Source organism: Primulina eburnea, chromosome 7 (genome assembly GCF_022965805.1).
Source record: "Primulina eburnea isolate SZY01 chromosome 7, ASM2296580v1, whole genome shotgun sequence".
Taxonomy (NCBI): domain Eukaryota; kingdom Viridiplantae; phylum Streptophyta; class Magnoliopsida; order Lamiales; family Gesneriaceae; genus Primulina; species Primulina eburnea.
The window spans coordinates 38099298-38171218 of record NC_133107.1 but is presented as its reverse complement, the minus strand read 5'-3'; the positions used below and the strand labels follow the sequence as shown (position 1 = coordinate 38171218).

Below are 71921 nucleotides of genomic sequence, written 5' to 3'. Positions count from 1 at the left end.
CGCCTCTGACTTGGTCGTTCCCGCTGAAGAAATTGCTCCTCCACTGGTTGCTGCTGAACCCACTGTCTCTACTCTTCCAGAAGAAAGCTCAGCAGACCCTGGTCCTTCTACTATTTTAATAGACACTAATCTCGTTTCTACTGCGTTGACTGTCTCTCATCCTGTTCTAACTCAGACGAACTCTCGTCTTGCTGAGATTAAGCAACGCATGCTTGAGCGAACTTCCTCCCCAGAATCAGATGCATTCAACTTGGAATTTCAGATTGAGGCTCTGCAACGGGAACTCAACAACGTGTCTGATTTAGTCAAACGAATATCCTGTGAAAGCCTTTCAGAATTCACTGGTGCTCAAACTTTCAGAGAACGCATGGGCAAATACATATATAACACGGCGGAAAACATAGACAAGATGTATGCTGAAACCATCGTTTTCAGACAGGCTATATCGAGAAATCACAGTAACATCATGCTTGCTCAAACTGATATACTCAACCGAATCACCGAGCATGATGATCTCTTCCGATCATTTTCCACTTCCTTGGAACTTATGGATGCCAAGATTGATTCTCAAAATCAATCTCTCACTACACTGAATGATCGCATCTCTTCTCAAGCTCCATATCTGGAGATGCTAACCAATGGCATTCAGAACCTCTCTGGAAGAATGAATGATCTCTTGGCCCATGTAGTTGCCGCTGATGCCAAAAAGGGGGAAGATAGAAGAGATCCAGCAGAAACTAGGCAATCAGAAGCTGAAGCTGAACCCTCGGACAAAAGACTTCAAGATCCTCAGAATGAAGAAGTCATCTACAGGGATATTGAAACTGATTGATTATATCTCAGGATGAACCAAAGAAAATTGAAGAAGCTCTTCTGGATCCTAGTTGGATTGAAGCCATCTAAGAAGAGCTGAATCAATTCAAACGAAATGAAGTTTGGTTTCTAATGCCTAGACCATCTCACCAAGCTGTCATTGGAACTCGGTGGGTATTTAGAAACAAACTCAATGAAGAAGGCACAGTGGTGAGAAATAACGCAAGAATGGTAGCTCAAGGTTTCAGACAAGAAGAATGAATAGACTTTGATGAGACCTACGCACCAGTAGCAAGGCTCGAAGCAATCAGAATATTCTTAGCCTTTGCTGCTTTCAAGAATTTCAAAGTATATCAAATGGATGTGAAAAGTGCTTTTCTGAATGGTCTTTTACAAGAAGAAGTCTACGTCGAACAACCTCCAGGTTTTATCAATCATTTCTCACCTCATCATGTATTTAAATTACACAAAGCGTTATATGGTTTAAAACAGGCACCTAGAGCATGGTATGACACTTTATCACAGTTTCTTATCGATCATGACTTTACCATTGGAGCAGTAGACAAAACTCTGTTTACATTAGTCAAGAATAAGCATATTCTTTTAGTACAGATCTATGTTAATGATATCATTTTTGGGTCAACTAACCCCAAATTATGTGCAAAGTTTGGAAAATTGATGCAGGATAAATTCAAAATGAGTATGATGGGAGAATTAACATTCTTCTTAGGATTACAGATTAAGCAACTGGAGATTGGAATTTTTATAAATCAAGCCAAGTACACCAAGGAGCTTCTGAAAAAGTTCGGAATGGAAGCATGCTCTGCTGCTTCTACTCCAATGAGCTCATCTATTAAACTTGATAAAGATGAAAGTGGAATTCTAGTAGATGTAATTCAGTATCGCGGTCTCATTGGTTCATTATTATATCTGACTGCCAGTAGACCAGATATCATGTTTGCTGTTTGTATTTGTGCTAGATTTCAATCTAACCCAAACAATCTCATTATATTGTTGCTAAACGTATTTTGAAGTACTTAAAAGGAACTCAAAATGTTGGCTTATGGTATCCCAATGATTCATCGTTAAATCTTATTGGATATTCAGATGCTGATTATGCAGGTTGCAAACTAGACCGAAAAAGCACAAGTGGTTTTTGTCAATTTCTTGGTGATAGGCTGATATCTTGGTTTAACAAGAAGCAGACTTCCATAGCCACATCTACTGCAGAAGCAGAATATCTGGCTGCTGGAGGCTGCTGCTCTCAGATATTGTGGATTCTGCAACAGTTAAGAGACTATGAGATTCAAGCCTCTGAATCACCTATATTCTGTGACAATACCAGTGCAATTGCAATCACACAAAATCAGTACTTCATTCCAGAACGAAGCACATAGACATCAGACATCATTTCATCAGAGATCATGTGCAAAAGAAGAACATTCGTCTAGAATACGTTTCTACTGATCAACAAACAGCAGATATCTTCACAAAACCTTTACCAGAAAATAAGTTTTCTTACTTTCGTAACTCTCTTGGTTTGATAGATTTAACTTGATTATTATCTGTTATCTTGGTTTAGCTTTTATGATTACTCGGTTATTTATCGTATTTAACTAACAGTGAGTAAATTGCAGAAAAGCAGAAGGGAAGGTCAAGTACGTAAACTGAAATTTTATTAGAAACCATTTCAGTACATTACACGATGCAGAAATAAAAGCAGTAGAGCTACAAATGTTTCTTTAACCAGAAGCGTTACTTTTAGCTTTTGTCTTCAGTAATATGAGCACCCTGCAGTTTGTTTGCAAAGTACTTCAACAGGAATAGAGATTCCAGCAAGCTTAAGGCCTAGAAAGAATCTAGCAAGCTTGGGTCTTGTCAGCACTAATGTATTATTAGATGCCTTACAGGGCATCATAGATGATATCAGCATCATCGACCAACCAGCCCTCTCTAATCGCATTAGCATGCTTCTGGAAGGAATCGATGCTACATTTCAATATCAATGGAAGCAACAGATCTGTTTGACTGTGGACATTACAACTCCAGGAGTTTGTTTCAAGGATCATTACGTAAAGAATGATATCCCCAAACTTCCTTCTGAACATTTCTTCGGCTCCTGGATCAGACTCTAACTCTCTTTTAACTTGAGTTTTCATTTTAGATTATGTTTGTTCAACTTTGTTCAAGTTGTGCAGGTATTTATAGAAGAAACAAAGACTCTTGCGACTGTTCATTTTCAACGGTTCAGATTGAGAGATTGCCAAGAGTCACTTGTCGCTTTAATGACCACTTATTAGTTGCATTTACCAAGGGGGAACAGTATCTTAGTCAGACTAAGATTTTGACACCTTTTTCAGAAAACAGATGGAATATTTGTCTTTTCGATAAAACTACGAGTCTGCTGGTTTTGTCAACGTGCTCAAATATTTCAGCACCCTGAAACTTTCAGCAGACGTTATCATAAAACGAAAAATCTTCTTATGATTTTTTTTAGTAACCATCTGGACAGCTCGCCTTTTTCAAGTTTTTAAAATCATTCGTATCTCTGACAATTTCTGCAAATATTTTCAAACACTCAACCAAAAACATACTGACACGTGTCTTTATGTTTATTTGACAGCTGTATATTTATTTTAAATTTCACCTTTTCATATTTACTGTTTCATAACTATTGTTATTCAGCTACTGCTTTCTCTCCATCATCTCTAACTACTGCAAACTGTATCTGATTTTATCTTCATACAGAAATGGCCGGAGCATACATTCTCAACGCATATCAATTAAATTTTGCTTCTGTTCTCAACGTCAAGGATGAGAATCTTGTGAAAATGTTTCAAGACATTGAGAAATCAGGACTTAGAAAATTCCTGGAAGCACCAGCTGTGATTTACAAAAATGCTCTCCTGGATTTTTACGCTAAAGCGACAGTACATGAAGGAAAGATTGTTCATTCTCAAGGAGATGCATCCATCTCCATTGATGCCACACTTTTGGGAGCGACTTTTCTCCTCCCACTCTCAGGTATTTCTGAACTATCTGATATCTCCAAGATATATATGTCTATTGCGCTCAGCTCTTTCTCAGCCTCTGGAGAAGAGTTGTCTCCTTCTTGTCACAAGAAATTACTCAAAATGGAATATCAAATTCTGGCCGATATTGTGGCAAAAGCCATTTTAATCAAAGCCGGCACTTTCGACAAGTTGACTAAGGAGAAAGTTCAGGTGATGACTGCCATCACTAAGGGAATCAAAGTGGACTGGAGTCGTTTCCTCTTCAGAATCATGAAAGATACGATTGACATAAAAAGTTCTGGATTCGCTGTTCAAATCAGCGCAATGCTCAAGGATGCTGGTTTTGCCTCTACCAGTGATCAAGATGCTGCTTCAGTATCCATGATTGATGCTGAAAACGTACTCGCTTTAAGGCCTAATCCAACCGTGGCTGAGTTTGTCGCCTTGAAAAAGGAGATTGGAGAAACCGCTTCTGAGGTTCAAAAACCTCAAAGGAAAATTAAAGGGAAAAGAGTGATCATTTCGACTGATTCGGACAAAACAGCATCAGAAGAGTCTGCTGCTGCTATTCAACCACCCGTACCAACACCAATCAAGAAGAAAGCTCGCACCGTTCTTAAGATCAAGAAGTTAGCAGCACTGTCTGAGATTGAGAAAGTACCTATTAGACAGGTATTTCCAGAAGTGATTCCTTTTGTTCGACCCACTGCTGCTACTTTTGTACAAGCTACTGCATCTATTCCAGCACCATTTACTACTTCTGCTTTCAAGCCATCGTCTGGAAGAGTTATTCGGGAATCAACAAGCGGGTCTTCTGCTTTCCGAGCCATTTTGCCTATTTCATCATCAGATAAAGGCAAAGGAAAAATGATCGAAGAACCACCAGTTTTTGGACTCAAAACAACTGTAACGACCAGTGTTGATCTTCATCTGGCAGAAATCAAAAATTCTGCAAATGATGAAATGAATTTTTTTGATGAGTGGCACACGGTCCGACTTTTCCATTCTTTTGATTACTTCAAGACAAAAGGAACCTATGCAAAAATGATGAACGCAGAGAAGAAAATTTTTCTGCTTGCAAAAACTGAAAATATCATCGAGGCCTTGTGCAGAAGGAGTTTTATCTTCGATCAGCTGAAATGTCAGAAGCTAGAATCGGTAAAGAATGTTCTTGAATCGAATTTTGATCCTACTGTTCCTACTGCTATTCAGGATCAAAACATTATTTTGATTCTTTCTGAAAAGTTAAAACAGATGCCTGAGCAACTTCTTGCTCAATAACAGGGCTTTGGCGAGCCTATTGTATATCACGTTGGCCTTGTTCCATACTTTCATCAGATTCAGACAGTTGAGGAAAGGACTACAGCCTCACCACAGGCTTCTGCTCTCAGTACTCCTGCTTCTCCAACAAGGCCCATTCCGTCATCATCTCTGTTATCTGTACATGAACTGGCTTCGGTTGAAGAAGTCATTGAGTCGATCGTTCCAACGGTCTCTACCACTCAGGAAGCAGCACCGGCTACTTCATTGCCACCTTCTCCTTCTCCGACCCCAGTGCAACATATGGCAGAACCAGATGCTACATCTCTCTTGCCAAATTTAGAGAAATTTTCTGCTGATCATCAAGCAGAAATGAATATTCTTCTGAATCAGCCTTTTGCACCTTCAACTGCAGAACCATCAGTCTCACCTGCTATCATTGCACCAACGGAAGAGCATTTCGCCTCTAACTTGGTCGTTCCCGCTGAAGAAATTGCTCCTCCACTGGTTGCTGCTGAACCCACTGTCTCTACTCTTCCAGAAGAAAGCTCAGCAGACCCTGGTCCTTCTACTGTTTTAATAGACACTAATCTCGTTTCTACTGCGTTGACTGTCTCTCATCCTGTTCTAACTCAGACGAACTCTCGTCTTGCTGAGATTAAGCAACGCATGCTTGAGCGAACTTCCTCCCCAGAATCAGATGCATTCAACTTGGAATTTCAGATTGAGGCTCTGCAACGGGAACTCAACAACGTGTCTGATTTAGTCAAACGAATATCCTGTGAAAGCCTTTCAGAATTCACTGGTGCTCAAACTTTCAGAGAACGCATGGGCAAATACATATATAACACGGCGGAAAACATAGACAAGATGTATGCTGAAACCATCGTTTTCAGACAGGCTATATCGAGAAATCACAGTAACATCATGCTTGCTCAAACTGATATACTCAACCGAATCACCGAGCATGATGATCTCTTCCGATCATTTTCCACTTCCTTGGAACTTATGGATGCCAAGATTGATTCTCAAAATCAATCTCTCACTACACTGAATGATCGCATCTCTTCTCAAGCTCCATATCTGGAGATGCTAACCAATGGCATTCAGAACCTCTCTGGAAGAATGAATGATCTCTTGGCCCATGTAGTTGCCGCTGATGCCAAAAAGGGGGAAGATAGAAGAGATCCAGCAAAAACTAGGCAATCAGAAGCTGAAGCTGAACCCTCGGACAAAAGACTTCAAGATCCTCAGAATGAAGAAGTCATCTACAGGGATATTGAAACTGATTGATTATTTACTTTGATACTTTATTGACATTATCCTTTTTGCTTAATGGTTATCTGCTTTATTTAACGCTTTTCTGTTGTTTAGGTTTTGGCATCACCACAAAGGGGGAAATTGTTAGACATGAATTTTGTTGTGGCGATGTTAACTAAAACCAGCAGACCAGAACAGTAGACTAACTTATCAGAAGCTACTGGTCTAGTAAAACTAAAGCAGTAGAAAGGATAGAAATACAGAACCAGTAGAAGACGTTGCCTAACGTTACTACCTTAATTGTTATCGTTAAAAGTTACTAGTACTAGTATTAATTCCAGCATTAAATACTATACAGAGTCATTTAATGCACTTTACCCAATTAAGTACAAAACAAGACTGATTGTTTTATAGCTTTTCTGCAGGAACCTCTTTTGGTAATAAAGCAGATTGTATCAGTTATCTGAAGACATCCTCTGATTATGAACGTTGAACTCAGTCGCTTATATATACATGGAACAAATCCTTATACGACAACACTTACTTTCGCATAACATCAAGGATCAAAGCTATTTTCACTTATCAGACAAGTATCGAAATTCCTTGAGTACTTAAAGTTCAACACAAAGAAAAGTAGCACACGCTTCATAGCTAATATCTGATCTTTTGAAGATCATCTTGTGCTACTGATTCTTACACTCTTCACAATCTTTACATCACTTATACTTTATCAGGAAGAGTTTGTAATCTGAAAAGAGTCTTTTCAGAACTTTGTGTATAACGTTTTTGTGAGTTGAGTAACTAAGAGTTTCAGTAGGCTGAAGTGTAAGTCCTTCTGAATGGGTGTGTACAAGAGTTGTACTGTAATTTCCAAAGTCTTTTAGTTATACCTTCTGGAAACAGAAGAAGGGGAGACGTAGAAGATTTCATCTTCGAACTTCCATAAACAACAGCTGCCTACTGTTTTTATTGTCTTTCAATTACTTCATCATATTGTTTCCGCACGTTTTATTGTAATCTAGGTGAAAGTATACGTACAAGATAAAATACTATCTCTAACAGGATTTTAGTACCTCATCAGAAGAGAAAAAAAAACGAGTAGAGTTTATTCACCCCCCCCCCCCCTCTAAACTCAACTTCGATCCTCAACAGTTACCATCTTCTATTTATGCTAGATCAAGATCTAGTCATTCTTTTATTTCGCCTCTAGATTATATGGTGGATATGCCACAAACTTCTAGAGCTTGTACTTCTCAAATCAGAGAAGAAATAGAATCTTCTGTTAATGACACTGTAAAAGATATAATTATAAATCAAAACAATAGAGTTCATCAAAACATTCAAAAGTTTAGAGAAACTGATGTAGTTTCATAAATAAATTTTACTATTTAATTGATAAAAAAATCAAAAATTGATTTTACTAAAGGATCTCGTAATAGAGCGATGATCAAGGCAGAATTTTATCAACTCAAATGAGAATTTTTCAGAGAATGATATTTTAAAAGTATCTCTGACCAAGAATATGAAAATAGTGTTATACAATTTTTTTAAGTTTTGTGAACACCAGAATAAATTAATACATTTTGTACCTTGGTTTTTTTAAAACATTTATTATAAATTATATTTCTGTTTTAGAAACAACTTATAAATTTTCTTCTGGACATATTCAAAAATTTGTTTATAATCCTCAACAATATTTTATAATAGAAAAAAATAATAAAGTTTTAAATTTTAATGTTTTTTCAAAACTATTCAAAAATGATATGTTACAGATAACTATTAAACATATTAATCAAATTATTAAAAAAAATTATACAAATCTTTATCTTACAGTTATAGGTGAGGAAATTATTTCTTTAAAAGATCACATAGATAAAATTACTGTTTCTATAAATCATATAAAACCCGAAGTTCATATACAGAAAAAAGAAGAAACTAATATTGTTTCTATTGCTTCATTTTCTATTCAATCACCTCCAGAAATAAAAGATTTCAAATTTAAATCTTCCATTTATGAATTAGAAAAAGTATTAAATAAATTTAAAAATATTAATTTAAATACTATTAATGAAAAGTTTGAAAACATTAAAAACTCTTCTGATGAAGAAATTAATAAATTTAAATGAGCAGATAAACCTACCCAAAATAAGTATTGTTATAATAGACCTACTCTAATGGATGTTCTTTTTGAAGAACAAGAATACATAATTTCTAATAGTTATAATGGGAAAAATATTTATGAATGAAATATAGATGGTTTTACTGATAAACATATTTATAATATTGCTCACGGAATGCTTATGTATAGTACTGTCTGCAAAACTTTAGGTAATACTGATAAAAATATTGCTAAAATGATAATATCAGAATTTTCTTGGCCAACTTAAGGGTTGGTGGGATAATTATTTAAATAAATATCAACATGATGAAATCCTAAATTCTATTAAAACAGAAAATAATATTCAAACTGATAATGCAGTTTATTCATTATAGTAATGACTATATTAGAATATTTTACTGGTAGATTAATGATATTCACTGAAAATATTTGTACCCTTTTTAGTAATTTAAGATGTAAAACACTTACTGATTTTAGATGGTATAAAAATATTTTCTTGTCTCAAATATATGTGTTAACCAACTGTAATACTAGACAATGGAAAACTAAATTTATAGATGGTCTTGCAGGTCTTTTTGCATAAAGAATTAGAAAAAATATTAAGAAAAGATAATATATCTATAAATTATGATATTTATTCTTATAGCAAGTTGATAAGTATTTGTATTCAAGAGGATTTAGCCCTTTGTAATGAAATAAAATTGAATAATCAATTTAAAATACAAAATCTACTAGAAAGAAAACAATTTGGTCAATTTTGTAATCAATTTGTTATAGATCTACCTAATAATAGAAAAAAGAAAATAATAAATAAAGATGATAGATTTTATAGAAAGAAGAGACATTTGTCTGATAGACAAAAGATAAAAAAAAATAAAAGAAAAGAAAACCATGAATCAGGTAAAGCAGAAAGAAAAGAAAAATCTAAAAAATTCAAAAATAAATTAATTATTTGGAGAAAATGTGATAAGCTTGGACACTATGCTAATCAATGTTAGGCTAAAACAAAAATTAATAATTTTGATATAGAAGTTAATTTAAAAGAACTTTATTTAAAATAATAATGGATTCAAATTTAGAATCTAATTATGATTCTACTCTTTCTGACAATACTTCAGAAAATGAATCTTATAATTCGGAAGATTTCATATATAGATATTGATTCTAAAAAAGAAGATTGTGATGGTTGTACACATCAAAATAATAATATTGATAATCAAAATGATGACTTTTATGAACTTATTTCTCAATTTAAAGATATTAATGTATTAACTAATAATAATATTTTAGAAATTTTAAAAATTATTAAAGATTCTAATTTAAGAAATAATGTTATAGAACAAATAAAAAATACTCTCTCAACTAGTAATATAATACAACAGGATAATCAAACTTATCCTATAAAAGAGATTAATAAACTCTTACAGAAAAATATAGTTAACAAAGTCTTGTTATTATACAAGATTTAGTTAAAGAAATAAATATTATTAAAGAACAAATAAAAATTCTACAACAAAATTGATATTGCTAAAATCGGTGATACTAACTGGGAGGTAAGATCTTCGATTGGAAAGCTCGGATCTAACCGCGATATGCTGGCTGGGAGGTCGGCACGTCACCTATGGAGCTCAGATCCAACACCTCGAAATCAAGAAACACAAAAAAGAGTGTTAGAAGGGGGGGCGGAAGGTTGTTCCTGAAAGAGGATCGGTTACGATGACCGGAAGCGCAACGGAAGTTAAAAATTTAAATTTTTCATACAATAAATTCGGCCACCCCTATTCTTGTGTAGCAAATACAATAAAACACAAAAATGACATTCATAGTGTGTTTAGAATTTTACCTATCAATCTCAAGAGATTGATGATGGCACCAACCAAGTTGTAAACAACTTGGCTCTTGAAAAGGATGACAATCTACAAGCTTCCTCCTTATTCCAAAATTAGGCCCACCACCAACTAGGTAGATCCCCTCAAATTTTGCACTAGAAAAATAAGAGGATTTTTCAAAGAAAAGTATTTTTTATTTCTCAACACTTGAAGAAGAAAATGAATGAAAAACTTGGAGAGAATTGAGGGGAGAGTTCGGCCAACATGAGTGTGGAATGGGGAAAGGGAGACTTGTCTTGGTAGTGGAAAAAGTAGAAATCACTTTTTGCATGTCATGCCTTGAAAACTCAAAAAGTAGTCTCCCAACCTTTCACCTCCCATGCATGCATATTATATGGTTTTTAACAAATTAAAAAAACTATGGACTAAATTTAATTATCTCAAACATATTTGAGACTAATTAAACATTACTTGAATTTACCCAAGTCCCACTAGTTAAATAATTAATTTAAATTGACCTCTACAAGACTCAATATAATTTAATTAATTCAACACTTGAATTAATTTAATTATTTGGACTCTACTAGGTCCACTAGTGTTTAATTAATTCAACACTTGAATTAATTTAATTTAGTCCATAATAATGTTTATGAAAATCACAATTTTCAAATACATTATTCATTTGACCAACTTTTAATTTAGAAACACTTCCATAATCAAAATTTACATTTCTCTCATAGAAGTCATACTTCTATTTTTCTTTTACGCTTATAAACTCATTTATAAGCCGTTCAACACATTGAACTAATTTCTCCTTTATAGAAGTCATACTTCTAATTTTCTTTACGCTTATAAACTCCTTTATAAACTGTTCAACACATTGAACTATTTTTACTTCTCAACGGGATCTAGAAAGCTAGTACTTGTGTGGCCCTCAATGGTTCACTGATACAACTAGCCGTGGGTTCACATCTCCATGTGATTCGGACTAAACAAGTCCTTATTCGAGCATACCCCAATTGCTCCATTCTTACTTATCAACCCCTTGATAACAAGAACGTCAGAACTCAAGTCTGATAGTACCCAACTAATCATGTTAAACGCCTAGCAGCATCGCTTACATGATTCCCTAGGTATCAAATAATGGTGCCTGCAAGAACCATTCAATTATGGTTAGCGTACAGTACGGTCCCTTCAACTCATATATCCCAACCGATTCGACAACCATTGGTATATCGAGAGTTGTCAATGAATCGATACTATGTGTCATGTCGTAGTTGCATCGATGGTGTAATCTATGAAACCCCTTTCATAATTACAACCATACTCTGGCCAGAGATTTCAACCTACATACACATGATAACACATAGGATATCCATACCCGAAGGTAAGCGGTGAATCCCCGACTACAATGCATCGACTCCTATATGTTTCGACAGGACACCCAACCTTGCCACCTGATGACCCCATAAGAGTCGGTAAACAAGTCAAAGTGAAATGCTAGCACATAGAGTCTCAATGTTGTCCCGGGTCATAAGGACTAATGGTGTACAACCATAAACTAGGACGTTTCCACTCGATAAGTGAGAACCACTTGGAAAGTCCTTTAATGGAGGGTTGTTCAGTGCACTCTACCAGGAGCACCTATCTGCATGCTCGGACATCACAATGTCCCCTACCAATGAAACATGGTATTCACATCGCAGATACTAGTCTCTAACTCGAGCGGCCTATATCCTTCTTAGTGGCGGCTGAATCGACTAGGAACCGTTTAGAATATACAGTATTACAAATATGAGTTTCATGATACTCATCATATGAGCATCTCATATTCTTTCTACTATTTGTATATTCAAAGGTTTTATCTATGCAACTAGCATGGGTATACAGATAAAGATGTGCCAAAATAATAATTTCAAATATTACTAAAATAAAGATTGCTTATACATAGAGTTTCATTGTGAACACTCGGCCAACACTTGGCTCGACGAGCACCTACTCTAACAGTTCCGGCGTAGCCCCTCCGACGCTCAAATCAGAGAATAGAAAACTGAGAGAACAACGTGTGTGCTGAGAGAATATGTGTATGTGTGAATGATTTTAGAGTTAACGAAACCTGGTATTTATAGGTGAACCACAGAGTCCTAGTTTTGGTAGGTTTAGATCTTCAGAATCTTCAGAAGATTTGATTAGATCTTGCCCAGATTTGATTTAGATATCGTGCCAGATTTAATTAGATCTTTAATGGGCTTTACCTTTCTGGGCTTTGATCTCTGTGGGTTACGCGCTTAATATCTGAGTAAAAGCTCTCGTAGGTATGAGCCCGCCTGAAGCCAGGACCTTATGGGAGCTCGGCTCGGGAGCTCGGCCGAGGATCTCCAATCGTCCCGATATTACCTTCTTGGAGGTCGGCTTGGCTTGGGAGGTCGGCCAGGGGGTCGGCTTGGGAGCTCGTCTGACCTCTCCGATCGTCGTAACTACTGATATGGGAGGTCGGCTAGGGATGACCTCCCGCGGATGACCTCAAGTGCTCCTCTGAGTGCTGGGCTTCTCTCGAGATGGGCTATTGAGAGCGGGCCGAGCCCATCCTCCATCCGGGGGTATCACGAGTCCTCCTCTCAAGTCGAGCTGACGTTGAAAACCAAAAGCTCGTAGTGGTATGAGCTCTCGGTGGCCCATTATTACCTTGAGCTCAAGATCATTGAACCGTGCTGAGCTTAAGATGATTGAGTGACTGGGTGAGCTGACGTTACAAACCAGAGGCTCGCGGTTGCCTGATATCTCGGTGGTCCTCGGCTAGACTGAGCTTATAAGCTTTCCGGCTGTGCTGACCTTACGTGATAACGTGTTGGTATGTCCTGATGCGATTGGCAAAGCCTCTAGCCGAGCTGAGTCTTTGGCTTCTTCGACCGTTCTGGGCTATTAGATGAATTCCCTTAACTACACCGTTATGCTATGGAAGGCTATTTGCTGTGCTGAGCTGAAATATTTCTATTTGAGCTGAGCTGAGGCCCGTGATCCCGAGCTACATTGAATTACCCATTTATGACGTGTTCTGAGCTTGTGAAAGGCTGAGGCGCGCCACTTTCAGTCCTATAGGCTCCCGACCTAAATATGAACCGTCACTGCCACCTGTCAAGCCAACGGCTAGTTGCACGTTTCTCGAGAAAATCCTAGCCGTCCACATCGCCAGAAATCAATGGTCCGATCTTCTCGAGGTCCCTCTATAAATACCCCAACCCCTTATTCCTCTATTTTCCACGCTCTTTCTTCACCTCGGCTCTAACCTCCCAGAGAAAAGAATTCTCTTTTCCCCAACTCCTTGTTCCCAGTTCCCCGATCTCCCGTAAGTATTTTACTATGACCTCTCCGATTATTTCTTCCCCGCTGGACTCCGAGGAGATCTTCCGAGAGGTGGATCAGTATGATGCCCTCCCGGAGGTCGCCTCGGGGTCTGGTGAACGTCCTACAATTGAGGGGGTCAGCTCTCGCCTTGCTACTGGTGATGACGGCGCAGTCCGGAATCAGCTTAGCCTTAATCATCCCGAGGAGCTGATCAGGACGTCGGATCCTTGGTTCGAGCTCCATCCTTCATGGTTGGATGAATCGGACGAGGTCCGCATCCGAGCTTTCTCCCACGCCTCCTCGGATTACAAGTTTATCTTTCCTCACTCTGAGGAGAGAGCTAATCATCCCCCTCCTGGCTATTATACCTTCTATCTAGATCAGCTAGAGGGTGGCCTCCGATTCCCTCTCCCCTTTCTTTCAGCAACTCAGTCAATTTTACCAGATCCACCTGGGTCAATTTACACCAAATGCCTTTCGTACCTTATGTAATTTCGTCGTCCTTTTCAAAGCCTTAGGATTCGAGGTAGACCCCTTCCTCTTTTCCCACTTCTACCTCCCCAAGAGGTCAGAAGACGGTCCCTTCTATTTCTCAGCTCGGCCCCATTGTCAGTTCTTTGAGGGGGCCCCGAGTTCCAATAAACATTGGAAGCACCATCTTTTCTTTGTCAGCCCCTCCGACTCGTGGGACATCTGCTCCCGGTGGAGAGCAGCTCTCCCTGAGCTTCCGTGTCCCCATTCGGGCTTCCGAAATACTGACACTTTCCTTGGGCACTTTGGGGCTGTCCGGGGTCGGCGTTTTCATACCCCAACCCTTTTAGCCGAGGATCTCTTGCGCTATTACGAGCTCAGCTCAGCCAGAGTCTCTCCCAAGGGTCATGAGGGTATAGAAGTCGGCTCGGCACCTTCAATTCTTGGCCCCTTGTACTCTATTTTTATTTTGCTGTCTTTGCTCTCTTTCATTCTACATTATACACATTTTTTTTCTGACCCAATTCATTTCTCGTCTCAGCTAGCAGAGTCATGAATGCGCTGATCCAAAAGGTCGCAGCTCGTAAGAAGCAACAGGCCAGCTCGGAGGCTGCGGGCAGAGGTAAGGCCGTGGCCGTGGAGGCCAGCACTGATGAGGTCACCGTGGTGACTGTTACTGAGGCTCTGGAGGCTCCTAAAATTTCTGTGTCACGGAAGCGCCGAGCTCCGGGCACCCCTGGCCCATTAGGTCAATCCGGCAGTAGTGGGGAGCTGGGGACTCTCCAGACTGATGTTGTGCCTCTGCGCCAGTTTAAGCCAGACCCTCGCTCCAAGGTCCTCCGCTGGAGATCAAATCTGTATGACATGTACCGGGATGACCTCCGGATAATAGGGGCAGGGCCCACCCCTCTAGCAGGAGCCGTGCTTCAGGACATTGTCTCGGGGGCCGATGTGGACTTCCTTCAAGAGCTCAACTGGTCCGAGCTCGTCTCGAGGTGCACCACCGCCAACGCGGAGGTAATAAAATAATTTAATAATTTTTTTTTTACTAATCAGACTTTTCCTACAGGCCGCCCTGCTGAGCGCCGAGGTGGCTTTCCGAGCCACCAATTTTAGGAAGCAGTCCTCGAAGGACGCCAGGGCCTTTCAGGCAACCTATACTGAGCTGGACAAAAAGCTGGCTGACCTGACGGAGGCCCTGGAGAAGGAAAAGGCTAACTCGCCGAGGCGGGAGGATAACATGCGCCAAGGCTTTGCCGCGAGACCCTGAAGCTGAAGAATGAGCTTCGACTGGCGGAGGTCAGGCTTGAGGTGTGTCAGGAGGAGGCCAGAGCTTCTCAGGAGGTGGCCCGGGTTGCTCAAGCTGACCTGGAGAAAGGATCTGAGGCTTTCAAGGAGGACTTCCTAAAGTCTGAGGAGTTCGCGCTTACTGTTGCTGAAAAGGCCCTGGGGTTCATATTCGTGGGCTTCGAAGGTGCGGTGGCTCAATTCAAGGCGGCTGGCTACCCTCCGGAGGGATCCTCGGCTGATTTTCTTGACTCCCAGAAGGTGGTGGATAACCTCCCCCCAAAGGCCCCGGAAGATTGAGCAGCTTGGCTCTCCACCTCAGCTCATTCGTTTATTCCCTTTTATTTTGCCTGTATTGAACTATTTTAATGAACATTTTTATTTTACCATTTCGTCCTGTATGAGGTCACCAAACATAATGAACACAATAAAATTTCCACTCGGTGAGGTCACTCTTTGAGAGGTCGGCTGGGCTCTTGGAGCTCGGCCAAATACTCGGGAGAATAATAAACTGATGAGGTCGCGCTGAGAAAGGTCGGCTGGGCTCTTGGAGCTCGGCCAAACACTTGCTAGAATAGTAACTTGGAAAGATAAAACAGCGGTGAGCTCGGCTAGGCCTATGGGGCTCAGCCAGCCACTCCACAATATTAATTTGGCAAACTAAAACGGGGTGAGCTCGGCTCGACCATGGGAGCTCGGCCAGCCACTTAACCATAATAACTTGGTAAAAATAAAATAGCGATGAGCTCGGCCCAGCCATGGGAGCTCGGTCAGCCACTTAACCATAATAACATGGTAAAAATAAAACATTGCTGAGCTCGGCTCGGCCATGGGAGCTCGGCCAGCCACTTAACCATGATAACTTGGTAAAAATAAAACATTGATGAGCTCGGCTCGGCCATGGGAGCTCGGCCAGCCACTTAACCATAATAACTTGGTAAAAATAAAACATTGCTGAGCTCGGCTCGGCCATGGGAGCTCGGCCAGCCACTTAACCATAATAACTTGGTAAAAATAAAACATTGCTGAGCTCGGCTCGGCCATGGGAGCTCGTCCAGCCACTTAACCATGATGACTTGGTAAAAATAAAACATTGCTGAGCTCGGCTCGGCCATGGGAGCTCGACCAGCCACTTAACCATAATAACTTTGAACCATAACATTTATGCCGAGCTGAGGTGAGCTATGAGGCTCCTGAACTGACTGAGGGTGAAAACCCTTGTCATACTTGGCGTAATCAGGATGAGGTGAGCTCTGGGCTCCTGAACTGGCTGAGGGTGAGAACCCCTGTCATACTTGGCGTAACCAAGATGAGGTGAGCTCTGGGCCCCTGAACTGACTGAGGGTGAAAACACTTTCCATGCTTGGCGTAACCAATATGAGGTGAGCTATGGGCTCCTGAACTGACTGAGGGTGACAACCCTTTTCATCCTTGGCGTAACCAAGATGAGGTGAGCTCTGGGCTCCTGAACTGGCTGAGGGTGAAAACCCTTTTCATACTTGGCGTAACCAAGATGAGGTGAGCTCTGGGCTCCTGAACTGGCTGAGGGTGAAAACCATTTTCATACTTGGCGTAACCAAGATGAGGTGAGCTCTGGGCTCCTGAACTGGCTGAGGGTGAAAACCCTTTTCATACTTGGCGTAACCAAGATGAGGTGAGCTCTGGGCTCCTGAACTGACTGAGGGTGAGCACCCCTGTCATACTTGGAGTAACCAAGATGAGGTGAGCCCTGGGCTCCTGAACTGGCTGAGGGTGAAAATCCTTTTCATACTTGGCGTAACCAAGATGAGGTGAGCTCTGGGCTCCTGAACTGGCTGAGGGTGAAAACCCTTTTCATACTTGGCGTAACCAAGATGAGGTGAGCTATGGGCTCCTGAACTGGCTGAGGGTGAGAACCCCTGTCATACTTGGCGTAACCAAGATGAGGTGAGCTCTGGGCTCCTGAACTGGCTAAGGGTGAAAACCCTTTTCATACTTGGCGTAACCAAGATGAGGTGACCTATGGGCTCCTGAACTGCCTGAGGGTGAAAACCCTTTTCATACTTTGCGTAACCAAGATGAGGTGAGCTCTGAGCTCCTGAACTGGCTGAGGGTGAGAACCCTTGTCATACTTGGTGTAACCAAGATGAGGTGAGCTCTGGGCTCCTAAACTGACTGAGGGTGAAAACCATTTTCATGCTTGGCGTAACCAAGATGAGGTGAGCTCTGGGCTCCTGAACTGGCTGAGGGTGAAAACCCTCTTCATACTTGGCGTAACCATGATGAGGTGAGCTCTGACGCTCCTGAACTGCTGAGGGTGAAAACCCTTATCTGCAATAATAATAATTTATAACAAAAATGCATAATTTTATTAATGTATCTGAATAAAGCATCAAAACATGACGTCCTTGCATCGAAAGTAAATGACATAAAAAAATAAAGCTTCTAACAATATCTAAGCATAATATTTGCGGAGGTGATAAGCATTCCATGGCCTCTTCAATTTCTTCCATGTCCAGTCTTCTAAGTAATAGGCACCTGAGCTGAGATTTTCCACCACTTTGAATGGTCCTTCCCATTTTGGATCGAGCTTTCCGACCTTCTCTTCTTGAACCTTCTTCCAAACTAGGTCTCCAACCTGAAAGCTCTTCTGAACGACCTTCTTATTGTAAGACTGGGCTATGCGTCTCTTGTAAGCTTCCATTCTTATGGCCGCGGCTTCCCTTTTTTCTTCCAGGAAATCCAAGTCTGCTGGCTCGCCTCTCATTGTTTTGCTCATCATAGAATATTACGCGAGGTGTCTCTTCACCGATCTCCGTCGGAAGCACGGCTTCATTTCCATAGACCAGGCTGAAAGGCGTCTCCCCCGTGCCTATCTTAGGAGTGGTCCTGTATGACCAAAGCACGCTGGGGAGTTCCTCCACGCAATTACCTTTTGCGTTCCCAAGTCTGGTCTTCAGGCTCTGCACTAAAGACCTGTTAGTGACCTCCACTTGGCCATTGCACTGGGGCTAGGCCACAGAGGTGAAGTGCTGCTGGATCTTCATCTCTTTACACCAGGCTTGGATCCGGCTCCCTTGAAATTGTCTTCCATTGTCAGATATCAACTTCCTCGGGACCCCGAACCTGCAGACAATGTTCTTCCAGAGAAATTTGAGTACCTCATTTTCAGTTATCCTAGCCAAAGCCTCAGCCTCTACCCATTTTGAAAAATAATCTATAGCAACGAGCAAGAACTTTTTCTGAGCTGGGGCCGTAGGAAAAGGTCCCACAATGTCGATCCCCCATTGGTCAAACGGGCAGGCTGCCACAATACTTTTCATTAGTGCAGCTGGTTGATGTTGGAGCTTAGCATGACGTTGGCAGCTGTCGCATGAGATGACGATGGCTAGAGCGTCTTTTAACATAGTGGCCAGAAATATCCGGCCAAGAGTGTCTTTCGCGCTAGCAAGTAAGATCCCAAGTGATCTCCGCAACAGCCTTCATGAATCTCCCTTAGCACGTAGTTAGATTGCTTGGGACCCAAGCACTTGAGAAGAGGCCGAGAGACTGACCTCTTGTAAAGAGTTCCGTTGACCAGTATAAACCGAAGGCTCCTTCGCTTCATCTTGTATGCCTTTTTCGGTTCTTCGGGGAGCATTCCATCTTTCATGTAATCCAATAACTCGGCGCGCCAGTCATTGTCTTTGTGCTCAAGAGAGGGGATAGTGTAAAGAAGGACTTAGTTCTACTTGGACCACCACCTCTCTTGATTTCCAGCTGTGAAGTGAGCTTGTCATTTTTGCGAGGGAGTCGGCTCCCTCATTCTCCTCCCTGAGGATCTGCTTAAAACCAGTTCTATAAAGAGTTCTTTAGCCGCCTCCACCGCTTTTACGTATTCTATCAATCTTTCGTTATTGATATCATAGGATCCATTCATTTGGTGGGCCACCAACTGAGAATCAGAGAAGATGTGGACCCGAGCAGCTCCGACTTGCCGTGCTTCTCTTAGACCCACTAAGACCGCCTCGTACTCTGCCTCATTGTTGGATGCCCTAAAGTCTAGTCTCACAGCTAACTTTAGTTCATCCCCTTTCGGAGAGATCAATAACACACCAACTCCACTGCCTTCATTAGTGGATGAACCATCCACATATACTTTCCAAAGATCTTCTATATCAACATGCAAAGTCTCAGCAAGAAAATCGACCAAAGCTTGTGCCTTTATTGCGGTCCTGGGTCCATATTGAATGTCATATTCTCCCATTTCGGTGATCCATTTCACTAACCTTCCCGAGATATCAGCATGAGTTATTATCTTCCCAAGGGGACTGTTAGTGAGGACCATAATGGGGTGAGATAGAAAGTATGGCATTAGTCTTCGAGCTGTCGTGACCAAAGCCAGAGCAAGCTTCTCCACAACTGTATATCTGAGCTCCGTTCCCTTGAGGGCATGAGAGATGTAATATACGGGGCTATGTTCGGTGCCTTTCTGTCTGACCAAGACTGAACTGACAGCCATCTCAGTGGCCGAGAGATATACATATAATGGTTCTCCTGAGGCTGGCTTGGCTAATATGGGGAGCTCTGCCAAATGCTTCTGTAAGGCCCGAGATGTTATTACAGTAATTTGAGATTAATCTGAAATGATTATAGACAGAACGGATTAGCTGGAGAAAAGTAATGCCAAGATTTTAAGTTGATAAAATGAGATTGTGTAAGAGGGCATGCGAAGCAAGACCGCACCTGCAGTTGAAGAAGGACCGCACCCGCGGTCGATATTAATGAAATTGTGAAGAGGAGGCCGAAGCCTCACCGCACCCGCGGTGTTAACAGGGACCGCACCCACGGTCTCGACATGTACCGCACCCGCGGTCGTGCAATTGCAAGATGGATAAGATTGTCGACGCATGAGCGCACCCGCGGTCTTACACCTCCCGCACCCGCGGTACGACGTGCCTTGCAAAGAATGCGCCACCTTTTGACATGCATGCAATGGTATATATAGGTGGTAATCCATTCGAAATTCATTCAGAAAAGTGAAGAAAAGGGTCTGAAGAAGAAAGGAGAAAATCCTTACGCCTTTTTCGAGAAATCCGTCCGTCTGATTTTGAATCCGACTTCAGTATCGAGTTCCTAGCAACGTAGGCTACGACTGGACGTAAGTTTTACTACGTTTTGACATGCTTTGAAATTATGATATTGTCAGAATTGAATGGAACTCATATATGTTGTGCTTGACATAGTAGACATCATAGAATCGAAGTCAGATTAAGAAACGGACTGATTATGGAATTGTTATGATTTTCGGAGTAGTTTTGGACTCGAGTTGATATCAGAATTGAGTTGTTATTGAGTAGGAGATATTAGAATTAATATCTGATTGATATGGTATGGTTGGGTATATTGATATTATACCGTTATGCCATCGATATTGAAGTAATTTAAGTATTGAGCAGAACAGATTTGATTCGAGTGGTGTATTGATATTATACTCCTCGATATTGTTCTTGTCAGATCGATAGTGACAGGTTTTGAGTTCGAGACTTCGACAGAGCCAGAATATCAGAAAGAAAGGTATAAATTAATGTTGAGTTGGGATTGCACAACTCGAGTGAGGTTTGACTCGAGTTTCCCTAAATCACATACTTTTACTTATTGCATTGATATTTGCAATTGATCAGACTTATGATTGTAGTCTATTGATTTATAGCTACTGTGTGATAAGATTGATATTTGTAGCCTATTGATTTATAGCTACTGCATGTAATGACTGCTGATTCGCTAGTCATTGACTGATTTGCTTAGATACTGTAGTAGCCCGAATTCCAAATTGGGTAATTAACGGATTAATGGTGATTAAGAAGGTTTAATGTGTAATTTTGACCGTGGTCATGATCGGATGGACCGAAGATGGTTCGGTAGCACCGAAGAGTTCGGACGATCCGAAGTGGGTTCGGTGGATCCGATCATGAGGTGTCAAGAGTTGATCGACACGTCAGTTTGCATGCAAGCTCGGATGATCCGAAGTGTAGGTTCGGTGGATCCGATCATGAGGTGTCAAGAGCCGATGGACACGTGGGAGTTCGGACGTTCCGAAGTGGGTTCGGTGGATCCGAACATAGCCTATAAATAGTGCTCGGATTTCCTCATTTTGTATTGTCAATTCTTGAAGTTGTGTCTCATTTTGAGAGGTTTGGAAGGTTTCTAGGGTTAGTTTGTCGGTCGAGCGTTAGACAAGAGCTGCCAGGATTAGTAGCGTAGTGACGCCTGAGTTACGAGGCAATCGACATCAAAGGGCTGTCGACGGACGAAGGCTTGTTCTAGACCTGATTAGCGGTGTTGCGTAAGGCTAGGCTTGCTGAGATAGAGGTACGAAAGTACTATCCGAGATATCCTGGTCGAGTATACATCCTTATATGTGTTGCATGATTATGTGGTGCATTGATATATGTCATATGATGCATGCTATTATGTCACGCTTTATGATGCATGTTGCATTTCATGTTGAGCCGTATCTCCTTCGAGATAGCCTTTACTGTTGAGCTGTATCTCTTTCGAGATAAGCTATATCTTGTGGGGCCGCTCAGCCCTGTCTTGTCTTGTGGACGCATGGACACCGAGAGTACACAGTGGCCGACGGGTCCGGAGGGCTTCGGTGATCCGGGACATTTTAGGTCCACGTCTGTTCTTGTAGTGGATGCAGTGACCCAGAGGAGTACCGCGCGGCACTATCCACTTGGCGCCTCTAGACTGAGCATTTTGAGATCCTTTGTGACTCCTATTTCTTGACTACCCTGGTATCATATCATAGCATGTGCATTTCATATAGGTTTGTATACTCATGCTTTTGTACTGGGCGTTCTTATCGCTCACGTCCTCGGTTTTGTTTATCTTGGACACCCCATTCCCACGGGGCAGGCCTCAGGTTGGACAGCTCAGGAGGAGGAGGAGGAGGACGTTGAGTATATGGTTGGTTTAGTTCTTCGATATCTTTTTGATTCGATATGGTTGTACCGTATATTTCATTTTAGTTTGAGTTGTCCTGGATTTTTCGATTGGGTTGTATAACTATCTTTTGGTGACAGTTTTCCGCTTTTATTTTCTAATTGTTTTTAATTAAGTTAATCGCATGCTTAGTTCTTGTTTAGTAGGTGATTCTGGAACGAGTCACTACATTTATGGTATCAGAGCATGCTTACGATTTTGGGATATAGATTCTGTTTTGGGATTTTCGTTGACCATTTTACCATTTTCCCCATTCTATCTTGTAGCGATGGCTGACCACTTTGGTGATGAGAGTAGTCAGGGAAGTGTAGGTCGTTGGGGTGACCAGGACGATCGTAGGCGTCATCGTGAACATCGTCATCGTCGGGATGGTCCTAGGCGTTTTGATTTGCACCGTTTCATTCAGATGGGGCCTAAGCCTTTAGTCGGCGGTGAGACTCCCGATGATGCTGAGGATTGGTTAGAGCGCATGGAGAGTTGTTTCCGTGCATTCCAGTGCACCGAGGAGCAGAGGATGGAGACCCTTAGTTTTCTGCTCGAGGGCCGTGCGCGCAAGTGGTGGCGATCGACTTCTGCGCCGATAGTCCAGTCCCAGGGTAGGGTGACTTGGGCCGATTTCCGTGCAGCTTTCATGCAGCTGTATTTTCCTCCAGCCCTTCGCCAGGCAAAGACGATTGAGCTCCTAAATCTTAAGCAGGGTAGTATGTCTGTTGATGAATATCAGCAGAAGTTCTTTGAGTTGTTACCTTTTGCTCCTCATATCAGTGGCAGTTCTGAGGCCAAGTATGACCATTTCCTTCAGGGTCTTAACCAGGAGATTTTTGATCGAGTCACTGTCTGTGATAATCCTACTTCGTATGATGGGTTAGTGAACCGGTGTCGCCAGGCAGAGATCAGTCTCCAGCGTGGTAGGGCTATTCTTTCCTCTAGACCTCCGAGTACTTTGAGCCCTCGATCTCAGTCTTTCAAGAAATCTGGTTCTTCTTCTTCTGGATCTGGATCACGGTCTAGCGGTGTTTTCCGCTTTGGTAAGAAGAAGGTTTCTTGTGTGCATTGTGGGAAGAACCATCCATCGGAGCAATGCCGATCAGCCGCGGGAGCTTGTTTTCAGTGCGGAGAGATGGGTCATCTCAAGAAGAATTGTCCTCAGTTGCGAGGTGGAGCAGGATCTGGTTCCGGATCTCAGACGACTGTTCAGCAGAGGAGGCAGGGTCAGGCAGTGGGTAGTTCAAATCTTCGACCTCGTGCCCAAGGTCAGGTTTTTGCGCTGAACCAGGATCAGGCTGCAGATGAAACGGAGAGAGTCATAGCAGGTACTTTTCGTTTATGCGGTATTCCTGCTTTTGTTCTTATTGATACCGGAGCATCACATTCATTCATTTCTGCACGATTTGTTAAGCGTCATAAGTTACCGTATGTTTCTCTAGACGTCATTCTTTCCGTTTCTACCCCGATGGGTCATTCGGTGTTAGCAAAGCGTCTAGTGATGAGTTGTCTCTTAGATTTTGAGGGTAACGAATTGATTGCGAATCTTATGATCCTGGAGATGGAAGATTTTGATTGTATTCTAGGTATAGACCTATTGACTACTTACCGAGCTACTGTGGATTGTTACCAGAAGCTTGTTCAGTTTCGTACGACTGAGAGCTCTAGTTGGTTTTTCTATGGTGAGGGAGCGCGACCTCCGATGCCAGTGGTATCTGCTCTGAAAGCCTGTCGTGCTTTAGAGTCGGGCGGGGAAGGCTACCTCATCTATGCGATTGATTCATCCACAGGTATTGTTGGTATAGAGGATATTCCAGTGGTTTGTGAATTTTCTGATGTTTTCCCAGATGAGATTCCTGGTTTTCCTCCGGTTAGAGAGGTGGAATTTGGCATTGAGTTAATGCCAGGGACTGCACCGATTTCTCGTGCCCCCTATCGTCTTGCTCCGTCAGAGATGAGAGAATTGAAGCAGCAATTGCAGGATCTTCTTGATAAAGGTTATATTCGCCCGAGTGTTTCACCTTGGAGAGCTCCAGTATTGTTTGTCAAGAAGAAAGATGGATCTATGCGATTGTGCATTGATTATCGCCAGCTGAATCGTGTGACGATCAAAAACAAGTATCCATTACCTCGTATCGATGATTTGTTCGATCAGCTCCAGGGTACCTCTGTTTACTCCAAGATTGACTTGCGATCGGGTTATCATCAGATGAGAGTTAGAGATGATGATATTTCCAAGACTGCATTTCGTACTCGATATGGGCATTACGAGTTTCTAGTTATGCCATTTGGATTGACGAATGCGCCAGCGGTGTTCATGGATCTGATGAATCGAGTCTTTCGGGATTTTCTAGATCAGTTTGTTGTGGTTTTCATCGACGATATCTTGATTTATTCTCACAGTGTGGAAGAGCATATCCAGCACTTGAGGATTGTGTTGCAGATTCTTCGCGAGAAGCAATTGTATGCTAAGCTGAGTAAGTGCGAGTTTTGGATTGATCGTGTAGTATTCCTTGGTCATGTGATTTCCAAGGAAGGAATTTCTGTGGATCCCAGCAAGATCGAAGCAGTGCTGAATTGGTCACGTCCTACGACGGTGGCTGAGATCCGTAGTTTTCTAGGTCTGGCAGGGTATTATCGTCGCTTCATCGTGAATTTCTCTCAGGTAGCTAGACCATTGTCGCAGCTTACTCGGAAGGATGTTCCATTTGAGTGGTCATCTGAGTGCGAAGATAGTTTCAGAGAGCTTCGTCGACTTCTGACTTCTGCACCTGTTTTGGCATTACCGTCAGGATCTGATGGTTTCAGTGTTTACACCGATGCCTCTTTTCAAGGATTAGGGTGTGTGTTGACGCAGAATGGTCATGTGATCGCTTACGCATCCAGGCAGTTAAAACCTCACGAGGAGAAGTACCCTATTCATGATCTAGAATTAGCTGCTATTGTGTTTGCGCTAAAGATCTGGCGTCATTACTTGTACGGGGTTAAGTTTGAAATTTTTACTGATCATAAGAGTCTGAAGTATCTGTTCACTCAGGCTGAGTTGAACATGAGACAACGTCGTTGGATGGATCTACTTAAAGATTATGACTGCGAGATCAAATACCATCCAGGCTCTGCGAATCTCACAGCCGATGCTCTTAGTCGCAAGGTGAGAGTCTCTGCACTTCAGACCAGTGCTATGATTAGTACTATCCAGGATTGTTGTTCGTTGGGATTTAATTTCAAACATCGGAAAGGTATGGAGAGCATTCGTGTTGCTACCATTTTATCTGAGCCAGCTTTGTTCGCTCGGATTCGAGATGCTCAGATGTCTGATCTCAAGACTCAGAGATTAGCTCGGTTGGCTGGTGGAGATAGCAATTTCCATTATCAGTCTAATGGTCTTCTGTGTCTGTCTAATCGGGTTGTGGTACCAGAGGATGATACTTTGAGGGAAGAGATCTTATCTCAGGCACATCGAAGCAAGTTGAGTGTCCATCCAGGAAGCAACAAGATGTATAAAGATTTGAGGACACGATTTTGGTGGAAAGGGATGAAGCGCAGCGTTTATCAGTTTGTTTCCAAGCGTCTGGTTTGTCAGCAGGTTAAGGCAGAGCACCGTCGACCGGGAGGATTATTTCTGAACTTACCTATTCCTGAATGGAAGTGGGAGCATATCGCGATGGACTTCATTACTCACTTACCATTGTCTTCGAGGAATAGTGATGCTATTTGGGTAGTGGTGGATCGACTCACCAAGTCTGCTCATTTTCTGCCTTATAACCGGGATTTCACTTTTGATCGTATGGCTCGCTTGTATATTCAAGAGATTTTACGTCTGCATGGAGTGCCAGTCAGTATTGTTAGTGACAGAGATCCTCGTTTTACCTCACGATTTTGGGGCAGTTTTCAGTCAGCATTGGGCACTTCACTAAGTTTGAGTACGGCTTATCATCCAGAGACCGACGGTCAGACAGAGAGGACTATCCGTACACTTGAGGATATGATGCGAGCTTGTGTTATGGATTTCGGAACCGCTTGGCAGGATCATTTGCCTTTGATTGAGTTCGCGTACAACAACAGCTACCATCGTAGTATTGGTATGGCACCATTTGAGGCGTTGTATGGGCGACGTTGTCGTACTCCATTATTTTGGGATGAAGTTGGGGAACGACATGTTGAGGGACCGGAGTTAGTCCAGCAGGCTATTGATAAGGTTGCAGTAATCAAGAAGCGGATTAAGATCGCTCAGGATCGACAGGCTAGTTATGCGAACACCAAACGTCGACCTCTTTATTTTCAGCCAGGTGAGAAAGTGTTTCTCCGAGTTTCACCTTTTCGCAGGATTTTGAGATTTGGTCTCAAGGGTAAGCTGTCTCCGAGATTTATTGGTTCATTTGAAATATTGGAAAGCGTGGGAGATTTGGCTTACAGACTTGCATTGCCGCCGTACCTATCAAGTATTCACGATGTGTTCCACGTATCTTTGTTGAGACGATACATAGCAGATGAGTCTCACATCTTGCATCCCTCTGAAGTTCAACTAAATTCGGATTTGTCTTACGTGGAACGACCAGTGCGGATTCTCGATCGCAAAGACAAGGTATTGCGGAATAAGATCATTCCTCTTGTCTTAGTTCAGTGGCAGCGCAGAGGCACTGAAGAAGCCACTTGGGAGTTAGAAAGTCGTATGCGTTCGGAGCATCCAGAGCTCTTTTGAGTTGTACTATGGTTGTAATATGGAGGTGTGTGTGTTTTTCCGTTGTAATCCAAATATCAGTTGTGTTCAACAACAAATTGAGTTATAATAACAATGTTGTTATTTCAGTTTTTGTTCATCCTATAAACTTGATTTCGAGGACGAAATCTTTTTAAGGGGGGAGAATGTAGTAGCCCGAATTCCAAATTGGGTAATTAACGGATTAATGGTGATTAAGAAGGTTTAATGTGTAATTTTGACCGTGGTCATGATCGGATGGACCGAAGATGGTTCGGTAGCACCGAAGAGTTCGGACGATCCGAAGTGGGTTCGGTGGATCCGATCATGAGGTGTCAAGAGTTGATCGACACGTCAGTTTGCATGCAAGCTCGGATGATCCGAAGTGTAGGTTCGGTGGATCCGATCATGAGGTGTCAAGAGCCGATGGACACGTGGGAGTTCGGACGTTCTGAAGTGGGTTCGGTGGATCCGAACATAGCCTATAAATAGTGCTCGGATTTCCTCATTTTGTATTGTCAATTCTTGAAGTTGTGTCTCATTTTGAGAGGTTTGGAAGGTTTCTAGGGTTAGTTTGTCGGTCGAGCGTTAGACAAGAGCTGCCAGGATTAGTAGCGTAGTGACGCCTGAGTTACGAGGCAATCGACATCAAAGGGCTGTCGACGGACGAAGGCTTGTTCTAGACCTGATTAGCGGTGTTGCGTAAGGCTAGGCTTGCTGAGATAGAGGTACGAAAGTACTATCCGAGATATCCTGGTCGAGTATACATCCTTATATGTGTTGCATGATTATGTGGTGCATTGATATATGTCATATGATGCATGCTATTATGTCACGCTTTATGATGCATGTTGCATTTCATGTTGAGCCGTATCTCCTTCGAGATAGCCTTTACTGTTGAGCTGTATCTCTTTCGAGATAAGCTATATCTTGTGGGGCCGCTCAGCCCTGTCTTGTCTTGTGGACGCATGGACACCGAGAGTACACAGTGGCCGACGGGTCCGGAGGGCTTCGGTGATCCGGGACATTTTAGGTCCACGTCTGTTCTTGTAGTGGATGCAGTGACCCAGAGGAGTACCGCGCGGCACTATCCACTTGGCGCCTCTAGACTGAGCATTTTGAGATCCTTTGTGACTCCTATTTCTTGACTACCCTGGTATCATATCATAGCATGTGCATTTCATATAGGTTTGTATACTCATGCTTTTGTACTGGGCGTTCTTATCGCTCACGTCCTCGGTTTTGTTTATCTTGGACACCCCATTCCCACGGGGCAGGCCTCAGGTTGGACAGCTCAGGAGGAGGAGGAGGAGGACGTTGAGTAGATGGTTGGTTTAGTTCTTCGATATCTTTTTGATTCGATATGGTTGTACCGTATATTTCATTTTAGTTTGAGTTGTCCTGGATTTTTCGATTGGGTTGTATAACTATCTTTTGGTGACAGTTTTCCGCTTTTATTTTCTAATTGTTTTTAATTAAGTTAATCGCATGCTTAGTTCTTGTTTAGTAGGTGATTCTGGAACGGGTCCCTACAGATACTGACTGTATGTATTGATTACTGAGTCGTTGAGTCATAGGCTGATTCGCCTAGTCACCGGCTGATTCGTCGGGTTATAGACTGATTCGTCTAAACTTAAGCTGATTCGCTTAATTACAGGCTGATTCGTCTGGTTATTGGCTGATTCGCCTAATTACTGGCTGATTCGTCGGGTTATTGACTGAGTCGTCAATTCTGTGGCTGATTCGCCCAGACACTGATATAAGAATTATATCGATGCCGTTTAGGGATTGATTCATTCCTATCGACTGAGATTCGATATAATACCTATATTCAGACATCGGGATCCCTAGGATAGAGTTGAGTCGAGTTTGAGACGACGCGTCAGTGGAGTCGAGTTTGAGACGACGCGTCAGTGGAGTCGAGTCCGAGACGACGTGTCGGTTGAGTGGAGTCTGATATGACATGTTGATTTACATTGTTTATGTCATTCATGATTATTGAATGTTTGATATGAATTTATGTTTCTGATTTGAGACATGTTATGAATACTTCTTATATGCTTTCGTATATGCTTTTATATGACTGCATGTTTACATTGTTTATACTGGGATATTTATATCTCACCGGAGTTATCCGGCTGTTGTCTTGTTTTGTATGTGTGCATGATAACAGGTGGGGCTGGATCAGGGTCAAGAAGAGGATGAGAGAAGACAGATAGCGTGGTGATTCCAGACTTGGTTTAGAAATAGGGTTAGACACTTGATATTAGCTGTTAAACCCTAGTTGAATAAATGTATGTTGTACAGGACTTGTACTTTTATACTGAGATGTATGTTCATGTTTAATATGTAATTTGAGTAAATTACATTACGTTTCCGCTGTGTATTTTAAAAAAAAAAAATTAGACCCTGTTTTATAATTGATTAATTAGTCCCAAACATGAGTAAGTACTTGATTAGCGTCCGGGTCCCCACAACAGGTGGTATCAGAGCTGTAGGTACCAGAACTGTAGATTCTTTAGATTGAGATAGAAGAGGCTAGTGAGCGGGGTAGAATGTGTTTCTTTCCTTGCTTATGATTGCTAGTATTCTTTACTGCTTTATATAATACATGTTACTTGATTTATCTGATTTGATTCTGTAATATGTATTATTGGGAACGAATCTGAACTGATTTTCGATCAGCAGTAAGATGATCGGGAGGAGAGACTGAATTGAAACATGTGTGTTGGATTGGATTACTAATCCTTTTGAGTTTCAGATATGCCTCCTAGACGAATCCCAGAACAGGGTAGTACATCGAATCCTCCAATGGATGTAACACCAACTCCAATGGAAACCTTGCTGAAGAGGTTTCAGTCATTCAAACCACCCACTCTGAAAGGTACTGAGACATCGGTCGAGTGTGAGAGTTGGTTAGGTAGTATTGAGTTGCTGTTTGATTCACTGGAGTACAGTGATGAGCGCCGGATTAAATTGATTGGGCACCAGTTGCTTGATGTTGCACAAAGCTGGTGGGTTACAATAAAGAGGGCCTTGGAGCAACGAGGTACGATTATTACTTGGGATGTATTTAAAACTGAGTTTTATCAGAGATTTTTCCCAATATCGTACAGAAAAGACAAGGGGGCGGAGTTTGCCAATTTGAGACAGGGTCAGCTGAACATTGAAGAATATGTGACCAAGTTCTCTACCTTGTTGAAGTTTGCTCCACATGTGGCTGACAACGATGAAGCCGTTGCCGATCAGTTCATCAATGGCTTGAATCCCGATATTTTTACATTGGTGAACACAGGGCGACCCAATAACTTTGCTGATGCCATGAATAGAGCAAAAGGCGCTGAAGCGGGCCTGATAAGGCAGAGAGGAGCTGAATTTGTTCCTCCAGTGTCGAGACCACAGCAACCACTTCCCCAATTCGAGAGTGGTAGTAGCAGTGGTGGAACGAAAGATTTTCTGAAAGCTAGAGGAAAGCAATTTAAGAAGTCTGGCGGCAGTTCTTCTAGCTCTAGTGGCTCTCAGCAGAGTTATACGGGAGTGTACTGCGGAAATTGTGGAGGGAGACATTCCACTGAGCAATGCCAAGGAGTACTTGGTAGCTGCCACTTCTGCAAGCAGCAGGGACATTTTTCTAGAGTGTGTCCACAGAGGGGTTCCCAAAGATCCCAGGGAACCGAAGCATCTGGATCAGCGGCCCAGTGGAGTAGACGATCAGCTGCCGTTCCTTCATTTCAGCCAGCACCATCTCAGTCACAGCAGAGGCCAGGAGGAAGCCAGACAGTGGGCCAGCCTCCTAGACAGCAGGCCAGAGTATTTGCTTTGACCGAGGAGCAGGCTCAGGAAGCACCAGATGATGATGTTGCAGGTAACTGATTTGTTTGATTATCCTGCATATGTATTGAGGGATATCGGTGCTTCACATGCTTTTATTTCTGAGAGATTTGCATTGATGCATGCATTATCTGTTGAGTCTTTATTTACTGTAGTAGTGTTTCTTTCCTTGAGAAAAGATCTTGTATCAGTGATTTCTGTTTGATCTTGTATACTACAGTAGGATGAGAATGAGATCGAGTTAGATCGTGTGGTAGCTTGCATTGTACTGGTGTTCTATGATTTTAGAACTGCATTACTGATATTGATATGCTGATCAAGTACATAGCTACCATAGATTAATTCCAGAAGATGGTGAGAATTAAACCTGAGATGATCAAGAAATGAATATTGTACGATAAGAATTCTAGACTGAGAATTCCTTTGATATTCGTACTAGCTATGACTCGATTATTACATAAAGGAGCAGAATGACTCCTTATGTATTCAGTTGATTTACTGAAGTTGAGTCTATCATTGGCTGATTTACCAATGATAAGAAAGTTCTCGATGTTTTCTCTGATAAGACTTCGGATCTGATTCCAATCAGAGAGATTGATTTTAGTCTTGAACTGATCTTAGAAATTGTTGAAATTTTGAATCCTGATTGAGAAAGATAGTAAACAATCAAGATTATATTGTACAGTCCGAACCAGAGTTGATTTCGAATTGATAGCAGTTTAAAAAGTTGATTAGAATATTTAGAACTCAATATCGATAGTCAGAACAGAGTGTCGATCAGAGTAACAGATACGTGATTTTGTATTTTGTATGAGATTGATTATTCTGTGATGTCAGATGTGTCAGAATTGTACAGCAAAGCTTGATATTGATAGTCAGAGCCGAATACCAGGTAGGTATTTCCTCTTTAATTTATGTAATTAACTGATTTGTGTATATCAAATAGTTCGAATCAGAAAGAACAGATATTGTTAGAAATTTACAGTCGTGGATTTAGTGTTCAGTCTGATGATTGCGACTGTATTGTATTCGAACAGATAGTGGTGATATAGACAGATGAGATCAGTTATACCAGAAATGTATTGAAATGTTGGCAGAAATTGTACTGATATGTCTAAATTGCTAACAGAAAAGATAGAAAGATAGAAATCAGAAGATTATTACAGATTTTGTATAGTTCTGAACAGAAATGGGAGTACATTTCTATGGCTTTCGTAATGAAATTACCGCCATTTTCTTTAGATTATGATATGATATGATTATGATTGACAGATTATTCAATCTATATCTATCAGTTTGTACCAGATTACGTACAAACAAAACCAGATGACTTAGATCAATGTCAAAGAAATAGTCATATTGACGAGAATGCAAGAATTAGATGATATCAGATTGTGATTTTGACGGAGTTGTACTTGTGATAGATTATATCATAAGCTCTCTTGTGCAGATTTATTACAGATTGACAGATAGTCAGAGTATATTATCAGATATTGACAGATAATTGTAGAGCTTTGGTACTGGATGTTAGTACTAGTTGATATAGATTATTGTCATGACATGATTGATTGTATGACAGTAGCTATCAAAATAGTTCAGAATGGACAGATTTAAGAAACCAACGTTGGATAATAACGATTGGTAATTGAAGATGAAGATTGATTATGTTCTAGATTGGGATAAACAGATAGGATAACAACTACAGATGGTATTGTTTTGTTATAGATTGCAGATTGGCATATACGGATGATGTATAGCCAGTGTTGCGAGATTGACTTTATCAGAGCTAGTTGTAGAGATAGAATTTGATATGAGATTGAAATTTCAGAACAGATTCATTGAGATGAGTTTTTAATTTAAACTCTGTATACATTTCTTCTGATAATCTGAATTGATTACTTGCGAGTTCGAGGACGATCTCAGATCTAAGAGGGGGAGAAATGTAAGGCCCGAGATGTTATTACAGTAATTTGAGATTAATCTGAAATGATTATAGACAGAACGGATTAGCTGGAGAAAAGTAATGCCAAGATTTTAAGTTGATAAAATGAGATTGTGTAAGAGGGCATGCGAAGCAAGACCGCACCTGCAGTTGAAGAAGGACCGCACCCGCGGTCGATATTAATGAAATTGTGAAGAGGAGGCCGAAGCCTCACCGCACCCGCGGTGTTAACAGGGACCGCACCCGCGGTCTCGACATGTACCGCACCCGCGGTCGTGCAATTGCAAGATGGATAAGATTGTCGACGCATGAGCGCACCCGCGGTCTTACACCTCCCGCACCCGCGATACGACGTGCCTTGCAAAGAATGCGCCACCTTTTGACATGCATGCAATGGTATATATAGGTGGTAATCCATTCGAAATTCATTCAGAAAAGTGAAGAAAAGGGTCTGAAGAAGAAAGGAGAAAATCCTTACGCCTTTTTCGAGAAATCCGTCCGTCTGATTTTGAATCCGACTTCAGTATCGAGTTCCTAGCAACGTAGGCTACGACTGGACGTAAGTTTTACTACGTTTTGACATGCTTTGAAATTATGATATTGTCAGAATTGAATGGAACTCATATATGTTGTGCTTGACATAGTAGACATCATAGAATCGAAGTCAGATTAAGAAACGGACTGATTATGGAATTGTTATGATTTTTGGAGTAGTTTTGGACTCGAGTTGATATCAGAATTGAGTTGTTATTGAGTAGGAGATATTACAATTAATATCTGATTGATATGGTATGGTTGGGTATATTGATATTATACCGTTATGCCATCGATATTGAAGTAAGTTAAGTATTGAGCAGAACAGATTTGATTCGAGTAGTGTATTGATATTATACTCCTCGATATTGTTCTTGTCAGATCGATAGTGACAGGTTTTGAGTTCGAGACTTCGACAGAGCCAGAATATCAGAAAGAAAGGTATAAATTAATGTTGAGTTGGGATTGCACAACTCGAGTGAGGTTTGACTCGAGTTTCCCTAAATCACATACTTTTACTTATTGCATTGATATTTGCAATTGATCAGACTTATGATTGTAGTCTATTGATTTATAGCTACTGTGTGATAAGATTGATATTTGTAGCCTATTGATTTATAGCTACTGCATGTAATGACTGCTGATTCGCTAGTCATTGACTGATTTGCTTAGATACTGACTGTATGTATTGATTACTGAGTCGTTGAATCATAGGCTGATTCGCCTAGTCACCGGCTGATTCGTCGGGTTATAGACTGATTCGTCTAAACTTAAGCTGATTCGCTTAATTACAGGCTGATTCGTCTGGTTATTGGCTGATTCCCTAATTACTGGCTGATTCGTCGGGTTATTGACTGAGTCGTCAATTCTGTGACTGATTCGCCCAGACACTGATATAAGAATTATATCGATGCCGTTTAGGGATTGATTCATTCCTATCGACTGAGATTCGATATAATACATATATTCAGACATCGGGATCCCTAGGATAGAGTTGAGTCGAGTTTGAGACGACGCGTCAGTGGAGTCGAGTCCGAGACGACGCGTCGGTTGAGTGGAGTCTGATATGACATGTTGATTTACATTGTTTATGCCATTCATGATTATTGAATGTTTGATATGAATTTATGTTTCTGATTTGAGACATGTTATGAATACTTCTTATATGCTTTCGTATATGCTTTTATATGACTGCATGTTTACATTGTTTATACTGGGATATTTATATCTCACCGGAGTTATCCGGCTGTTGTCTTGTTTTGTATGTGTGCATGATAACAGGTGGGGCTGGATCAGGGTCAAGAAGAGGATGAGAGAAGACAGATAGCATGGTGATTCCGGACTTGGTTTAGAAATAGGGTTAGACACTTGATATTAGCTGTTAAACCCTAGTTGAATAAATGTATGTTGTACAGGACTTGTACTTTTATACTGAGATGTATGTTCATGTTTAATATGTAATTTGAGTAAATTACATTACGTTTCCGCTGTGTATTTTAAAAAAAAAAAAAAATATTTAGACCCTGTTTTATAATTGATTAATTAGTCCCAAACATGAGTAAGTACTTGATTAGCGTCCGGGTCCCCACAGCTTCTTTAGATCATCGAATGCCTTCACGCTTTCTTCATCCCACTCGAACTTCTTAGCTTTCCTGAGAACTCGGAAGAATAGCAAACTTCGATGCGTCGCTCTTGAAATGAATCGTGACAAAGCGGCGATTCTCCCGGCAAGCTTCTGGACCTCCTGGAGATTCCCAGGAGGTGTCATAGATTGAATAGCTTTCACTTTATCAGGATTGGCCTCAATTCCCCTTTCCGTTACCATGTACCCAAGGAACTTCCCACTCTTGACCCCGAAAGTGCACTTTTGGGGGTTCAGTTTTAGCCCGTAAGATCTTAGAGTGGCAAAGGTCTCACGGAGGTCCTCTATGAGATCAGCTGAGTTCTTGGACTTTATATGAATATCATCCACATAAACTTCCACATTTCTTCCGACCTGAGCTGAGAAAATTTTGTCCATGAGCCTTTGATAGGTGGCTCCCGCATTTTTTAACACGAAAGGCATCACCACATAACAGAACGTCCCTTTGGAGGTGATGAAACTTACTTTGTCATGGTCTTCCTCTGCTAGGGGGATCTGATGGTATCCCTGATAACCATCCATCGAACATAAGTACTGATGACCTGCGGTGGAGTCAACCAGTTGGTCTATCCTCGGCAAGAGGTAGCAATCTTTTGGACAAGCCTTATTAAGATCTCTGAAGTCGACGCACATTCTCCACTTTCCCGAGCTCTTGGGGACCAAGACAACTTTTGATAGTCATGTTGGGAAAAAGACCTCCCTAATGTGCCCTGCCTTAAGGAGCTCGTCTACCTGTTTTTTTATTACCTTGTCCTTCTCGGGACCAAAATGCCTTTTCTTCTGTTTGACTGGCCGAGCTTCAGGAAGTATATTGAGGCGGTGTTCCATTATCCCGGGGCTGATCCCACGGAGCTCTTGTGAAGACCAAGCAAATACATCAAGATTAGTTTTCAAACAAGTCAGCAGATCATGCTCAGTTTCGGGTTCAAGATCAGCCGCCACCCTGACGCTCTGTTGGACCCCTATTTCTATTGTTTCTGGCTCCTCTTCTGATGTGAGCTGAACCTCTTTTCTGGAGGTCACACTTGGTTGGGTCACAATCATCCCCACCTCGGTCCGAGATCTTTTGAATTCCTGCTTTACCTCATCTACATAACAACGTCGTGAGGATTTCTGATCTCCCCCTACGACTCCCACTTCATTCCCCACAGGATATTTCAGCTTTTGATGGTAGGTGGAGCTTACAGCTCGGAAATCGGCCAGAGCAGGTCGGCCAAGTATACCGTTGACAGAAGAAGGGGCATCCACCACAGTAAAACATGTCATTTTTGTGATGCGGTGCGGTCCCGTCCCTAGAGATAAGGGGAGCATGATTTGTCCAATAGTTTGGACCGCATGTCCTGTGAAGCCAAATAAAGGCGTAGAGATATGATCAAACTCGAAACCTTCCACCTTCATTTGGTCAAGGGTTCTTTTAAAAAGAATATTAACTGAGCTTCCGGTGTCAACAAAGATTCTTGCGACGTCATAGTTGGCGACAGTAAGAGTGACTAATAAGGCGTCGTTATGAGGCGCCTCAACACCTTTCAAATCATTCGGCCCGAAGCCAATGACGTGGTCATCTTTGGGGGCAAGGTATAACCCCAGACTCTCCAATCTCCGACCATGAGCTTTACGAGCTCTTCCTGAATCTCCGTCGGTGGCGCCGCCCGTTATCATATAGATTATACCTTTGGTCGGATCATTAGCAATCTGCTGGACCTGAGGTCCTTGATGTCGCGAGGGTCATCTCGACCCCCCCGGTTTGGTCGGTTCTCCCGGGTTTGCGGCCTCTGATTCACCCCAGTAGGTCCTCGATCCCTTCTATCATCTCGGTACCTTCCTTCTGATCAGGCTAAGAAGTTCTTCATGTGAGGGTCTCTTTGCATGATCCTTTGGACCTCTTCACCCAATTTTTGGCAATCATTCGTAACATGACCGTACTCTTGATGGAACTCACAGAACTTATCTGAGGGAGGTAAACGCGGCCCCTTTTCGGCTTGTTTCGGGTGCTCCAACTTTCTTCTTTCTTCGCAAATTGCCATGGCTCTTTCCAAACTCATGGCCAATGGGGCATAAGGGAAAGGTCTAGGACCTCGGCTCCTTTCCTCTGTTCTTTCTGCAGGCCTCTTCCTACTTGGTTCCACTTCCTCCTTCCCCTTATCTTTATCACCGGGTCGGATATCCACTCACCTTTGCCTTTGTGCGTCCTCAAGGTTTACATATTTCTCAGCCCGGCTCAGGAGCTCATCATAACTTTGGGGGGGTTTTTTGACCAAGGAATTGAAGAATTGTCCCCCTCAGAGCCCCTGTGTGAAAGCATTTACCAAGGTTTCCCCGTTGCTGCAGCTGGGACCTTCAAGGCTGCACTGTTGAATCGTCTAATGAAGTCCCTCAGTGAATCTGCATCTCCTTGTTTCAGATTGAACAAGCCCAATGATGTTTTCAAGTATCTCTTACTTGTGGCATAGTGGTTTATGAACAGGGTGCTAAATTCTTGGGAGCTAGTAATGGAATGCGGCGGGAGCAAATCGAACCACCTCTGGGTGGGTCCTACCAGGGTGGTAAGGAAGACCCGGCATTTGACCTCATCTGAGTATCGGTGGAGCAAAGCGGAATTATTAAACCTTCCCAGGTGTTCTTCGGGGTCAGTACTTCCATCATAATCCTTAACAGTTGGTTGGCGGAAGTTAACGGGGAGGTCCTCATTTAGTATTTCGAGGGAGAGTGGGCTTTCCCAGTCCAGCACGGGAGGTCGGTCCCCCATCCGCCTGCCAAGCCTTCGGACTTCCTCCCAAATGGCTTCTATATGATCAGGAGGAGGAAGAGGAGGTTGTTGTGGCGGTGGTGATGGAGTCCGATTTCGACGGAGGGCCTCATTCACAGACCTATTAATCAACTGGGCCAATTGGTCTAGACTAAGATCAGCCACTCCTCTCCTTTGACCACCTTCGGGACCTCGGTTGCCGCCTGCAAGGCCTTGGTTGCCACCTTGGGGACCTCGGTTGCCGCCTGCAGGGCCTGTTCTTCTACCTGTTCATCCCCACATGTCTACGTCTTCTCAGATATTTTCCCACAGATGGCGCCAATTGATATTGCTAAAATCGGTGATGCTAACTGGGTGGTCAGATCTTCACTTGGAGAGCTCGGATCTAACCGCGATACGCTGGCTGGGAGGTCGGCACGTCACCTGTGCAGCTCAGATCCAACACCTCAAAATCAAGAAACACAAACAAGAGTGTTAGAAGGGGGGCTGGAAGGTTGTTCCGGCGTAGCCCCTCCGACGCTCAAGTCAGAGAATAGAAAACTGAGAGAACAACGTGTGTGCTGAGAGAATGTGTGTATGTGTGAATGAATTTTAGAGTTAACGAAACCTGGTATTTATAGGTGAACCGCAGAGTCCTAGTTTTGGTAGGTTTAGATCTTCAGAATCTTCGGAAGATTTGATTAGATCTTGCCCAAAGATATCGTGCCAGATTTAATTAGATCTTTAATGGGCTTTACCTTTCTGGGCTTTGATCTCTGTGGGCTACGCGCTTAATATCTGAGTAAGAGCTCTCGTAGGTATGAGCCCGCCTGAAGCCAGGACCTTATGGGAGCTCGGCTCGGGAGGTCGGCTGAGGATCTCCAATCGTCACGATATTACCTTCTTGGAGGTCGGCTCGGCTTGGGAGGTCGGCTTGGGAGGTCGTCTGAACTCTACGATCATCGTAACTGCTGATATGGGAGGTCGGCTAGGGATGACCTCCCGCGGATGACCTCAAGTGCTCCTCTGAGTGCTGGGTTTCCCTCGAGATGGGCTATCGAGAGCAGGCCGAGCCCATCCTCCATCCGGGGGTATCAAAAATAATTTAAATCTAAATAATAGAATTTCTGTTATTGAAATTAATAAAGAAGCATCTAATGAAGATTTTAGTTTAAATAATGAAAAATTTCATATTATGTTATTTATTGATTCAAATCAAAAATATTTATGTTTTAAGTATGATCATATCTCAAAAATAGTATACAAATATTACCTTATTAATTGATAATTGTTGTAAGAAAATTTTATAGCTATGATTGATAGTTGTGTTGATTTAAATGTTATATAAGAAGGATTAATTCCTACTAAGTATTTTTAAACTACTCTTTCTCTTTCTCATGTTGGAAGAGAACCTTTATAAATCAATTATAAATTATCAAAAGCTTATATATGCAAGGATAAAACTTGTATTTCTACAAGTTTTTTATTATCAAAAGATATTTCAAGTCAACTAATTTTAGAACTTCCTTTTATATACCAAATTTATCGTATAATTTTTGTTAATGAACAAGGAATTATAGGAACTTTTGAAGGAAAACTTATTTCCTTTCAATTTATAACTAAGCCTATTAGTAGAATATAAATGAATTACATGAAAAGATTGATAGAAAAATATTTCAAATAAATTCTTTAAAAGAAGAAATAAATAAACTAACTGTAGATGAAATGATTAAAGATCCTAAATTACATGATAAATTTAAAATTATTCATTATAAATTTCTTTTAGAAATTTGTAATGATTTTTCTAATACTTTTTGAAGGATAAATTTAAAATTATTCATTATAAATTTCTTTTAGAAATTTGTAATGATTTTTCTAATACTTTTTTAAATCGAAAAAAGCATATTGTTTTATTACCTTAAAATGACATTCCTACATAAGCTAGGCCTTGTCAAATGAATTCTGAATATTTACAATTATCTAAGAATGAAATACATTCTTTATTAGATAAAGATTTGATAAAACATTCTCAATTTAGTTGGTTTTATAATGCTTTTTATGTTAATAACATACTGAACATGAAAGATGAGTTCCTAGATTAATCATAAACGGTAAACCTTTAAATAAGGTTCTAAAATGGATTAGGCATCCTATTCTTAATAAAAAAAAAAAAAAAAAGTTTATTAGATAGACTTGTCAGTGCTATTATATTTTCAAATTCGATTTAAAATCAGGATTTTGGCATATTCAAATAAAATAATCTGATAGATATAAAATTGCTTTTAATGTTATAATATGACATTATGAATGGACAGTAATGTTATTTGGCCTTAAAATGCTCTTCATAATTTCAAAAAATTATGAATTATATTTTTTATTCTTACAGTAATTTTATAATTGTTTATATTGATGATATTCTAGTTTTTTCAAAAGATATTGAAACATTTTTTAAACATTTAGATATGTTTAAAAATATTGTTATCTTGAATGGTTTGATTATATCAAAATCTAAAATGATTTTATTTCAAACGAATATTACATTTCTTGGTCATATTCATATTCAAAAAAGTATTGAATTTAATTCAGAATTTACTGATATTATAACTGATAAACCCCCAGTACAAATATTATTAGGAAGTTTAAATTATATTTCTTCTTATATTAAAAATATTACTAAGGATTCTGCTATCTTATATGATAGATTAATGAAAGTCATATATATCACACATTATCAAGAGCTGAATTTTTATAATATATTAAACATGATAATTTTAATTAATTAATGAAAATAGAAATCATGATGGGAGTATGATAATGTATCCTTATAGGAGAAGGATTGCTGATGTGATTCGGAATCAAAGTCAATAAATATTTTATTGATTGTCGTATGACATAAAAATATTTTTGGTCATCTTTCCTTCTTTCCTCCCTCAAACCAAAATTTCGGCCACCTTGCTTTTTTACAAGAAAAATTTCACGGACATATCGCCGCAGGATCTCTGAAATTCCAGCGATCTAGTCTCAGCGCAAAATTGTTGAGATCTCTAGTGCGATCCAAACAAAAAAATTCAGTATCTAATAGTGTTTCTGATTAGACGATTAAATGAGGTAGAACCGTTCGAAGAGATTTACAAGAAGTGATATATCCACATAAAAACCAAAATTGTCGGAGCCGACATTAATTATGGAAGGGTAAACAATTCTGTAAATCCTATGGATGTTTTAATTCATGCAACGCGCCAGGAACATTTCGAACATCAAAACTGAAAATTTTAAGTTTTCACTGTGTTTTGGGTGGAAGAAAACGGTAATCCAACAAAAAAAAGTAATTGTTTTGTTTTCTTTTTAGCTGTATTTCACGAATGTTTTCTGAAAGTGTATGTATGTGCATAGGAATTGCGAAGACATAAAATAAGAAATCAAAGTTGAATGTTTGACAGATTTCTACTCCCCAATACAAAGGAAAAATAATCATAGACTCCACAACTAAATTGTAAAAACATTGATTGACAGATTTCTACTCCCCAATACAAAGGAAAAATAATCATATATAGAATATCTCCACAACTAAATTGGAAAAACACTGATTGATAGATTTCCAACAAGAATATAAGAAATCAGTGATCTTTAGTAAATTAAATATGGAAATATTGGTGTTAATGTATTTGAATTTTGGTAGGTACCATTGACAAACTCAACACCACTTACCTTATAAATCCACACAATCACACCTATAAAAGAGTGTTGTAGCTACCAAAGTAAAATATAACTGGATAGAACAAAAATGAAATACTCCTTGGTCTTTTCCATCATGCTCTTTGTAACTCTTTTAGTCCCATCTTTCGGTAAATAAATAAATATATATATATATATAAAATTCCAATTGTTTATATTTTTCAAAAGCAATGTCATAATTAATATATTTATTTATTTTTGACAGGACAGAAAGAATTCAAATTCTGCCCAGCCAGGATCCCAAGAAAAGGTTCATGCGGTGCGGGAGGAAACCGTGATTGCTTTTTTCTTGTACTAGGCCACTTTCCAGCTAGCAAAATGCCCCGTAAAATTAAATGTGTGGATGTTAGACATCACAGCAAATGCACTTGTGAAATTGTTTGCGATTGATAATTAAATCCAACTGTCATCCGTCATTTTCACATCTATTAATAAATTGTTTAAATTCTACCTAGTAATTCCTATATATATATATATTGTGAAATCCATCTTTAAATTTCTACCTAGTCATTTTAAAGAAATGAATGTGAAAAAGGCAAAAAAAAAAACCTAATGAGAAAGTATCCATCTTGCTAATTTCAATTTAATTGTGAATATTTAGTTTAAAAAATGATTAAACCCCAAGTTGTGTCATCTAAAAGGGAGATTTTCTTAAATGGACTTCACGCAATTACTATAATCAATTTTAGTCTTCAGTTAAATTAATTTACTAAAATAGTCTTTTTATCATATCAAATTACATAGATATCACCTATCATTTAAACTCTATTCACCATCAATTTCTTTATCTCAAACTCTTTATTTGATTTTCGTAATTTCTCGAATAATCTTATGAATTCCATGCATTTGGACACAGAGTGGTGATAATTTGAGATAATTCTTTTGTCGAGTATCATTTTTATGCATTTTATTTTTTTTTTAAGGTTTGTTGTGCATACTCATAAAATGTTAGAATGAAATAAAGTAGAGACTTAATTGAGATCATCAGATTTTTCGTTTATATTTGTATAAACTCACATTGATGTAATTATTACGTTTCATAACCATGGTGATTGGTGATTTTGTTTATATTATTTTAGATGAGAATAATCGTAATTAAAATATTATAACCTTGGTGGTTTCGTATGCACTAATTCAAACTAACAATTCATAATTTTATTAAAATATGTTTATTGATATAAGTAAGTAGTATTAAAAAAATTAATATATTATAAATTAAATAAAACAGAACAAATGTTAAATCAACTCTTAAAGAGAAATAATAGATAATTAAACAAATGAATCACGAAAATGGAACATGTGTGTTCGTAGGAAAATGGTATTTTAGGATTTTTTTAATTAAATAAGACATAATGCAAAATGTGTAATAAAGAAGGCCATTTTTGAAATTATGACTTTGAAATATATTACAATAATCAATTTCCCTAAAATTTAAAGGTTATTCAAAAAAGAAATTGACTTTAAATCCAAAAAAAAAAATGGAGGAGCAAATTGAAATTGAGATCGGGCCGTTTGATGAGCCACTTGTCGATGTATGAAGAATTTAGGAGTCAAAGCCCAATACGCCTTGGAAAGAAGGAGGCCCAACTGCTAGGTCACTTTCACCACCCTCACGAAGAAAAGTTTTGTGATTCTGATCGATTGGGAATCAAACAATGGTCGGTCAATGGAACTGAAGCTCCTTGCTCAATTTTGTCCTCCGCCCAAAATCTTCAAATCCTCTGCATTGTTTGCCAAAAACTTCTCGCAGGTTATCTTCTTTATCCCTACTTCATCTTTTTGTTAGTTGATGACATTGTTTTATAAGCAGTGGAGTGAGTCCTGAATGAGCTTGTATTTGTTTAGGAAATTGTAGGAAGATTGGGTTTTTTTTCCATTTTTGTGAAAATGAGCTAAAAACCGTTGCGGGTTTTCATCGTTACAGAGATGTAAGCTTCATCTTCAGCGGATATCTTGGAAGAGTCAAGATAAGAAAAGCTTGGTTCATGTTTTTGTCAAACAGTAAATCCATTTCATTGAATTTCATTTACGTTCATTTGCTACTTATTCTTTAACAAATTTGTTGCCTATGGTTTGATTGTTTGCATGTTGCAGAGATGAAACTCTGTCTTCCATTTCAAAATTATATGGAGTGCCAATTCTTGAAATTGCTACTTCTGGCAAGGATATTGAGGATAGTGGGCTTATTTTTGAAGGGAAACATCTTGATGCCCCTTCTCCTATTATCGCATATGCTCAAGTGGTGAGACTTTGTTGATTGATTTCTTGAATGCGTATGTTTGTCGGGATGGAGGTGTAGAGAATCTAACAGGAAGTTAGAGAATAAAAGTCAAGAGCTTGGTCCTGTGTGAAATCTGTAGACTAATTGATGTTTTGGTTGCAATTATGTTCAGTTATAAATGAATGATGTGATTCTTACTATGCTATATTTTGCAACTTCTGAATCTCAAATTTGGCATCCCGGTGACTTTAGTGTGTTATGAATAGAGTGCGGAAATTTAAAATTATACTTGAAATTGAACTAGTTTTAGAAACACTTTCATACTTCATGAATTTTGTTTGGGGGCACGCCTTTATTGTCCAATATCTGGCCAACTTGTATACTTCATGGACATTTAGTTTCTGCCATGTGTTCCCCATGTCCCTCTTACACATTATGAATCCAGTGTTCAAGTACAAGAGTATTGTCAACTTACATCGCATCGTTCGAGCTTTTAGAAGAAGTTGGGTTCTAACAACCAGATGACAAATGCAGTTTAATCAATTGACTTGCCATCTGCTTGATAAATCTTTGTTATTGTTTTGGTACTTTTATCTCTTTTCTTATCAGCGTCACTTCGGAGGCGGGGAATGGCTTAAAAATAAGTTGTCTAAAACAAGTCAAGACTTGGGATTTCGAGGCAGAGAATGGAATCAGATCATTATGAAGCCATCGCACCATGCTTTAATTAGAGTAAGCTTCTTGATTGTACTCATCTTCGGGTTCAAGTTTCACTAATGTGTTTGCAAGTGAAATATCATCAGCTTTTGGGTGCAAACGCACGCTAGAAGTTAGTTTCAACCTCAACAAACTTGTCCATGTTATCCTCAGGCTAAAACCACTAGTTCTTTTCTGGTACCTCTGGTAGCCTTTTGCATCGGATGCATAATGGTGGCTGTTAGAATTAGAAATGCTAAAGATCAAGAACCACAAATGACCGGAGTTCATCAACATATGTCTAAAAGCACGAGATGGAGAACGGCTCTCAGTGACTTAACGAATCCAGATGGAATGGATACTGAATGTGAACCAAATTCTGCTGTAAGTAGTAAAGCATTGTTCTTCACGTTTTATGCTCTTGAGCTTTTCAAGAGTGGTGTTGTATCGCACCATGATCTGATTCTTAACTTACAAATTTTTGTGGGTATTTCGAGGAAAATGCTGTGCTGCTTTTATACTATCAGCATAATACAGTAATAAACTAATTTATATAAACTTTTCTCGTCATAATTTTGATCTGGTTGCACTTGACATTCGTGGCAGCATGTCTCCGAAGACGAGGAACAACAACCTCACATCTATGAGCACTCGGGTGATTGTGCAAAGGTTGAAGATGACTATCAAAAGTTCCTTTCCGAGTGTGGAATGAGTGAATGGGGCTATTGGCGTGGAGGTTCACCAAAATAGAGCCTTGGAAGCTGCTTTTTACCGTCTTTTACTGTGCGGAAGCTTTGGATGTCATCGTCGCAAGATTATGGCATCAATAATTGAGATGATCGTATAGTGTTATCTCGAGATAAAAGTTTGTTGGTAGACGAAGTGTGTCCGATTTCTAGCACTTGGCCATAGGATTGTCAATAGAGAAAAGTTTGTAAATAACAGTTCAAGATAAATGATACTTGAGATAGCATTTCAAGTTTACTCATGAAATTTAGCAAAACAAAGCGAGAAATATAACTGTTCTGATGAAAGAAATTCATAAAACACAGCAAATACATCAACGGACATTGCGAGCTTTCTGTTCCTGACCTAGTCCCAGTGATTTCTGTGCATCTGCTATACCTTCAGGATCTGGCACACTCAAAGAATTCAGAAAGGAAGGAAACAAGATGACGACATAACAGTAACACACTCTCCATACTTACCGAAGAATTGAGTAAAAATCCTGGTGAAGAAGCTCAAATTGCGTGAAACATTGTAGGCCATGGCGGGAGGAAGAGGTTTCACCATCGTATCGATGCTGAAAACACGTTGAAGGAACTGCGCAAGCACGTCAAAACGAACAAATTTCAATGGATATCAACACTTGGTAACCAGACAACAAAAAAATGGACTCCTTCCATTTAAACATACCTGGAAGTTGCGCTGGAAGCTGTATCGCAGCTCGGGATCGATTTCAGTGAGGGAGTCTTCGTCGAAATCGGAATTTGGGGATTTCTTCTTGGCGGCGGGGACGTGCATCGTAGGTGTGGAACCTGGTTGGCTCGTGACTTTGAGCCGGGCGTCTTTGAATTTCTCGTCACTTTCAACTCTCCATGGAGCCGAAGTGAGCAGCTCTTTCTTTGTCTTCGCCATTAATTTGCAGGAACAGGAATAATCAACTGTGAAGAACAAGATAAGAAGGTTTAATAAGACGTCGTTTAAGGACTCGGAAAATACCTAAAAAAAAATTATTAAAAAATTCATAATTTCTTATGCCAAAGTCTGATACACCAAATTAAATTTCAAAACAAATATAAAGTGACATGTATGAATGAATCAAAATAAAAATGGGTGCCTACTTCCGTACCGGGTTAGTAAATTTCTTCCTACTGCAACGTACGCTGACACTCTAGAAAATAATCAAAGAACGTAAATTACGAATTGTTTCATTATTATTATTATTATTTATCAATCCACAATAGTAAGAACTTGTCTCTTAAACACACGGATAATCCTGGATTCTTTTTACATTTGGAGCTCTTCATTGGGCAGTGTTTTAACAATAAACTTCCCAATAATCAACAGATGAGGTTTATTTGATAAATTCTGAAATAAAGTAATGATGTATCGTACACAATCAAACACAAAGAAATAAGAAAAAAAGAAATGTTCGACAGCGGTTACAAGAGCTTGAGAAACTCAATGACTTGCAGCATACTAAAGAGAGTATCAATATTTTCTCTTATATATATAAAATACAACCGGTGACAACTTCGCAATGGAATAATGAATGTCCCATGATATGTTTAATTTGACAATAATACACAACAAAAAAATTCACCAATCACAAAGGCACCATCAATCCTCATATTTATCTACACAGGTGTGTGTACTGGATCTACAGATACAAAAGAGCATGATTTGAGCTCGATGAGAGCTCAATAAAACGTTTCCCAATACACCCATCCATTCGGCAACAATGCAAGAATCAATCAGCAAAATTATCTAAAATCTATGAGCGTTGTCCAGAATACGGAGGAGCAGGTGGCACTCTAACAGGTGTGCGTCGACTGCTGGAGTTTGCCCCGGAGCTTAAATCACCATTTTGGGCTGGATCACTTTTCCGGCGACTGTGACCATTAGACTTAGAAACCAAGTATGAATCTGACGGACCATTGGCGGCAGCGTCAAACGCAGATCTCCAGTCATCGCCTGATGTACCAGAAGAAGTTGGACTACTCACTGCAAATTTCAGACAGAGCACAATTTACTTGACAGAGAAATGTAATCGGGAAATAAAAGGAAATAATGACAATGATGATATAACATTAATTATAATAAAGAAGCTCTCATCATGATCCCAACTGCACTGAAATGACCAGATAGGAATTGAGATTAAGTATACATGATAACAAGTGTGAAAATACCATGTCTCCATACACTTGAGGAGGATTAGTTTTCAAAAACTTAGATTGACTAAGGTTATTTTGTTATATTTTCTGCCTCCGTCTGCCTATTGATACCCTTCTCCAATTACATTTTGTGTTTTCTCCTTTATAATGATGAATCATTAATTATCCAATCATGCCAGTTGGATTCTCCTCCAAAAAGTATTCTCCACAACGCACAGTAGCATTTCGTCCATAAAAAAAATATTTTGATCAGTTAATTTGAGATTACATCTACAGAAACACTTCCACTGCCATGAGATTTCATTCAGTAAACTATTATATCAGCCGAACAAAAGACAAATGAGTTGAAACTGGAGAAGTCATGGAATAGCTCATCGTGATAGAGAAGAGATAAAGAGAGTCATTACCTGCAACCCCACCATTTGAAATGTTGGAAGCTGCAGCTGCTTGATTGTCATGAATACTTAATTGCCTAGTAAGCTTGGAAAGTAGAGATGATTGTTTTTGGTAGCGTTCTCTTCTGCGCTTCACATTCTGGTCCTCCTGGAGGAGTTCTTCTATTCTTGCTGCACTTTGGGAACTATAATCCCATATAATGTTACTCAATAAGAGAATGAGAATGAAAAATACAAATATTAAAATAGTATGTAGAATCCAAGCACATAGATTTGATCAATAAAACAAGATTGACAAAATAAATTTTCCAAGAAAATTTCACATTTAATCAATAACACGAAAACCAATAAACATAGTTCTATTAGAAGCAAAACATGAAACTTACCTGACAGAAATGTACAATTTATTGAGCATGTCTTCTTTTGCCTTTTCTACTTGGCATAGAACAACTGCCTGAAATCAAATGATACGCATGAAAACGTGACCTAAGATAAAACATGTCGCAATAAAATCTGACCTTAGGGACATTGGCAGCCAGACTGTTAAGAACAGCTTCAACATAACCACGGACTTCTTGAGACATCCATCGAAGTTCTTCGTCCGGATCAGCAGGTCTTCTGACCGCTGTATCCTACATGGGCCAACCAAAATAACACATGCTTATAGAGCTCTATATTGAAATATAAAAAAGTAGATCTTAATGGAGCGAGCAGGCAAAAATTAAAACACATAGCAATCATCAAAATAGTTGGGAGCATAGATGAACCAAGAAGGCAAGAAAGCCAAGGCATGAATCACTTACAAGTGAACCATCAGAAAGACTTTGTCGCATCGAAGGGGCAGATTCACCCTTAACTTGACCTCCCTTAGAAATAATAACATTTCTCATTTTATTCAACCACTCAGTTTTATCTGCCATACTCTCAGCCTTTAAAACAACAGCACTATGGGCTACAAACATCAAAGAATTACTAGTTAATTTGGTAGGAAATATAACAAAAAAAATGGAAAAAAAATAAGAGTAAAATAAGGACCTTTTAGAACAGTCTTATATTGAACCTTGCTTGTTATCTTGAATAAAAGACTGGGTGTTTTCCCAGTATCAGGACCATTTGCCTTTTTATCCTTTGAACTCTTTGAAGGAGCCTCCTCTTCCTCTGAGACTTCATCCAAGTTACACTCCTGATAGTTTCAGCCACAGATTGCAGAAAGGAGGTCAAATCGAAAAATTTAACGGCTAAACATTATACAATATGAAGAAAACCATAGAGCATTCAAGATACAACAAGTGTCCTAACTTTGAAAAAACATGTATGTAGACCAACTATTGATCCATCAAACGATAAAACAACAAAATTGTGACAGGCTTTTCTATTTTGCAGTATGCCATAAATATTCTCTTCTTGTTAAAAGTAATAAGAGCATTGCCATCTTCAATTGTCCATGCCACCATTTCTCTAGACAGTACAAAGTGTCAACAGACATAACAACAAAAATGGAAAGCTGGAAGGATTCCCATCAAACAGGAATATTCATAAGGTCGAAAGTTTTTTTTCTCAAAAAAGGAGAAAAGGTAGGAAACAGTCATCATAGGCAGGGCACACCTCCAATGTGATGACGCCTCGGAAGTGTCGTTCTTCTTGTTTCTTGGTGTATCCAAGCTGAGACAAAATGGAGACAATTCGACTGATTGAGATAAAGAGGTAAGAAAAAAGGAGATAAACAAGAATGCACGGGGAAAAAAGTCAAAAACTCTATATGGCACACCACCACTGCTCTGTTCTATTATCTGCGCATTATGTACTATCAGTGCTCACCCGAGTAAGCACTACAATGTAATGTTTAAAGGCAACTGGCAGTCAAAATAATCCACATACAGTCTCAGATTTTTTTTCTCTCACCAAACACAAACGAGGGATAGAAAATGTGTGGATATCATTCAGCATAGCAATTTAATAAGTTAACTTCGAGCCTCTCACTTTTCCTGTTTTTTCATTCAAAACAAACCATCTTCTGCTCCAACCATTGGTTTTGGCACTCTTCTTCAATAAAAAACCTGCAGAAGTGACCAAAAATAAACCACATTTTTTCCCAATAAATGATCTACCAAACTAAATCACCAATCAACCCGCTCAAAGCTAAAAAATGTAACTGTCAATCATGGAGTGAAAAGATAAAAAAAATTACACAAGTCTAGGAAGAAAATTAACACAAAAAAGAAATAGTGTTCCCGACTTCCAACCATCTGCAACTTAAACCTCCTCCAGGTGGCTCACAGGGGTTAAAACAAAAACTAGCTTATTCATGCTGTTCATAGAATCAATTGTGGCTACAATGATTTATGAAGATGTTTCTCAAAGTTCATGTTTTGCAAAAAATGAAAATGCCAGGATTCTGCCAACCACAATTCATCAAACTAATTCTTCTCATTCGATTTTACCATCAGTTTTCCCAGAATTGATAAATGCTCAAATTCACGATAAATACTTGGGGTCAACTTGCAGCATACGACTGAAACTTTATAAAATGACAAACAAGGGAACAGTTCAGAACAACTATAATCATGGCATCATGCAGAACATACAACGAGTTAAACGTATATACAGAACCATATATAGACTGAGAAGAAAAGGAAAGGAAAAATTCAAGAATTTTGAAGTGTTGAATAAGACGAAGCTTGGCAAAATACAAAATAAACTCTATATAAGGAAAAAAACAGGTTTTTAATCTTCAATCAAACTAGATACAGCACATATGACATTAATACAAACAACAATGAGGCAACTTGTTAACACGAACCTGCTGTTATTTCCCCTTCAGGGCCTGCTGTCTTCAAGGCAGAAGCTTCTTGTGTATCTTTATCTTTATCTTTATCTTGCTGATTGGGCTTATCTTTCATAGATTTTAAGTTCCCTCCACTTTGTTGACTTACAGTTTGCGGACTAGTAGCCTGATTCAAGCAATCGAGACACTTAGAGGAGCACATTAATAACAAATTCTAATATCATCAATAAAAATAAACTTCTTCAACAAAACTGTGAACACGACATTGTTACAATGAAAATAAAACTAAAAAAGACAATCTCAGACATCCAAGAAATTTCACGAGTAAAATAATAAATAAACAAAATATACTATGTACCCTGTTCAATATGGACTGTTCAGCCTCTGATGCCTTTTTGGATGATCGGCCTTTAAGCTCATCCTCACGTCGTTGTCGATCCATTCTGTGAAAAAATCAAGCATACAGAGGGTAAGGATATTCCTAAATCAGTAAACAAGAGTGGGAAGCTTTTAGGGCTGTCATTGACACATCAAACAGAACATTGGGGTCAAAAGGACTCACAAAAGATACAGTGTGTTCGACAAGTAACATAAGGCACAGTTCCAATGTCTAAAAATTACTAAATATATGGAGGGAGGGGGAATTTCCAATACACGGCCATCAATCGAACGTACCGCCTCTGCACCAAGCGAATAAAATGCTGTGGAGGAACAAATGCCCGTTCCATGTCAACAAGCGCAACAACCATATTTCTTGCTTCAGTCTTGAATCCTTCCAAAGCAGATGTGGCAATTGTTACAACCTATGTGAATAACAGAGAATATTCCATCAAGAACTAACAAAATAAAATGAAACATATATTTGAATTTTGTAATTCACTCTAACATTACAAGTCATGTTTACCTCTCGCTTAAATGGAGGATATCGTCCAAGGCCTGGAGTCGCATTTGCAGCAGCTGAGACAATATCAACGAGTACACGGTGCACCTATTCAAATATTTTTTGTGTATAACCATTAGAACAAAAGAATGCACGGCAGGAAGAAGCAGGATTCCTTACTGCATGATAGGAATGAAAAATGGTCTATAACAGAAAAATGGACCAAAGAATATGGAGATAAGGGACCACTTGATAGGACCTGGAACTTTAGCTGTCGGGATTCATCGAACTCATTTACAGATCAATTTGAAATTAAAATGAAAGTAAATTTATTTGACTAGATGTGGTAAGAATCAGGTAAATGTAAATAGGAGGGCTATTTCATGCCAAGATAGCTGATTAGGGAAAAAACAAATATATGTAGCAGAAACTATTGCAAGGGAAACATTTAATAAACAGCACAAGCTAAAAAATGAAACAAAAAACAACACTAGTTTACCTCTTCAACACAAAGACGTGAAGGTTCTTTTGCAAGCTCCAGAACACCCTTGATTAAAGACCTCAACCCTTTCTCAGGAGAGATTAGATAAGGTTGATAACCGTCTGCTTCAAGCACAATCTGAATCAAAAAAAAAAAATCATCCCATTAAGAAGGCAAAACAGACATCATGGCTTCCAAATTAGATACCTAGATAACGTGGAGCACAGGAAAGACAACACATACCCTCTTCACATTATTTATGTCGAAATGCCTATCTAATGGAAGCTGCTTGATCCTATTAGGAAAATTCCCCTCAAAACTAGCAACAACTTTCCACCCTCCACCCTGGAAGAGAAGTGATGTTTATAAGCTTAACAAAGTAATATCATACTGATGCTGCTTGCATCATCTCACATATTATACAGTAGCACGATAATACAAAAAACAATGTCCAAAAGATTGTTTCAAATCAAGAGTAATGATGATACAAGCGAAATGTTGATACAAGAGGCATCAGACATAAATAAACGGAAGTGCACCATTGAACAAGCACTATATCATGGAGAATGAGAAATGAATAAAAGATCCGAATTCTATTTCTTCGTCAGAAATGCAATCACATCAAGGGGGAAAAACAGCTGGGAAAAAATGCCGCCGTCCCTTACACGTGTTTCAAAATCCAAGTTGAAATTATCCAATTGACAGGTAGAAGGCAACATCTATTTAATAAGCACACGACCCCAAAAAAGAAATTTATCGAGCAAATCCAATAAATATCTAACCGGCATTGCTTCCAAAAGGAAACATTTCTTGTCAAGACATTGGAACAGATCAGATTGAACTGAATAAATATGGGCAAACAGATATCGTGTTAGACAAACAAAATTTGACAGCATGTGAAATCCTAGCATTGTGAGACAAAGCGATTTCTAAACCAAATTCATACAAACTATTCAAGATTCTTTAGTATTTTAAGATGTATCAAATATCGATAATCTCAACGTGCAGCTGTTGATATAAATTTCAGAAAACAAGAGTACCAAACTCCACAAAACTTAGCGAAGGTAATTTATGCTAGTTGAGTTGTTCTAGTACAAGTTCCCGTGAATTTGCGAAAATGCCAGGTTGTACACTGAGAATTGATTAGAAAGGAGAAGAACGGCCAGCAATTCCTGATATTACTACCAATTAACCATCAAGTATGCTACCAAAGATCCTCTTTCCAACACTGGTTTGTAAAATGGCACCTTTTACAATAATTACCTTCACAATTGTTTGCAAATAATGATAGAGCACATTTTCATATCTCACCTCTCCAGTAGAAATATGCTGGAGAAACTTGTCTTCAAACTCGCGGCAAAGCTCCAGTGCTAATGCTTTTGTACCCTCAGAACTCTGAACCATCTGTTCACCAAGTCTGAAAAGCATATCCTGTACTGTTTGGGACTTACCCTGAAGCCTGAAGGAGTATCAAATTAAAAACATAATCAAAGAGCCAAATATAGGTTCTAGATACTGTGAGTTGACTGGGAGAGAATGCACCAGTTTAAATGCATCCGACATCATTAACATAATAATTTTTATGCATCGAAAAAACTTACAGCAGTAAAAATTCCTAATAAATTTAAATTTTCTCGAGAATGCTGGGATCTTATGAAAGAAGATCTAACAGAGATGAGATGTGAATCACGAATAAGACCTACATTTCCATTATACTGAGAATTCTGGTTGATTAAAAACTAATGACTTCAGGTCGATTAGGCTTACCCCTTATGACCAGTATATAAAAAATAATCATCCGGACATATTTTCCTCTAGCCAAATTTTTACTAGGTGAGATTTTTAGCCTCTCATTTCGAAACCTGGCAAGGTACAATGTCACGACCAGCCCACCCCCAGCAATTACCGAGCCCAACCCAACGCCTTCAAAAGATATTGTTTATCAAAAGTACAAGGTGGTAGATTAGATAATAGGATTCTAGAGTTATCTTGTTTTTAATTCTTTAAATAAGATATTATCTCATTTAGTTGGTTTGGATTAGATATGGTTGTTTATTAGTTACGAAGATATCATCTAGGAAGATATCAATTGGATTTGATTGGGATTCTTATCCTTTAGTTTGGATTGTCAAAATCTTGTACATATATTCATCAGAAGTGAGGAAATAAAATCATCAAATTGAGTTGCTTCTACCAAAGTTGGAGATCGTGAGGTTCTCTCTTCAACGAGCCTCAATTCCCAACTATCAAAAATAGCGAGACGTGGGCGGAAATCTCATAAACACGCTCACAATCTTGCGAGTGGTGAATTCTCTCTAAATCGCCCCATAACTAGATCCATTACCCGAGCACGTAACAACTTGGTATCAGAGCCGGGTGCTATGGGGGATTTACTTTTCATGCACAAGCAGCTCGAAGCCTTTATCAACATGTACAAAGAGGACAGAATGACGAGTAACCAGCGGCAACAAGAGAACGACCAGCGACATCGGGATCTTGCCACACGCCTGGAAGAATTATCGGTCCAAGTCGCAGCATCCAAAACAGAAACAACGCACGATCTGGGCGGTGACAACAACCACTTGGATTCCCGTGATACGTACTCCACTGGTCCACGCACACGGGAGGGGAAAGACAACTAGTTTGTCATACCGAAATACACAAGGTTAGACTTCCCTTGTTACGATGGAAAATCAGATCCATTGGCGTGGCTCAATCGTTGCGAGCATTTCTTCGACCACCAGCACACACATGAGGCAGAAAAAGTGGGTTTAGCATCCTTCCATCTCGAAGGCAAGGCTCAGCTGTGGTTTCGCAAATTGAAACGGGATCAGCCCGATATTCAGTGGATCGAATTCGCGGAACATTGTGATCTCAGATTTGGCCCACCTCTTCGAGGAGATACCTTCGGCGATCTTGCCAAACTACGTCAGACAAACTCGGTGAATGATTATCAGGAACGCTTTGAAGAATTGCTGGCCCGTTCGGGTCCCATGACGTCGAGGCAAGAGATACAATTGTTCATTAGTGGATTGCGCAGAAACATTGCTATAGAAGTTCAAATCCATCACCCAACAAATCTCACCACGGCTATGAATCTGGCACGATTATATGAGACACGCAACAATTGCCTGAGAGAGGAACCGCAAGCACCGCTACGTAGCACCAACATTCAACAACAGCCCCAGACACCTAGAATAAAACGATTGAGTACACTGAAGATGGAAGATAGGCGTTCTAAGGGGCTCTGCTACAATTGTGATGACCGATACATGTCGGGGCATCGATGCAAACGGTTATTTCTGTTGGAAGGAATAGAGGATGACACATCAGACGATAAGAATCCTACGGAAGAAGAAGAACCACAAGAATTGGGGGCCTCTATACATGCAATTGCTGGCTCCCAAGGCACGAAAACAATGCAGATTTGTGGAACGATTCGCGACTACCACGTGAGGGTCCTCATCGATTCGGGAAGCACACATTGCTTCGTGGATACACTGGAGGCCGCCAAACTGGGATTATCCGTGGAAAACCGCCCGACCCTAAGGGTGTCTGTGGCCAACGGCGGACAACTTCAATGCTCAGGGGTATGCCGCGGTGTACAGGTTATTCTGGGAGGAGCTAGATTCTATGTGGATCTGTTTTTGATACCCTTGGGAGACTTTAGTGTGGTCTTGGGAGTGAATTGGTTGTGCACGTTGGGCTCCATCACTTGGGACTTCACACACATGGTCATGAAATTCCCATATGAAAGAAACTCGGTCAGTCTACAGGGGGACGATCTTAGTGCGAGTTCAGGCCCTTTTGCATTCACCATAACAGAAACTAACGGAAGGGAACTACCAGGCCTTCAGGCGCTGCTGCTAGACTTTGAAGGGATTTTTGGGGACCCTAAGGGGTTGCCACCGCGACGACAACATACACACAAAATTATATTAACCAAGGGGACAGATCCTGTCGTGGTTCGACCCTACCGCTATCCGCACGCACAGAAAGATGAGATCGAAAGACAGTGCGCCGAGATGTTAAAGCAAGGAATTATCCGACCCAGTACTTCACCATTCTCATCACCCGTATTATTAGTCAGCAAGGCCGATAAATCATGGCATTTTTGTCGACTACCGGGCTTTGAATGCGCGGACTGTGAAGGACAAGTTTCCAATCCCTGTGATTGAAGAACTGCTGGAAGAGCTTAATGGAGCCCAATTCTTTACCAAACTGGATCTCCGAGCAGGATACCACCAAGTCCTGATGGATCCAACATGCATTCCCATGACAGCATTCAGGACTCATCATGGTCACTTTGAATTTTTGGTTATGCCCTTCGGACTAACAAATGCGCCCTCCACTTTTCAGGCCATCATGAACACTAGGGGTGATCAAATATTTTTATTAACCGCCCGAACCGCCTGAACCGAATTGCACCGCACCGTTTTTCATAATATTTATAAAAACCGTGATTAAAAATATTAATCATAAACCGCACCGCATACGCGGTTCGGTTATTTTTTTTTGCCAAAAACCGCACCAAATCGCACCGCCTAAACCGCTTGCCATAATATTCGGCCTAGAATTATAATAATTTGTAAACAACATATTCAAATAAAGAAGTCATTATTCATTATATCCTAACTCTCTTTAAAATTATTATTCTTACAAATAAAACTTATCTTTTTCTTAATTATTCTTTATATTAGTCATTTATTAAAGTATTTTTTTTTGCTACAATATTGTGTTTGTAGTCTGAAGGTAAAAAAATGATAAAATAGTGTAAATGTCATTTTTGTTGTGAATGTGTTGTTAAATTATTAACTTAGTTTTGAATCTTAATTATTGGTTAATCTATTTTGATTGTTATATGCTTTGAATTATATTTTATATTTGAAAATAATATATTGTTATTGTTTTCAAATAAATTAGAATCTGTGTTCTAATATTTTTCATTAAAAAAACCGTAAAACCGACCGCAACCGCTTGAAACCGCTCAAAACCGCAAGGCTGGTTTTTTACGTAAAACCGTGATTAATTTTTCAAAATACTAACCGACCGCATATGGCAATTCGGTTTGAATTTTTTTTAAAAAACCGCAAAACCGCACCGTGATCACCCCTAATGAACACTATCTTCGGGGATTACCTACGCAAATTTGTTCTTGTCTTCTTCGACGATATTTTGATTTACAACAAATCTTGGGAGGAACACTTGAAACACTTACGTCTGGTCTTCGCCACGATCAAGTCACAACAGTTTTCCTGAAGCGGTCCAAATGTGCTCTAGCTCAAACAGAAGTGGCCTATCTCGGCCATCGAGTGACACAATCAGGGGTCAAAGTTGATGACGAGAAAATTGCAGCCATTGCTAATTGGCCGACCCCCTCCTCTATCCGCGCCCTTCGCGGGTTTCTAGGCCTTGCGGGGTACTATCGCAAGTTCGTCAAGAACTACGGAATTATTGTCGCGCCCTTGACCAGCCTACTTCGTAAGAACGCCTTTTTTTGGTCACAAGAAACCACTCGATCGTTCGAGGTATTGAAGAAGGGTATGACATCCACACCCGTCCTAGCCCTACCGAATTTTTCAGAACCGTTTGTGATAGAATGTGACGCTTCAGAAAGTGGATTAGGAGCTGTTCTTCTTCAAAATGGGCATTCTATTGCATTCTATAGCCAGGCCTTGGCTCTGCAACACCGGAAATTACCCGCATATAAAAAAGAGTTGATTGGGTTGGCTAAGGCCATCCGCCACTAGCGGACATATCTATGGGGAGTTTCGTTCTTGGTGCACACCGATCATTACAGTCTCAAATTTCTGCTGGAACAACGTATCACGACATCCCCTCAGCAACGATGGATCAGCAAGCTGTTGGGATTTGAATTCAAGGTGGAATATAAACCAGGAAAAGCCAATGTGGTGGCCGACGCCCTATCAAGACGAGATGAGTCAGACAGTAGCTCTATTTGCACTCTATCAATCCCACGGCTGGATTGGTTGGACAAAATGAAAAGTGAACTCGTCTCTAGGAGCGAGTTACAGCCCTTGATTGATAAGGTAAAGGCTGGAGAAGCTCTGGGGCCCTGGGACTTCTCGGATGATCTCCTTTGGTATAATCAGAGGGTGTTCTTACCTCCGGATTCGGCCTTGACAGGTACCATCATCTCTTATATTCATAGCTCGTGCCATGAAGGATATTTGAAGATTTTGCATCGCATTCAGCGGAACTTCTACTGGCCACGCATGCGCAGCCACATAAAATCAATTGTGGCGGAATGTTAAGTTTGCCAACGCAATAAGACGGAAAATTTGAAGCCGGCAGGGTTGTTACAGCCCCTCCCAGTTCCTCACCACATATGGACGGATATCTCTATGGATTTTATCGAGGGACTTCCTCTATCACAAGGGAAAATGTTCTCTTGGTTGTGGTTGACCGATTTTCAAAATATGCGCATTTTGTTGCCCTTTCACACCCTTATACAGCAGTGTTGGTCGCTCGGATTTTTTTTTAGAATATTTTCAAGCTTCACGGGTTGCCCGAGTCTATTGTTTGCGATCGAGATGTCACATTTACCAGTGGATTTTGGAAGGAACTGTTCCGCTTGAGTGGCACCCAACTTTGCTTTGCATCGGCCTACCATCCTCAATCTGATGGCCAAACGGAGGTGGTTAACCGTATTGTCGAGATGTATCTCCGTTGCTTCTCCGGTGACTTGCCTAGAAATGGACCACATGGCTTGCGTGGGCTGAATTTTGCTATAACACCAGCTTCCATTCGTCCTTACGTTCTTCTCCATTTGAAGTTGTCTAGGGCCGACCACCGCCGCGTCTTCTATCATTTTGCCCAAGGGTCGCGAAATTAGAGGCCGTCGACAAAGAATTACAGACCAGAGACGAAGTCCTGAAACACCTCCGTCAACGCCTACTGCACGCCCAGAACCTCATGAAGACTCAATATGACGCATCTCACCGGGATATCCAATATGCAATAGGGGATATGGTTCTGGTACGCTTACAACAGTACCGCCAATCTAGTGCGGAAAAGCGGATGAACAAGAAACTCTCCACACGTTACTTTGGCCCATTCGAAGTTATTGAACGCATTGGTCAAGTGGCATACAAACTCAAGCTTCCTGACTCCTCCTTGATCCACCCAGTCTTCCATGTCTCTTCTCTGAAGCCATTTAAGGGCAACATTCCCCACAACACAGACCTGCCAGTACTCAACCAAGACGAACCACCGCAGCCACTGGCCATTCTGGATTCGAGATTCCGCCAGGGACGTCGTGAGCTGCTGATTCACTGGGCTGGCCTATCACCCACCGAGGCTTCTTGGCAGGATGCTTCCACCTTGGCCGTGGAGTTTCCCTCATTTGTGATCGTGGACGATCACGTGTCTCCAGAGGGGTGTAATGTCACGACCAGCCCACCCACAGCAATTACCGAGCCCAACCCAACGCCTTCAAAAGATATTGTTTATCAAAGACACACTCATGGGAAGTACAAGGTGGTAGATTAGATAATAGGATTCTAGAGTTATCTTGTTTTTAATTCTTTAAATAATAGATTATCTCATTTAGTTGGTTTGGATTAGATATGGTTGTTTATTAGTTACGAAGATATCATCTAGGAAGATATCAATTGGATTTGATTGGGATTCTTATCCTTTAGTTTGGATTGTCAAAACCTTGTACATATATTCATCAGAAGTGAGGAAATAAAATCATCAAATTGGGTTGCTTCTACCAAAGTCGGAGATCGTGAGGTTCTCTCTTCAACGAGCCTCAATTCCCAACTATCAAAAATAGCGAGACGTGGGCGGAAATCTCAGAAACACGCTCACAATCTTGCGATTGGTGAATTCTCTCTAAATCGCCCCATAACTAGTTCCATTACCCGAGCACGTAACATACAACCTGGCAATTTACGAGTTTTAATTTGAGTTTTTAATATGCTGAATACGCATGTTATACTACAACACACAAAACTTACTCCAGGATATTCCCAAGTTGGTGTACCCTATGCGAAGTGCCAAGGAATCCAATGATTGCATCTTTCTCTTGAAAACCCGTATCTAAATGATGTAAGATCTTGCAGGAATACGGTTTTCATTTGTTGTGACCAGTAAGATAACACGCTTATGGAAAATCAATTATGTGTGGGAGGACAGATTTAAAAATTATGAAGTTGGCGATAGTAGCAACTAAAAGGGAGCTGGAAAGGAGGAAACAAACAAGTCTTTTAAGGAATAAAAGGGGATGGATGCATCTAACATTGAGAAAATAATATATTAGGTTGCACTTTAAGCACATCTAGACTGAGTTAAAAAAAAAAACTCTCTTTAATTCATTATTAATTAATTGGTCATATATATCAGCATGGGTCAATAATTGTCATTTGATTGGGTTGAGGACCAGGCACTCCAATTGGGTTGGAATTCGGAGACATATTTTGGAGAGATAAATTACAAGGATGTCTTATCCTTCTATTGCATACATAATAATTATTGATAATTTTTGTTTCTTATAAAAATCAATACAAGTTTCTTCAGACTTCATTCTTAATATACAGCTGTAGTCAAATGCCAATTCCCAAGGATATCGAATCATCTTTCCCAGTAACTGCAGCATAAATTATGTTTAAGAGGAAAAAAGTATAAAAATAATACCATGGTTAGAGGTTACGGAAAGAAACAATTTTTCCAAATGGATGAGCACAGCTGGAAAACAAAAGCAACTTGAAGAAAGAGCATACCCAGAGAGAAGACTTGGAAGCCTGACTTTCATACGGCTTCTGATCTGCTGAGCAAGAGTCTCTACCAACGCTAGTCTCCCAAGCTTGCTCTCCGGGGCCCCTGTAAGAATAGTTTTCAAACTTTCATTCTCGGCTCGCCATGCAGCTTCCAAAGAGCTGTCAGATCCTACGCCTCCCGATTGAGCTGATGCTATGGAGACAGATTGTCCAATTAAAGCAACCCAGGGGATGTCAGCTGTACTTCGTGGTCCTTGATTTAATAAAAGAGCTTTTACAGCAGCAAGGATTTTTGGTTCTGAAGCAACCTGATCTATCTTACTAATAACACCAACAGTTCTCGTACCTTGTAAACAATAAGAAGAAATTATACAAAATGTACATATAGAATCTAGCAAAAACGCCACAAATGAATGTAACCTACATTCTCCATCAAGCTCCTTTGCAATTCTAATGGCTTTTGCTGACGCAACTTCTGGAGCCTGGGAAGCAGGAATTACAACCACCAATATTGCATCATTGTGTTCAGCATATTGACCCTGTGAGAAAAACAATCCATCAAACCACTGAATTAAATTATAATTCAAGTGTCTAGATATGAATTTTTATTCTGATTCAGGCAAGATGCAATAGGCAGAACAAAATTACAAAACCAATATGCAATATGAAGTTCAATTACTTATGCATTTTTAAGTATCAAAATCTCCATAGAAGCACTCACCAATGCATCATCAAGACTTCCTTTATCCACCCCAGGTAAATCAATCAATTTTAACGATGGCGCTGCAAAACAATGTGACAAATAACTAGATGGTTATGAACATATAAAGCAATTCATTGAACATTTTTGTCACAAAATCAAACATTTGACTGTTTTGCGAAACAATAGTGAAGATAAAAATAAGTTAAGAACTAGTTTTGGAAGCTTAATATGTTGGGCAGAATGGGAATGTTTACAACTGAATCATCAGATGCAGGAGACAACATAAAAAAACCTCCTACAGTCCTGTACAATTTTTAAACCAAGAAATTCATAAGTTAAATGCACCTGTACTTGTTCGGAGTTTCAAGTATATCTCATCGCGACTCTTGCCCGAAATTTTGCTCAACATATCCTGTAATGAATGCCGAAGAGCAGCTACCATGGAGCAAAGAAAGAAGAAGAAACATATAAGATATAAGCGATGCTTATACAAGAATACTATATGCTCAAGTTCAGTTAGAGGCCTACTAGCGGAAACTTGTTGAGATTTATTGTCAATCTGCCAAATAATTGTGGATTTGCTGCTTAGAGAGCTATCCCTTGTTAAATCAACACATATCGGAGCACGTGTGGCACCACCTTCGCCAGTTGGCTGAAAAATCGAAGGTCAACCTTATGAAATATGGTTCAGACGGAAATACTTTAGGGTGCATGATAAAAACAACCAAGGATCAACAAACTAAAAATACTTACCAGTGCAGGATGCCCGATTAGACTATTCAATACAGCAGACTTACCTGCACCCTGATGCAATTGTTCAACGTCAAATACTATTATTCATTTACAACATTATGGTAAAAATCAAAAAATTAGTTCTACTACATTATTCCTGTGTGTATAAGTTGCGAGGGATGTTCACTCAGATGGTGATTCAAAACATGCATAATTCTATAGCAGCGTCATCACAATTCCAACATCTGTTATCGATTGTCAAAATATCCAAACCGGATGGTGCAGAATATTATTTATATACAGGTATTCCATGAATAGAATATTATCATTTTTCTGCATATCAAACCGGATGGCACAAAATAATTTATATACAGGTATTCCATTAATAGAATATCGTCGTTTTTTGTTTGAACTTAGTTGTGCTTGGGAGGATGCAATCCCACTTTGGTTAGGCCTTTTATAAATGACAATGTTAATGTTGATAGTTAATGAAATTGCACGTATTTGGGCAAGTTAAAATTTTTATGATTCAAAGAAGTACAAGTCTATCAATCAAAGCCTCAGGTACTCATACATGATACAACAGAAAGACACATGGCATGATACTCATAAAATAGAAAGATATATAACAACTACATGAAACATGACTTCTTTGGTATCTCTCTTCCTCTCCGTGTCCCTATGTCTCTCTGCCTAAGGCCTTGGTAACCTTCAACACCGGACATAATCCATGTTAAATAAGTCAATATTTAAGCTAACAAATGTCACCAATAACGTTATTTATATATCATAACTTTGTTTACTCTATGCTTATTAATCAAGGAACTACTTTTCTACTTCGCTAAGAAGCAATTTCCTCACGAAAACAGAATTCTCTTTTTCTCCTTTCCAATTGCTATATAACTTGACTTTGATTGAGCGCACCTAGTTCTAAGAGGACGAGTTAAGAAACTCACCGAACACTTAGCCGATATTTGTCAGCATTCGGATCGGATAAGGACACGGAACATAAAACATACAACTTAGAAAGTTCAAAATATACAAGCAATGTCACGAGAGAGTAGAAAAAGAATTGGCAGCACAGCAGAGTAAAGAGCATGTAGGTCTGCCAACCAAGAAAAATGCCTCTAACTGCATTCAAACTGAAGGATTCCAACTTTAAAGGTATAAACTAGAATATGCTGAATCTTGGAAAAGTAGATTCGATAGAAAAGGAGGCCGATGCTCAGAAATTATATATCATTTCAACTGAGTGATGACAATTGCTGTTGATCCATAAATTTGTTTCATTCAGAAGATTCCAATACAAATCAAATGCCCAGTGCTCTTCGAGGCCATTTTGACATCATACCATTATGAAAAACTTCAAATTAATGGTAAATGCTGAGCACAGAACCAACATGGGCAATCACACCGTAATATAGCAAACCAAAACCACATGATCCATAACGACTTCAATATACCTAACCACAAATAGACAAAGAAATAATGATCTGCCACATTATTCCTTATTAACCTAAAACTGCATGCGCTAGTAGAATAAAAAGTTAATCAAGAGACGCGAAATACAACACCAAATCACATTCCAAATGACTAGAATGAAATTGTAGATCCAAAACTGAGGTAGCTCGTGAGATCTAATAGCACCCGACTCGATCCAAGAACCAAAAATCGAATTGAAACGAAAATTATGATGAGTAAAGGTGGGTATGATGAACCCACAGTGTTTCCGAGAGTCACAACATTGAGAAAAGTGGAGGCGCGTTTGGAGGAAGCAGAAGACGAGGTTTCGTCAACATCTTCGTCGGCAAGCAGGCTCGCCGCCTGGCGCATGGAATCGGACAGCTTGGACAGCTCGTCGATCGCCTCCATCGATTGGATCAACAAGAAATGGAGATCCAATGGTAGAATTGAGATAGGAGTGCGTTTGAATTTAGGGCTTCGAGGGGAGGGTGCCGGTTATATTTGAAATTTTGAACTTTTTGCTTTTCAAAATGAATAATAATGGTGATGAAGAACAACAAGATGGATCGAAATCGTAGAAAGTTTACTCGGTCAATTATGGGCTCCTCAACTTAATATGGAAGAAAATTAGTATGGTATGGTATAAATTAAGATAAATTTACCTCCCAATTATTTGTATCAATTCTATTGGTTTAAATGTGCAATTAACATCAAGTGTTTGTGCGTGTCAATTTTATTTATATATGTATATACATGGACATACATGATATGACATTTTTAATTTTATATATATAACTATATGTGTTGATATCAGTTGTAATATTCTCTAAATCGTATTGATACTCACGGGAAATTTAGGGTCAAATCCCAGCAAGCGTCACTAGTCCAGACACGGGTTTCAAAATTATGCTGGTCCTGAAAATCACAAATAAGACCGTTAGAAGGGGGTCAGGAGAGTGTCCTGGCGTAGCCCCTCCGACGCTCAAGTCAGAGACTGAGAATATATGGGGGGAGCAGCTAAGGGTGCTGCTGAAAATAATATAGTGAATTGATCAACTGAACACTCAAACCTGATATTTATAGGAGAATACCTGGACCCTTGATGGGCATGTCTTCCGTTTGGGCTCGGGATGGGCCATGGGTAATGGGCTCATCCATGGGGTATCATCAGTCTCCCCCTACTGAGTCGAACTGAATCGCAAGTTAGAAGTTCGATTAGTTGTGCTGTCCTCGGGTCATCGGGTACGAGTTGTGCATTTTCTTTAAGCCGTTTGTCAGTCTCCAAAGATTTGGAAACAAATCAAATCGTAATCCTGCTTTCATTCTCACTCCACTCATACAGAATTTTTTCTTCAATTTCATTTATTAGCTTTCCCCAGCCGTGCTCACCCTAACGCAACCGCATCATCAGCCCGTCATCACCGTCGTACACCCCCTAGCCACCGCCCAAGCCTCGCCCAGCCATCGCCCCACACCGCCCGAGACAACGTGCAACCACCGCCCAAGCCAACGCCTCGCCTCGCCCGAGCGTCCCGCTCGCCATGCTTGCCCAGCCATCGCCTCACACCGCCCGAGACAGCTCCTCGCCCAACGCACAGCCACCGCCCAAGCCCACGCCTCGCCTCGCCCAGCCAGTCCTCGCCCGAGCGCCCTGCTTGTCACGCTCGCCCAGCTCCGTTCTCGCTCGAGCGCCCTGCTCGCCCGAGCGCCCAGCCACTACTCCATGCTCGCCCGAGCGACCTGAGCGCCTTGCTCGCCCGAGCGCCCCGAGCTCGCCGTCGCCTCGCCCTTGCCTCGACCAATTCACGCCTCGCCCCCTTTCGCCTCGCCTCGCCTCGCCTTTGTCTCGTCACCCAAGACACCCCTCGTCTCGCCCAGCTTCGCCCAAGCCAACGCTGCAGGCTCGCCCAAGACACCCCTCGCCAGCTCGGCCAGGCCCTTGCTCGGCCGCCCAAGACACCCATGGCCAGCTCGCCCAGCTTCGCCCAAGCCAACGCTGCAGGCTCGCCCAGGACACCCATCGCCAGCTCGCCCAGCCTTGCTCGCCCGAGCACTGGCAAGCTGGGCGAGCTGGCGATGGGTGTCCTGGGCGAGCCTGCAGCGTTGGCTTGGGCGAATCTGGGCGAGGCGAGGGGTGTCTTGGGTGACGAGACGAAGGCGAGGCGAGGCGTGACTTGGGCGAGGCGAGGGTGAGGCGAGGCAAGGGCGAGGCGAGGGCGAGCTGGGCGCCCGGGCGAGCTCGAGACGCTAGGGCGAGCACGGAGTAGTGCCTAGGCGCTCGGGCGAGAACGGAGCTGGGCGAGTGTGACAAGCGGGGCGCTCGGGCGAGGGCTGGCTGCGCGAGGCGAGGCGTTGGCTTGGGCGAGGGCTGCGCGTTTGGCGAGGAGCTGTCTCGGGCGATGTGAGGCGGTGGCTGGGTAAGCATGGCGAGCGGGACGCTCGGGCGATGCGAGGCGAAGAATTGGCTTGGGCGGTGGTTGTGCGTTGTCTCGGGCGGTGTGGGGCGATGGCTGGGCGAGGCTCTGGCGGTGGCTCGAGTGAGGCGGTGGCTAGGGGGTGTACGACGGTGATGACGGGCTGATGATGCGTTAGGGTTAGCACGGCTGGGGAAAGCTGATAAATGAAATTGAAGAAAAAATTCTGTATGGGTGGAGTGAGAATGAAAGCAGGATTACGATTTGATTTGTGTCCAAATCTTTGGAGACTGACAAACGGCTGGAAGAAAATGCACAACTCGTACCCGGTGACCTGAGGACAACACAGTTAATCGAACTTCGAACTGCGATTCAGTTCGACTCGGGAGGGGGAGACTGGTGATACCCCATGGATGGGCCCATTACCCCTGGCCCATCCCGAGTTCAAATGGAAGACAGGCCCATCAAAGGTCCAGGTATTCTCCTATAAATACCAGGTTTGAGTGTTCAGTTGATCAATTCACTATATTATTTTCAGCAGCACCCTTAGCTGCTCCCCTCATATATCCTCAGTCTCTGACTTGAGCGTCGGAGGGGCTACGCCAGGACACCCTCCTGCCCCCTTCTAACGGTCTTATTTGTGATTTTCAAGCCTAGGATAATTTTGAAACCCGTGTCTGGACTAGTGATGCTTGCTGGGATTGGACCCTAAATTTCCCGTGAGTATCACGTGTAATTATAATCGTATGGTTTAAAAATATATTGTAACATACACATATACATATATGTTTAACAATTTAATTATAAAAAAATTAACAATGATATCAATCTTTTGATTACATCATGTTGGAAACGAAATTCCGGCGTTTGACAAAAGATTGACCAACTGATTCTAGCAACTGAATTGGACCAACTGATTGACGTAACTGAACACGTCATCAGTCAACTGATCGCTTCAACTAAAGTATATTTCTTCGTCAACTGATCTTTACTAGCTGATCTCTCAGCTGTACACGTCATCAGTTGACAGCGACAACCGACATATAGTACAGCCATCTGCAACTGGTAGTGGCTCGTCGTATTTCAGAAATGAACAGTGTACTATTGTCAGGATATATCGACGTGGCAATCGACAGTTAGAATATTCAAATATCTTTAATGTTACCGTTGAAAGGGAAGCCTATAAATAGTCGAAGACAGCAGCTGAAGCAGCATCGCATTCTTAGTTATCTTACTTGATGTTACGCTGCAAAAATATCCGCTCACACTCAGAAATCAAGCTCACGCTTATCAGTTTTATCAGTAGTATTCTAGACTACGTTCTTGAGCTTTCATAGCACATTGTAATAGATTGATAGAATTTCTAAATTGTGCTAAGATCAGTTACGATCTGTAAAAGTGTTGTATGCTAAGAGTTTCAGTATTGGCAAAGTGATAAGTCCAAACTGAAGTGTGTCAGTACACTGATTTGTATTTGATCAAAGTCTTTTAGTGAAAATCCTATCTGCGTGATAGAAGGGGTGACGTAGGAGTTGTTCAAGTCTCCGAACATCCAGAAACAAATTGTGTTTTTATTATCTTCAGTTTTTATTTTCAGTTAGATACTCTATCCTTCAGTCAGTTAGTTTTTCCGCAACTGTTTATTAAGTTTAACTGATTGTTGTTGACCGAAAGAATATTTTAGATTCAGTTTGTAACACAACTGAAATCAGTTTGTCGAAGAATTATTTTAATTGAGCAGTGTTTATTCAACCCCCCCCCCCCCTTCTAAACACTCTTCACCCGATTCACCGATCCTTTCACATCAAATTTACTAACTCCGATAATCAAATGATTTAACAAATATATTTGACTAAAAATATCCCACTTGGTACACATATGACTAATATTCACATTTTGTCTTTTATTTTTATTTTATTTTTTCGTGTTTGATTTAAAAATTGAAAAAATACGTATTTTAGAATATCGAAGAATTTAACGATATAAAATACATATAGATTTTAAATAACACACGAGATCAAATGAATTCCAGACCTGGATAATTGGGCTTGATTTACTATTTTAGTAACCAAATACACAATATATATATATATATATATATATATATATGTATATATGCATATACATACACACAACTTTATATTAGAAGGGAAGGAGGAATCGAGAGAAGGAAAGAAAGAAAGAAACCCAATTCCCGTCACTTTCAACACGTTCATATTGGAGAAGCCATAACTTTCCCGTCCGGCGTTGAAATCTCAAACGGTTTGAGCGGTTGTCTTTCTTACATCAATAGCTTCATTTTGAACCATGAATCGATATTTTTGATGCTCGTTTCAGCCCCAATTGAACCCTGTTTCGTGGTTGCTCCTGTTCGAGTTTCTTGTTCGATTTAGGTGAGCTATTGCTTGGTTTTTCATGGTTCTTTGGAGTATATTGAGCAAGGATTTGAAGCTTAACTTTTACCTTCTTGTTCCTGTGTTTTCCAGCTGGTTTTCAGTTCGGTTTTTGGTCGTGAATAGTGTTTTCCGGCGTAATCTCCGGCGAGCATCACCTTGAAACCGACAGCGAGTAGTTAAACTCCGATCTTGGTAAATTTTTGCTAATTCCAGCCTTTGTTTAATATATTTATAGGTTGTCTGGGGTTGGCTTTTTACCCGTTTTGATTTAAATTGTTTTATTCGTTCGAATAGCGTTCTATTGACGTATTTATTGGATAATTGTTGTAGGTTTGGTCATTGGAAATCTTCGAGGTATAATTCGGCGAGCCTATTAATTATGTCGAATCGTTTTGTGTGATATTGAAATATATTATAGTATGGTTGTTATCGTTGGAATTAATCTAAGGATTATCGAGTTGATAATGGTTGGAATGTAAATAATGACGAGTGTGGAATTATTCGGATTATTTTATTATTATAGGCTAAGAGAGTTCAGTTGATCATTCTTGAAGATCATTTTCATGGTATAGGTATGTTACAGCTCGGTAACATATGACGGTAAAACATAAATTATGTGTAATTTCCATTCTGTGTTACATTAATCGTATTTATGACTTGTTGACTGTTGTAATTTGTTAAATGCCTTCGTTGTGATATATGTTTATTATTGTGACACATTATTGGCATTTAGCATAGGACATATTGTCGTGACATTCATGTTGAGTCATATCGTTCTTGTTAGTCCGTTGTTGATATCCATTGTTATTTGGCACTGTTGTTTATCTCGGGATCATAATGTGGCTGATAGGCCTATACACATGAGACCGTAGATGTGTTTGAACAATTCTGTGGTTAGTGCAGCTTTTTGAGGTGAGCGCTGGGATTGTGTCATCTAGTTCGTTCTGTTGTGACATCATGTTATATTGTATCAGCTGTATGGAGGCCGAGTCAGGGGTGTTTTTCAGCACAGCTTGACATACATCGCAAACTTGGCACGACGGTTTAGTTGCATGACTATGTAGCACCCCTGTGTTGTTGCTCGAGCATTATTCCAGTTGTTATCTTACCGTTTGTTGGCTCTTGTTATCCCGATTATTCGTTGAGCCTTTCATGCATTGCACATTACATTTTATTATATGATTATGCATGATTATGATTATTTTTGTAATTGTTGAACTGTTTCATACCAGAATCCTAACCCCAGTTGTTTTCTGGGGGGGCTGTTGTGGTTGCTATTGTGGACCATGGTACATCTCTCGAGTCGTTTTGCAGCATCAGGCCGAGGTTCCGTCAGTTGGAGCTCGGGATTGAGGTTGGATTGCTTGGTTCTGTTCTGTGGGGTCTCCCAGTTAGTTTATACGTCTTGAGTTTGTTTTAGTCTTGTATTGTAGTTTATTTGCCGAAGAGATGTCACGTGTATCTGTAGTAGTACTTGGTTGTTTTTGTGATGTTCTGAGTCGACTCTGTGATTCTTTTGATCTGGTGAGTATTTGGTAAGTTTTAATTTTTGTTTAGTCATTGCCAGTACGGCTATAGGTTGTTGACTTTGGTTTTTGTTTTTATGACTCTAGTTGGAGTATATTTTGATATAAACTACTGCTTGAGTTTTAGGGATGTCCTACTTACGGGGAGGTCATGCCGAATTTTTTTCTTTGAGGTCCGTTTTAAAGTATTTTAAACCTTTTTTCCGCTGCAGCTTTAAATCAAACCATTATTGTTTGATAATTAATTGTCATTAGAGTAAATGAGCCTCACAATCCAAATCTTTAGGTTGAACGTAATACAATTTTTGACAATTCATAGTTGTACATTAGGCTTTAGTGTTTGTATGTTAATGAATTCCATGAAGTTATTAAAAGTCTGTTGAAAATTTGAATACCTCTAGACTTTTATAGAGTTTTTAAAAGTCAATGTTGAATATCACTTGACTTTATAAAACTCTTTGAAAGCATATTTTGAATACCACTAGACTTTTATAGAGTATACAAAAGTCTTAGTCGAATACCTCTAGAGTTTTAAAATCTATAAAGGTATTAAAAATCAATAATCTCCTCATTGAATACACCTCTCTTAATGACTTTCCATGACCTTTTTTTTTAAATGATAGATTTTAGTGGATTTGGCAGATTTTTATTTACTTCTTATGGAATCTTACAGATTTGTAAACATAACTTCACGGACTTTTGTAGATTTTTTGCAAAATTTTGATAGATATTTGAAAATTTATTGATTGCTGATGCAAATTTTGTACTTTTATGAATATATATATATATATATATATATATATATATATATATATATATATAGACACACACACACACATACATATAATTTCTTTGAACTAATAATTATTTAACATAGATAACATATTCACTTTGAAATAAATTTATTTATTTAAAAAGTAAATATGTTTAATATATGAAAAAAAATCCCAATTAATTTAACAAAATCAAAATTTTAATCCTCATGTCTATTCAACATGCATAAATGATTAATCAATAAAATTTTAATTGATAAGCATATATAAAAATTTAATCAATATAGATAAATTATTAATCAAAACATTATGAAATTTGATAAATTTTAAGCATTTTTTTATTAAAAAAATCTAAGATTTGTTATTATCAATTTGATAAATTTTAAGTAGTTTCTTATGAAAAAATCTAAGCATTTCTTCAATACAAATGTATCTTGTATCTTGCAATAATGCTTTTTCTCTAAGGATGTTGCACAATTTTAAAAATACGTCATGGTAGATTCTATAAATTTCTCGAAAGTTTGTTTGATCCTCTTTTAATATTTTGTGAATATAATCATATCCACTTGAAGTTATTGGTTAGATTATTATTGGACATGTTCGCAATGCATGTTAATTATATGCTTAGTTAGAATATAGAGGATCCCAAGAATTTCCCTGAACAAATAAATAACAGTTTCGTGTAGTTGTTCTTCAAATTCCTCTTCTTCAATTTGATCTTCTACTTCATGTACGTTGATATATGACATTTAATGAACCACTTGATATCAGACAAAGAATTAAAATAAAAAAATCTATGAATTTTTTGAAAACAATTCCTTGTCAAACTCAAACTTATATCATTACTTGCATAAGATATAAAAGATACAATGATAAGAAGCTAACAAGCATGTACATTTTATTAGGTATTGATAAAAAAAGCAAATAACAAATAAGTCTCCGATACAAAATAAAATCAATGGTTATTCTTTTTCACATATACATAAATTTCTACGAGTGTTATCATTTTTATTTTTCTAGACAAAAAATTTATTTGATTTACGAATTAATTATCCAAAAATGAAAATTTCGATTAGTTTTCATAAAAAAACAAATAAAATAAATAATAGAGTAAAAAACCAACAAATTTCAAATTCTATTTTATTGAGTTGGGACTTGGACAGAGAGACGAGGGATAATTGGCTTTTTAAATTATGAACAATCTAGTAAAAAATTTATTTATCTATCACACAACATTTGATTCAAACGATAAACATCTATGCAAAAATTTGGAGCACACACATAAACATATATAAACAAACAACGAACGGACACAGAAATAAATACGTACATAGAAATCATAATATATTTTTTTTAT

At 39.9% G+C, this 71921-nt stretch overlaps 5 protein-coding genes across 5 annotated transcripts; 1 reads left to right on the top strand and 4 right to left on the bottom strand.

The window, feature by feature from the left end:
* Positions 1-19152: 19152 nt before the first annotated feature.
* LOC140835917 (uncharacterized) lies at positions 19153-19878 on the bottom strand. Its single transcript, XM_073201327.1, has one exon. The coding sequence runs from the start codon at positions 19876-19878 to the stop codon at positions 19153-19155; it is 726 nt and encodes a 241-aa protein (XP_073057428.1).
* Positions 19879-35675: 15797 nt separating this feature from the next.
* Positions 35676-36656, bottom strand: LOC140835915 (uncharacterized). The gene has a single exon (XM_073201326.1). The coding sequence runs from the start codon at positions 36654-36656 to the stop codon at positions 35676-35678; it is 981 nt and encodes a 326-aa protein (XP_073057427.1).
* Positions 36657-43038: 6382 nt separating this feature from the next.
* LOC140837499 (uncharacterized) lies at positions 43039-45358 on the top strand. Its single transcript, XM_073203717.1, has 6 exons — positions 43039-43207; positions 43382-43458; positions 43552-43699; positions 44288-44410; positions 44549-44758; positions 44981-45358. The coding sequence occupies exons 1-6, from the start codon at positions 43124-43126 to the stop codon at positions 45122-45124; spliced, it is 786 nt and encodes a 261-aa protein (XP_073059818.1). The 5' UTR covers positions 43039-43123; the 3' UTR covers positions 45125-45358.
* On the bottom strand, positions 45320-46064 carry LOC140837500 (uncharacterized). Its single transcript, XM_073203718.1, has 3 exons — positions 45791-46064; positions 45583-45697; positions 45320-45508 (listed from the first exon to the last, which is right to left on the bottom strand). The coding sequence occupies exons 1-3, from the start codon at positions 46010-46012 to the stop codon at positions 45435-45437; spliced, it is 411 nt and encodes a 136-aa protein (XP_073059819.1). The 5' UTR covers positions 46013-46064; the 3' UTR covers positions 45320-45434.
* A 510-nt stretch (positions 46065-46574) lies between these two features.
* Positions 46575-64053, bottom strand: LOC140837498 (dynamin-2A-like). The gene is made up of 22 exons (XM_073203716.1): positions 63714-64053; positions 62013-62063; positions 61788-61911; positions 61605-61694; positions 61278-61339; positions 60981-61095; positions 60560-60902; positions 53124-53271; positions 52056-52157; positions 51831-51950; positions 51356-51439; positions 51127-51254; positions 50810-50894; positions 50467-50617; positions 49647-49723; positions 49272-49328; positions 48702-48849; positions 48470-48618; positions 48185-48298; positions 48053-48120; positions 47679-47851; positions 46575-47101 (listed from the first exon to the last, which is right to left on the bottom strand). The coding sequence occupies exons 1-22, from the start codon at positions 63861-63863 to the stop codon at positions 46872-46874; spliced, it is 2769 nt and encodes a 922-aa protein (XP_073059817.1). The 5' UTR covers positions 63864-64053; the 3' UTR covers positions 46575-46871.
* Between the last annotated feature and the right edge of the window lie 7868 nt (positions 64054-71921).

Excerpts from the sequence above, each read along its gene's own strand:
- LOC140835917 (XM_073201327.1), bottom strand. The coding sequence starts at position 19,878 with ATGGCTGTCAGTTCAGTCTTGGTCAGACAGAAAGGCACCGAACATAGC.
- LOC140835915 (XM_073201326.1), bottom strand. The coding sequence starts at position 36,656 with ATGATAACGGGCGGCGCCACCGACGGAGATTCAGGAAGAGCTCGTAAA.
- LOC140837499 (XM_073203717.1), top strand. The coding sequence starts at position 43,124 with ATGGAACTGAAGCTCCTTGCTCAATTTTGTCCTCCGCCCAAAATCTTC. Across the intron at positions 43,208-43,381 it reads TTGCCAAAAACTTCTCGCAG|AGATGTAAGCTTCATCTTCA; the intron begins GTTATCTTCTTT and ends TCATCGTTACAG. Across the intron at positions 44,411-44,548 it reads CGCACCATGCTTTAATTAGA|GCTAAAACCACTAGTTCTTT; the intron begins GTAAGCTTCTTG and ends TGTTATCCTCAG.
- LOC140837500 (XM_073203718.1), bottom strand. The coding sequence starts at position 46,012 with ATGGCGAAGACAAAGAAAGAGCTGCTCACTTCGGCTCCATGGAGAGTT. Across the intron at positions 45,698-45,790 it reads GCTTCCAGCGCAACTTCCAG|TTCCTTCAACGTGTTTTCAG; the intron begins GTATGTTTAAAT and ends GTGCTTGCGCAG. Across the intron at positions 45,509-45,582 it reads GATTTTTACTCAATTCTTCG|ATCCTGAAGGTATAGCAGAT; the intron begins GTAAGTATGGAG and ends TGAGTGTGCCAG.
- LOC140837498 (XM_073203716.1), bottom strand. The coding sequence starts at position 63,863 with ATGGAGGCGATCGACGAGCTGTCCAAGCTGTCCGATTCCATGCGCCAG. Across the intron at positions 51,255-51,355 it reads ATCCTCCATTTAAGCGAGAG|GTTGTAACAATTGCCACATC; the intron begins GTAAACATGACT and ends TTATTCACATAG. Across the intron at positions 50,895-51,126 it reads ATTCGCTTGGTGCAGAGGCG|AATGGATCGACAACGACGTG; the intron begins GTACGTTCGATT and ends ATTTTTTCACAG.